General features: G+C 47.0%; 1 protein-coding gene across 2 annotated transcripts; it reads left to right on the plus strand.

The window, feature by feature from the left end:
• The first annotated feature begins 22,581 nt into the window (after window positions 1-22,581).
• On the plus strand, window positions 22,582-48,058 carry ACBD3 (acyl-CoA binding domain containing 3). Of its 2 annotated transcripts, none has more exons than XM_073556388.1 (8): window positions 22,582-22,684; window positions 38,716-38,857; window positions 39,702-39,842; window positions 41,788-41,946; window positions 42,307-42,481; window positions 43,446-43,647; window positions 43,823-44,107; window positions 45,072-48,058. In XM_073556388.1, the coding sequence occupies exons 1-8, from the start codon at window positions 22,618-22,620 to the stop codon at window positions 45,281-45,283; spliced, it is 1,383 nt and encodes a 460-aa protein (XP_073412489.1). In that variant the 5' UTR covers window positions 22,582-22,617; the 3' UTR covers window positions 45,284-48,058. The 2 variants fall into 2 exon arrangements, with proteins under 2 accessions (XP_073412489.1, XP_073412488.1); XM_073556387.1 differs by lacking the exon at window positions 22,582-22,684 and adding an exon at window positions 22,691-22,958.
• The last annotated feature ends 12,890 nt before the right edge of the window (window positions 48,059-60,948 follow it).

Below are 60,948 nucleotides of genomic sequence, written 5' to 3' on the forward strand. Positions count from 1 at the left end.
TGGTCACCGTTACATTTTGCTGTCAGAAGGTCTCATTGGTCACTTTGATGAGTGCAGTTTCAGTCAAATGTAGGGGTCGGAAGCCAGACTGTGAAGGGTCTAGGAGGAAGTGAGTGGAGAGGTAATGGGTAAGGCCGCAATAGACTAGGCGCTCCAAGAGTTTAAAGATGAAGGGGAGATTGAAGACTGGTCTGTAGTTGTTTGTGCAGGATGGGTCGAGAGCAGGTTTCTTTAATAATGGAGTAATGATAGAGTGTTTGAAGGAGGATGGGGAAATGCCTGAGGAGAGGGAGAGATTAAAGATTGTAGTTAGGTGAGTTGTGATGACTGGAGTGAGAGACTGGAGGAGATGTGAGGGAATGGGGTCGGTAGTGCATGTAGTTGGGCAAGAAGAAGAGAGGAGTCTGGAGACTTCTTCTTCTGTGATGAGATCAAATGTGGAAAGAGAGCCAGGGGAAATGCAGGTAGGGATGGGAGTCACAGCACTTGGTGGTTGGGAGCGGATTTCCAGACGGATATTATCTATTTTCTCTATAAAATGGGAGGCCAGGTCATCAGCACAAATGTCTGAGATAGGAGCTTGTGCTTTTGGCCTGAGGAGGGAGTGACAGGTGTCAAAAAGTTTCTTGGGGTTGTTGGCTAGTGAGGAGATCAGGGTGGTGAAGTAGGTCTGTTTGGTGAGGTGAAGGGCAGAGTTGTAGGTTCTTAACATAAATCTGAAGTGGATGAAGTCTTCTGGTGTGCGGGTTTTTCTCCATCGGCTTTCAGCACTCCTAGAGCATCACTAGAGAAATTGCGTTTGCAATGTGAGCCAGGGCTGTTTAACTCTGTGCTTGGAGGTTCTGAGGGTGAGGGGAGCTACTTGGTCAGGGGTGCTTCTAAGAGTGTCATTGTAGTGATGAACAGCCAGATCAGGACAGGAAAAAGAGGAGATTGGGGACAGGGAAGATTGTAGGGAGATTGTAGGAAGATTGTAGGAGCACTTATAGTGATCTGGAGAATCCAAATGGCAGGTCAGTTTTACCATATAGTGAACATGGTAAATAAACAAAAAATAATTGTTAAATTGCACTTTTTTTGGCAATTTCGCAGCTCTTTAATTTTTTTTCCTACTTTCCAGTGCATCACATGATAAAATGTAATTCAGAAGTACAACTCATCCCTCAAATAAAAAGCCCTCATACGGCAATGTGGATGGATATCCAGGTATGTATATGCCCCATCCTGGAATAATATGCCCCATCCTGGAATAATGTCCCCCATCTTGGAATAATGTCCCCCATCCTGGAGTAATGTCCCCCATCCTGGAGTAATGTCCCCCATCCTGGAGTAATGTCCCCCATCCTGGAATAATGTCCCCCATCTTGGAATAATGTCCCCCATCTTGGAATAATGTCCCCCATCCTGGAGTAATTATTCCAGGATGGGGCACATTATTTCAGGATGGGGCACATTATTCCAGGATGGGGTACATTATTCCAGGATAGGGCTGGGAAGCACGGTGGCTCAGTGGTTAGCACTGCAGCCTTGCAGCTCTGGAGTCCTGGGTTAGAATCCCACCAAGGACATCTGCAAGGAGTTTGTTTGTTCTCCCTGTGTTTGCGTGGGTTTCCGCCGGGTACTCCGGTTTCCTCCCACATTCCAGGGATAGGGAATATAGATTGTGAGCCCCATTGGGGACAGTGATGATAATGTGTGCAAACTGTAAAGCGCTGCGAAAAATAAAGAAAGAAAGAAAGATAGAAAGAAAGAAAGAAAGAAAGAAAGAAAGGGCACATTATTCCAGGATGGGGCACATTATTCCTGGATGGGGGACATTATTCCTGGATGGGGGACATTATTCCAGGATGGGGGACATTATTCCAGGATGGGGGACATTATTCCAGGATGGGGGACATTATTCCAGGGGACATGGGGACAATGGGGGATATTATTCCAGGATGGGGGACATTATTCCAGGGGACATGGGGACAATGGGGGACATTATTCCAGGATGGGGGGCATTATTCCAGGACGAGGAACATTATTCCAGAATGGGCGACATATATACCTGAATAGGGCACATTATTCCAGGATGGAGCACATTATTCCAGGAATAATGTGCCCCATCCTGAAATAACGTGCCCCATCCTGGAATAACGTGCCCCATCCTGGTATAATGTCCTCCATCCTGGAATAATGTGCCCCATCCTGGAATAATGTACCCTTTTCAGGTATACATGTCCCCCATTCTGGAATAATGTACCCCATCCTGAAATAATGTCCCCCATTCTGGAATAATGTACCCCATCCTGGAATATAATGTGCCCCATCCTGGAATAATGTGTCCAATCCTGGATTATTATGTGCCGCATCCTGGAATAATGTCCCCCATCCTGGAATAATGTCCCCCATCCTGGAATAATGTCCCCCTTTCTGGTATATATGTCCCCCATCCTGGTATATATGTTCCCTGTCCTGGTATATTTGTTCCCCATCCTGGAATAATGTGCCTCATCCTGCTATAATGTGCTCCATCACATTTTTCATTTCTTTCGCACTACATCTGTTTATTTCGAACAACAATATTACTATTCACATCTTGTCATTATGATTTTTGAATAATGTGCTTTTAAGCTGCAACATGTGATGTTAAGTTCCTGACTTGGAGTGAAATGTCACACCCCGGTCATATGATACTTTTGACCTCTTGTGTTTCACGTGCATTTTTAAAAAAAATGTTTTGTCTATTTATATCTGCCTATGCTGACTGTATCTGTATCATGGATTGATGAGGAAGTGAAACCCGTTGACGAATAAAACCACCTGAAAATGGACTGGTGTTGTCACAGGTTTACCGCAACAAAGAGGAGCCAGAAGACCGCTGTGTCTGATTCCTCCTACTCCTGAACTATTTAGAAGCACTTCACCTTCATATTAAACAATGCAGGTTTCTTTTAGCAGTGCAGGGGTTAATCTGCTCAGCTAAGAGCTCCTGGAAGCTTTCCTGTATTAAGGCTCTCAGCTGTGCACCGATACCACTCCCATCTCCTATATAATCTGGGCCCTGGCTAGCACTCATTGTCAGAGTAGCTCATGCTGCATGGCTGGAGGTTGCTCTTGGTCATTAATGGAGAAGGCATTTGGTGGATTTATCTGTGGCTGTTGCTAGGTTTTGAGTGTAAAAATCCCCTTTCTTCTCCTACTTTGGTTTAACCCCATCCCCCACTCCCCGGTGTATTCTTATGTTATATGTGTGTGTAAATTTGTTGTGTTTGGTATTTTGCATTATCCCTGTTCGTATTACCTTATTAGTCTGGTCGTTGTATTACGTTACACTACTACTCTCCTCTTCCCTGGGTGGGGGAAGGGTACAGTCTGAGATTCAAGAGGTAACTCAAGGTACGTGGCCCCAGCCTCTTCACCATCAGAAGTAATCTGGGGATCAGGGTGAGCTAGAGCGTCCCTAGTGTTAAGGACAGGGAATGAGCCTCTGGTCCTGGGACACCCGACAACAGAATTCTGACAGGTATCCTTCATTTTTGTTTCCATGGCAGCACAGAATAACCCATTTATTTATCCAGTTGTATGCAACGTGCTCCATCCTGGTATAATGTCCCCAATCCACGTATATATGCCACACCCTGCTATAATGTGCCGTTTTGTAATACATTAAAAATAAACAATACTAGTCACCTTCCCCCATGCTCTCACACCATGTGGGGTTCTCTTCTACTCCTGGCCTCTGATTGGCCAGCGACATGTTTTACATAGCAGGGAGTCGGCGGGTTCCCTGCAGCGCAACATATTCCAGCTGAACCTGCGTCTGAAGACGCGCATCCAACTGAAGTAGTTGCTAGTGAGTGGTGCCCCCTTCATCTCTTAGCCCTGGTGAAGCTGCACTGGCTGCACTGACGATATGTCCGCCTCTGCATCAGTGCCTTTTTTTTTGTTTTGTCCATATTTTTTCAAGATGGATTTAGGAGCACTCGTTTTTATTACTCCTTTCATTTCCATTCTTGTGTCTTGTTGTATTTATAGTCGTCACAGTCTCTTTGAATTTCCCTCTTTCTTTCCATGATGGTAGCTGCAAGTTTTCCTAGATTCTCTATAAGGTTTTTCGTGCTTATCGTTATACTGTGAATAATTGTAAATTTAGATAAAGATGATTATATTTTGTTTATTTCTTCTTTAATCATGTTTTAACTTATTTTCTTCTTCTACAATTAGATCTATTAATTCTAGTGAAATATCAGAGAGAATCATTCCACTGGTTAAAAAAATATTCTGATAACATATTTGCCGAAATTTTTTTTTAATCTTAATCCTCATAGGATAATTTTGTGTTGGATAGAAGTTGGTAATGTACTGAGGCCCCAGCGGGTTCATGCTTCCTGACTTCAAATCAAGTTGTGCAATGATTCCTTGTTTTCTGAGCATTGTAGAATGTCAGTATGAAAACTTCCAAATACTTGTGCCAGTTTAGCCCCATGTTCCTCCATTTCAAGAGTTGTTTCATTGATTACAGAACATATCATTGTATCTTTATGTATTATCCATGATGAGCTCAAAAGCAATGATATTTTAATCACCTGTGAATATCCCTGCTTCATTTTTCTCTTTCGCCTACATGGTGTACATACATTACATTACTGATCCTGAGTTACCTCCTGTATTATACTCCAGAGCTGCACTCACTATTCTGCTGGTGCAGTCACTGTGTACATACATTACATTACTGATCCTGAGTTACATCCTGTATTATACACCAGAGCTGCACTCACTATTCTGCTGGTGCAATCACTGTGTACATACATTACTGATCCTGAGTTACCTCCTGTATTATACCCCAGAGCTGCACTCACTATTCTGCTGGTGCAGTCACTGTGTACCTACATTACATTACTGATCCTGAGTTACATCCTGTATTATACACCAGAGCTGCACTCACTATTCTGCTGTTGCAGTTACTGTGTACATACATTACATTACTGATCCTGAGTTACATCCTGTATTATACTCCAGAGCTGCACTCACTATTCTGCTGGTGCAGTCAATGTGTACATACATTACTGATCCTGAGTTACATCCTGTATTATACCCCAGAGCTGCACTCACTATTCTGCTGCTGCAGTCATCGTGTACATACATTACATTACTGATCCTGAGTTACATCCTGTATTATACTCCAGAGCTGCACTCACTATTCTGCTGGTGCAGTCAATGTGTACATACATTACTGATCCTGAGTTACATCCTGTATTATACTCCAGAGCTGCACTCACTATTCTGCTGGTGCAGTCACTGTGTACATACATTACATTACTGATCCTGAGTTACATCCTGTATTATACTCCAGAGCTGCACTCACTATTCTGCTGGTGCAGTCACTGTGTACATACATTACTGATCCCGAGTTACATCCTGTATTATACTCCAGAGCTGCACTCACTATTCTGCTGGTGCAGTCACTGTGTACATACATTACATTACTGATCCTGAGTTACCTCCTGCATTATCCTCCAGAGCTGCACTCCCGCATTATTCTTCCATATTTCCACAATCCATTCCTCTATTTCTGTTCTGTCCAGCCATATAACTGCTGTTTAGAAGGTCTAGTCATTTTTTATGTCTTCGATTACTACAGACATTGTATTTTTGTGTTTATTAATCCTTCATATATTTCATACTGTAAGGTAACAGCACCACCTGCTGGCCGTTTAATGCATAGATTCTAGTTTAATTTGCAATGTATTGTGGGATTGTTCTTGTTACATCATAGTCTTGTTTATGACACTGTGAGGGGAACAGCCGCCATTATTCCTCCATGTGTCTTAGGAGAAACTACACCATTCGTGTTCTTCATGCTTCTTAAACAGCCTGCTCTAAGCATAGATGGTAAGCACTATCTAGGTGTTATAATCCTGTGTTTATAACGTTTGTTGTATTAAATAGGTAATCATCAGCTATGTATTACCTCATGGTACCTATCTATTACCTCATGGTACCTATGTATTACCTCATGTACCTGTCATGATCCAGGATGGGGTTTCGCTTTGGCCCGTCCTGATCAGACTGGGGGTTAATTGTTCCGCCTCTCTTTGGCAGAGGGCGGCTATCTAATGCTCACTGGACCTAGGTCCGGTGTCAGTTATACTCCTGCCCTCGGCTGAGTTAGTTGACCTTGTGCGTACGTGTGCCTTGTGCCTGATATCTTGCTTGCTTGTTTGGTTTTGATCCGGTTCTGTCCCTGTTACGAGTTCTGCCTGCCCCTCTTGTACTGCGCTAACTCTCGTGTATGACTCTCTGCTTGTGACCCGACTTCTCTATGCTCGTCCCGTTTGTACCATATCACCCTCTTGCGTATTACCTTTGGCTTTGTCTGACCACCCGTCTGTTTGTCCCTCCTGTGCCTCGTTTGCCCGTTCTGTTGTGACCTCCGTGTTGCCTGACTCTGTGTTGTTGTATGGTGTCCTGTCATATCTGAAAGCAGGACGCTAAGCCCCGCCCCTTGCAGTCACCTGACCATAGGTCCTGTGCCAGCTTGCTAACTTCAGTGTCCGCAGGTCCTGTGCATCTTTACTTTCCGGCGCTGACTGGACCCTGACACTGATAGCTTGAAGCACGCATTGTCACCTCTGCTGCTCTGCTCCACAGGTATCTTTTAGCACTGTTTCTGTACTCAGGACATGCGCACTGGCTCTGTGAGCGAGTGTAGTGCGGTGTCTCTGACAGTACCTATGTATTACCTCATGGTACCTACGTATTACCTCATGGTACCTATGTATTACCTCATGGTACCTACGTATTACCTCATGGTACCTACGTATTACCTAATGGTACCTATGTATTACCTCATGGTACCTATGTATTACCTCATGGTACCTACGTATTACCTCATGGTACCTATGTATTACCTCATGGTACCTACGTATTACCTAATGGTACCTATGTATTACCTCATGGTACCTATGTATTACCTCATGGTACCTACGTATTACCTCATGGTACCTATGTATTACCTCATGGTACCTATGTATTACCTCATGTTACTGTGTATTGCAGACTATCTGTATTTTATGCTCTGTGCAGTTATATATTCTGAAATGCTCCTGTTATTGCATTCTATAGTTTCACCCTTTCCTGTCACATCTGCTATCAATAAAAGGTTACAATTTTACAGCCTCTTTTTCTTAAAGAAGACAGGGGTTTAGCTACATGTCTCATTGCATACCCTGCTAACGTGTATGAGGACAGTATAGAGAAACAACTGCTGAGAACAAGCTCAGAAGATCTGACGTTACAAAGCCCGCCATTATCCAAGCATACGGTTATTGCATACGGATATTGCAGCAACCTCCTAACGGTCGGACCGAATAATCAGACCATATGGAGCCCGCCACTATCCACGCAGAGCCGACAAAGGGATATCACAGCAGTCGCCTAACTGTTGAATCATGTCTCAAGGATGAGCATCCTCTTTCAAGACGAGATCACGAGTTGGTTCCTCCAAGACAGCATCCGTCAGCAATGCCGCCGCTATTGCCCGCGCAAAAGCTGAAGCGGCAAAAGCAAGAAGCACCTTTGCTGAGCAAGAGATAGAATTGAAACTACAACAAGCATGCCTGGATGAAGAGAAAGCACACCAACAAGCATGCCTGGATTCGGAAAAAGCGTCACTGGATGCACAAAAAGCATGCCAACAAGCATGCCTGGATGAAGAGAAAGCACACCAACAAGCATGCCTGGATGAAGAGAAAGCGCGCCTTGAAGCAACATTACAGAAACTTGCTATTGAAAAAGAAACAGCAGCTGCCATAGCAGAAGCAGAAGCCTTAGAAGCTGCCGTATATTCTGACGACGAACACAGCAGTGTGCTAGGCCTATTGCAAGTTACTCACGATCCATTGCAGCGTACTGCAGAGTACATCCATCAGCATTCCAAATCAAATGACGATCCAGACCCACAGGCGAAGACAGAGCATTTTGTCAACAAGCCAAGCCAACCAGATAATTCGGACCTCCAGAAAGCCAACTATCAGTCTCCTTACCAAAAGCAAGGAAATACACATTGGGATGATACTGACTACAATAATCTTTCTCCAGAACAGAAGATTCGGAATCTGTCCCGGTTTAAAGAGAATCCCTTCACTTCAGAAAGGTACTACAGCAGTTGGATCAAACCAGAGACATCTAACAGGTATGAACGCACAGCACACATGTACTCTGACAACACTCCATCAGCTGGCATCAGTGCCAATCAAGCCACGATGGACTTTGCCAAGTTCCTTGCTCGACGTGAGTTGGTCACTAAGGGACTTGTAAAGTTCAGCAATCGCGCTGAAAACTACAGGGCTTGGCGAGCCTCCTTCAAAAATACCATGAGACATACTGTAGCTCTATCATGTAGTGAAGAAGTGGATCTCTTGGCAAAATGGCTAGGAAGTGAGTCTGCCGAACACGCAAAGAGAATCAGAGAAATTAATTTAAATTATCCAGATGTCGGCCTCAAAAGAACTTGGAATAGACTTGATGAATGCTATGGCTCTGTAGAGGTTATAGAAAGTGCCTTGTTTAAAAGAATAGAGGACTTTCCTAGAATAGCGAACAAGGATTATTCAATGCTCAGAGAATTAACTGACTTGTTAATGGAGTTGTGTGTAGCAAAAGCAGAAGGAGATTTTGTGGGGTTGACATATCTCGACACTGCTAGAGGTGTGACCCCCCCATAGTTCAAAAACTCCCATATAACCTGCAAGACAAATGGGTTACATATGGTTCTAGGTATAAACAGACTTACAATGTACCATTTCCTCCATTCAATGTGTTTGTAGATTTTGTCTCAGAACAAGCAAAAATTAGAAATGATCCTAGCTTTGATTTCATGCTGTCATGTGCCAATAACTGTTAGTAAACCTCGTAGAACAACTGTAGAGGTCCACAAAACTAACTTTTCTTCCACAGGTTCAGTTCGCAAAGAGTTCAGCTACAGTCAAGGAGAAGACAAATCCAAGGACCCAAGCAGGCAGTGTCCCTTACACAAGAAGCCACATTGCTTACTTAGGTGCAGAGCTTTCAGAGAAAAGTCATTGGAAGAAAGGAAGGCCTTCCTTAAGGAGAACCACATCTGCTACAAATGCTGCTCTTCAACATCCCACTTCGCCAGGGACTGTAAGGTTAGTGCAAGGTGTACCGAATGTGACAGCACCGAACATAACTCAGTTCTACACCCTGGACCACCATCGGATGCTTTGCCTCAAGAGCATAGCGGGGAGATGAATGACTCAAATACTGACACTTCAGCCATTACTTCTAAGTGTACAGAAGTTTGTGTAAATCTCATAGGAGGCAAGTCCTGCTCTAAAATTTCCCTAGTGAGAGTCTACCCGGCAGACGAAAAGGACAAAGTCATCAAAGTATACGCGATTTTATATGATCAGAGTAAAAGGTCATTAGCCAAGTCTGCCTTCTTTGATAGCTTTAACGCCAGTGCCCCCTACTCTTTGAAAACTTGTGCTGGTATAGTAGAGACAGCTGGTAGGAGAGCAACAGGCTACGTAGTCTAGTCTATAGATGGTCAAATGCGTCTGCCCTTACCAACCATATTGGAATGTAACCAGATTCCTGACAACAGGTAGAGATACCTACGCCTGAAGTGGCATCGTATCATCCTCATCTGAAGCGGATAGAACGCCTGATTCCTAACCTTGACCCAGAGGCTCAAATAGTCTTGCTCCTTGGGAGAGATATTCTACGAGTCCACAAGGTTAGGCAGCATATCAATGGCTCTCACAACACTCCATATGCCTAGAGACTCGACCTTGGGTGGGTCATTGTAGGAGAGGACTGTTTAGGAGAAGCACACAAACCGACAGTGGTTAACAACATGTGTGGCATCCCCAGGAGTATGGTCACCACAGTGGCTTTGCCTTCATCCAGGGGAGGTTAATGCCAGGCTTGGAGGCAATGATGGGTCTCTCTCGCAGTCAATCTAAGCATGCAACACAGTTCCACTCCAGGCCAGCAGGGGGAACTCTGAACCAGGATTAAGGGGAGGAGTGCTCTCTGAGGGCCAAGAGGAAGGAGGGATCAGTTAGTCTGCGGAGGGTGAAGTGTGCTGACGTGGAGACAGAAGCTGGAGGTTGAGCTAGGAAAGGAGAGCTCCCTCACAGTGAGCGCATGAACTGGAGCCTGGTCTCCACGGTTGTACGGATACTAACGGTCCTGCAACAGACACCAGAGGAGTAGGAGGCTGTAAATGCCCTACTCCCATCTAAGATTTGAGGGCACAACAGCAGCTTGGATAGAGATCCGGGACTCAGGAGAAAGGAGCCCCCGAGATAGGCTACAGCTGTCTGCCGTGCAAGTGAGGCTCTTGGGAACATCTGACAGGAGGAACTTCAGTGTAACTCGGTACTGGAGATCCCGCAAACAAGCGCTAGGAAGGAGACTGCACAGCCCGTCTGCTGAGAGAGAATCCCTGAGTTGCTTCCAGGCTAGCCTGCTCCGTTACCATCTGTAATCAGGACCCTGGACTGCAGTTATCAAGTAAAGGTACAGAAATTGCACCCCGCTGTGTCTTGTCTGCTTCCTACCCTTCCGGCACTGCTACATCCCTGTGCCAACCACCTCTACACTGCCCTGGGACTATAGCTTCACCTGTGGGGAGCTTTTACACCCTTGCTGCACCCTACCATCAGTCCCAGCGGATCTGCATGCAGCGTCGGCTTAACACCTCCCTTGCCGAACACCACAGGTGGCGTCACGAACTATTCCATTACATAAACTACATTCCCCCATTACTTGGGCGCCCAGGGCCATGAACCGGGTCACCGCTGCTGTGGCACATCCCCCTGACACCGGCCCCGAGTACCTCACAGCCCTGGGAGGGCAACCCACATGCTTACCAGTACACTTGATCTCTCTCTCCTTCAACCATGTGAAAATCACTACTTCATAAAGGAGTTGCTACACAGCACTTCAGCACCAAGTATCTTAGCGAGTCGTGCCAATGATGATTGCATTCAGAATTGCGACTAAAATCACCTTGGGTGTACGGTCTTCCACAAGACCAGAGAAGATAATCGTATGGCAATGTCATTTGAAGATAGACTGTTCCTAGAGATGATGGAGCAAGGAATGGTGCAGGACAAAACAAAGAGCTGGATTGCACCTCTACCCTTCAAGCCTCAAAGACAACACTTGCCTAACAACAGAGAACAAGTTTACAAACGATTTGTCTCCCTCAGGCACAGCTTCCATAATAAGCCAGAGATGAAAGATCATTTCTTTACCTTCATGGAGAAAATATTTAATAACGGTCATGCAGAGTTAGCACCTACACTTCAAGACTCTGAAGAAGGCTGGTACCTGCCTCTGTTTGGAGTGTATCACCCGAAAAAGCCAGGCCAAATCAGAGTAGTATTTGATTTGAGTGCTAAGTATGAAGGTGTTTCATTGAATGATGTCTTGTTATCAGGCCCGGATCTGAACAAACTTTTAGGAGTGCTTATCCGTTTTCGTAGAGACTCTATTGCATTCACAGCAGACATCCAACAGATGTTCCATTGCTTCTTTGTTAAAGAGGAACACAGAAATTTCTTGAGATTCTTGTGGTTCAAGGATAACGATCCTTCCAAAGAGAGTACGGAGTATCGTATGAAGGTACATATTCTTGGTAATAGTCCTTCTCCTGCAGTAGCCATCTACGGGCTGAGATGCGCGGCTCAAGAGGTTGAAGCAGAGTACGGAACAGATGCCAGACTGTTTATAGAGATAGATTTCTATGTGGATGACTGTTTGATATCGATGCCAAGAAATGAGACCGCGATTAGTCTTCTGAAAAAAGCCAAAGACATGCTCGCTGTATCTAACCTGAGGTTGCACAAGATCGCTTCTAACAGCAAGGAAGTGAATTTGCACCCCCTATAAATAGAACACCACAACGCAGACGGCGACAACCCTGGCACACGGTGCAAACACGTTTCCTGCAGCGGTGCTCCAGGTGCGCCGAACGTCTGTGGAGAAAATCCAATCTACACGAAGATTTCATCCATTTTAAGTTTATGCTTAGAACATACAACACTGCCCTTCACCTCTCCAAACAAACCTATTTCAACACCCTCATCATCTCACTGTCCAATAACCCGAAACGTCTCTTTGACACTTTTCATTCTCTACTCAATCCAAGAGTACAGGCCCCAACCATGGAGCTCCGAGCTGACGATCTGGCCAATTACTTCAAAGAAAAAATTGACCAGATCCGACAGGAAATTATCTCCAAATCCCCTCATACCATGCACTGTCCTCCCTCCCCCACTGCATCTAACTCACTCTCTGATTTTGAACCAGTCACAGAAGAAGAAGTAAGCAGGCTCCTTGCATCTTCTCGCCCAACTACTTGCACCAGTGACCCATTTCCGTCACATCTCCTCCAGTCCCTTTCCCCTGCTGTCACCCCTCACCTAACTAAAATATTTAACCTCTCTCTCTCTTCTGGTATTTTTCCCTCCTCATTTAAGCATGCCATCATACATCCACTACTTAAAAAACCATCCCTCGACCAAAACTGTGCCGCTAACTATAGACCTGTCTCTAATCTTCCCTTCATCTCTAAACTCCTGGAACGCCTGGTCCACTCCCGTCTTATCCGCTATCTCTCAGAAAACTCTGTTCTCGACCCTCTCCAATCCGGTTTCCGCTCTTTACACTCCACTGAAACTGCCCTCACTAAAGTCTCTAATGATCTGCTAACAGCTAAATCAAATGGTCATTACTCCATGCCAATTCTCTTGGATCTCTCTGCAGCATTCAACACTGTGGATCATCAGCTCCTCCTCACTATGCTCCATTCCATTGGCCTCAAGGACACCGTTCTCTCCTGGTTCTCCTCCTATCTCTCCGACCGCTCCTTTACTGTTTCTTTTGCCGGTTCCTCCTCCTCTCACCTTCCCCTTACTGTTGGGGTTCCTCAAGGATCAGTTCTAGGCCCCCTCCTCTTCTCCTTGTACACTGCCCCTATTGGTCAAACAATCAGTAGATTTGGTTTCCAGTACCATCTCTATGCTGATGACACCCAATTATACGCTTCTTCTCCTGACATCATGCCAGCCTTTCTAGAAAACACTGGCGATTGTCTAAATGCTGTGTCTAATATCATGTCCTCACTATATCTGAAACTGAACCTGTCAAAGACTGAACTCCTTGTGTTTCCTCCCGCTACTAATGTACCTACACCCGACATTGCCATTTCCATCTGTGGTTCCACTATTACTCCCCAGCAACATGCCCGCTGTCTTGGGGTCATACTTGATTCCGAGCTTTCCTTTGCCCCCCACATTCGATCACTGGCTCGCTCTTGTCATCTGCACCTCAAAAACATTTCTAGAATTCGACCTTTTCTTACTTTTGACTCTGCAAAAACTCTTACTGTTTCTCTTATTCATTCTCGTCTCGACTATTGTAACTCTCTTCTAATCGGTCTCCCTCTTACCAAACTCTCCCCTCTCCAATCTGTCTTGAATGCTGCAGCCAGGATCATATTCCTCACCAATCGTTACACCGATGCCTCTACCTTGTGCCAGTCATTACACTGGCTACCCATCCACTCCAGAATTCAGTATAAACTTATTACCCTCACCCACAAAGCCCTCCATGGCTCAGCACCACCCTACATCTCCTCCCTTGTTTCAGTATACCACCCTACCCGCGCCCTCCGTTCTGCTGATGACCTGAGGTTAGTATCCTCAATAGTCAGAACCTCCCACTCCCGTCTCCAAGACTTTACACGTGCCGCGCCAATTTTTTGGAATGCACTTCCCAGGTCAATACGATTAGTCCCCAATCCCCACAATTTTAAGCGTGTCCTGAAAACGCATTTATTCAGACTGGCCTATCGCCTCAACACATTAACTTAATCTATCCCTGTGTGGCAGAGCCAAAAGTTTTACCATAACCAGGTTCCCAGCATCATGTTCATGTTGCTTTATGCATCCATTAGCCCTCTGTGTCTGTACTGTTACACACTTAACATTATGGCTGGTCCATACAATCAGGGCAACTGTTACCACCCACCTTTCGTGTCTCCCTCTTTCCTCATAGACTGTAAGCTTGCGAGCAGGGCCCTCACTCCTCTTGGTATTTGTTATAATCTACTGTATGTGATTATTGTTATGCTGTAATGTCTATTGTCTGTACAAATCCCCTCTGAAATGTAAAGTGCTGCGGAATATGTCGGCGCTATAAAAATAAAATTTATTATTATTATTATTATTATGATGTAAGCCTTCCCTCCTGAGGATCATTCAAATGACTTGAAGAATTTAGATCTAGGCATAGACTCCCCACCAATGCAGCGGAGCCTCGGCCTACTATGGGACATAAAAGCTGATACCTTCAACTTCCAGGTTAACAGAGAAGATAAACCCTTTACTCGCAGAGGAGTACTGTCTACCATAAGCAGTTTGTATGACCCACTGGGGTTTGTAGCTCCTGTAGTCATCGAAGGCAAGGCTATGTTAAGAGAGTTCACCAGAGAGGTCATGAACTGGGATACTCCTCTTCCCACAAAAGAGAAAACCAAGTGGATAGCCTGGAGAAATTCCCTCACAGCCTTATCAAGTCTTCATATAACACGCTCGTATGTGTCTGTACCTAGTACCGAGATAGAGACACAAACCCTTTGTGTGTTCTCCGATGCTTCAATCAAAGCGATTGCTGCGGTAGCTTATTTGAAGACGATAGACACTAGTCAACAATGCCATGTAGGGTTTGTGGTGCCCCTGAGGGTTCAGTCGCCACAGAGGTACTGCACCTCCTCCTGAGGTGTGGTACCCCACCGTTCAGGTAAGGTGGAGACTCCTGACCACACTCCAACACCTGCATCCCACACAACATAGTAGTGTAGCAAAGCACCTTTGGTGGCTCCCTGCTTGGAACACGAAGAGTGCTGGGAGGTGGGTGGAGCTTAGTCTGCACAAGAGAGCGGGAGATTATTAGGACTAGGTCAGTCTGACTCAGTGAGTCGGAGAGAGAGGATCCCCTGAGTGGGATGGATTGAAGGAAGTGCTGCAGCAGACGTCAGTGACCTGGGTCTGCTGGCACAGGAAAGAGATATTCAGAAAGCCTAATATTCCATAAGAAAGATTAATTTGTACGGAACGTAAGGAGAAGAAGTGAACTAAGGATTAGGGTTAGAGCAGAGCCCTTCCTCAAGTTCTAAGCGCATGGCCGGGGTCCGGTCCCCGAGGTTGTATGGATACTAATGGTCCTGCGACAGACACCAGAGGAATAGAAGTTGTCACCACTTTATTCCCACACAAGACTTGGGGGCACAACAGCAACGAGAGTGAGCCGGGACTTAGTAGCAAGGAGTCCCCGAAGCAGGCTACAGCTGTCTGCCGTACAAGTAGAGTTCTAAGAACATCTGAAAGGAGGAACTCCAGTGTAACCCAGTGCTGTGAGTACTTCACTATAGGCGCGAAAGGGAGACGTTCAGAAAAGGCACATATGTTGGCGGAGTGTTGGAACGGAGTACTTCATCTTGCCTGGAGGTTGGCTGAGCCTCTGACCTGGAGGACACGGCACTGAGGCGGGCACCTGTATGCACAACAGACTGTGAGTAAAGCTTTGGAACTACATGCCCTGGTGTCCTCCACTTATTCCTGCGCCAACACACTCAGCACTGCTACATCGCTGTGCCTGACACCGCACCATCTACGTCTCCTCCCTATCTCTTCACCTACACTGCCCTGGGACTACTGCTCTACCTGTGGAGGGCCACAACATCATTGCTGCACCACACCATCTGTCCCAGAGGATCTGTCTGCAGCGTCGGCTTAACATCTTCATTGCCGAACACCACAGGTGGCGTCACGAATCATTCACTAATAAACTTTAATCATCATCCACACACTCAACATTCCCCTTTTACAATGGACGCCCGGGGACACGGACCGGGTCACAGCTACCATGACATCTCCCATTGAACTCCAAGGGCCCGGTACCGAGTACCCCGCCGCCCTGGGTGAGGGCGATCCAGGTTTGTCATGAGCAGAGCGAAACTAACACCGCTCCGTGAACACACCGTGCCACGCCTGGAACTTTGTGCCGCTGTGTTAGCAGTCGAGTTGGCAGAACTCGTTGCTATGGAAATGAACCTAGAAATTAAAGACTTTGAGTTCTACACTGACAGCAGGATAGTATTTGAGTACATCCATAATGAAGTGAGACGCTTCTAGGTCTATGTTAGCAACAGAGTGCTCAGAATTCGAAGGTCTACCTCACCTGAACAATGGAAATATGTGCCTACACATCTCAACCCAGCGGACCAGGCTACCAGATTTGTTACTGCCAATCACATCAAAAACATGATTTGGTTTACAGGCCCTGAGTTTTTGTGTAGACCATTGCCCAACATGACAGAAACGGCCTTGTTTGAACTAGTAAATCCACATGCTGACGTTGAAATTCGCCCTCAAGTGTCTGCGTTACCTACGGAAACTTTGAAACGCCACCTGGGATCCCAGCGATTCAGTAGGTTCTCTACTTGGAATTCGCTTGTTCGTGCCATTGCCTGCCTGACCCACATAGCTCAGTCGTACAAGACAACCTCACCAACAAAAAAGGCGAGCTGCACAGGTTGGCATCATTGTAAACATGTCCACACAGCTCTCGATCTAGAGCAGTCAAAGAATAGAATTATCCGAGCTGTAGAACGGGAAAACTATGCCAAAGAAATCGACTGTTTAACCAATCAACGACCAATACCAAAAGATAGTGCTCTGAGGAAACTCAGAGCAGCAAGAGAACTGCAACTCTCTTCCAACTTGGATATGAATGACGTAGAAAAATACCTATGTGTACAAGGGTGTACTTGGACATTCAACCCACCACATTCTTCACATATGGGAGGTGTATGGGAGAGAATGATAGGTGTCGCAAGGAGAATCCTCGATTTAATCTTCTTACAGGAAGGATCTGCAAGACTGACACATGAAAGCGTGACAACATTCATGGCCGAAGTGTCAGCCATCATAAACGCCAGACCGTTGACTCCAATTTCCAGTGATCCTGATGACCCAACTCTTCTCACCCCATCCCTGCTGCTTACACAGAAGACCGACCCTAATTGCTCTCCACCTGGAGAATTTAATGTTAAAGACTGTTACAGAAGTCGATGGAGACAAGTACAGAGTCTCTCCAATACCTTTTGGGACAAGTGGAAAAAGCAGTACCTGCCTACTCTGCAACAGACGAGAAAGTGGCAAACCAGCAAGCCTAACCTCCAGCCTGGCGATATAGTCAGTCTCGGAAAAATGAATGGCCATTAGGTCTCATTACCCAGACATTCCCAAGTAAGGATGGAATCGTACATAAGGTGGAAGTAAAAATAGGAAAACAAGGCGAGACCAAATTGTTCCTCAGGCCAGTAAGGGAACTCGTCCTGCTGTTCTCGCCCAATAAACACAATATTGACGTCGGCTGACGTCAAGCGGGGAGTTTTCTGTCCAGCCATATAATTGCTGTCTAGAAGGTCTAGTCATTTTTTATGTCTTCGATTATTACAGACATTGTATTTTTGTGTGTATTAATCCTTCTTATATTTCATACTGTAAGGTAACAGCACCACCTGCTGGCCGTTTAATGCATAGATTCTAGTTTAATTTGCAATGTATTGTGGGATTGTTCCTGTTACATCATAGTCTTGTTTATGACACTGTGAGGGGAACGGCAGCCATTATTCCTCCATGTGTCTTAGGAGAAAGTACACCATTCGTGTTCTTCACGCTTCTTAAACAGCCAGCTCTAAGCATAGATGGTAAGCACTATCTAGGTGTTATAATCCTGTGTTTATAACGTTTGTTGTATTAACCTCTTCACGACCGCCCACAGTAGATAAACGTTGGCGCTTGCTGGGCTTTGTGCAGCGCCGACGTTTATCTACTGTCGGCGGTTTTGTGCCCCCCGGGACCCCCACATACCTTACAACGCGGGGATCCCGGTGCACAATGCATGCTGGGACCCCCGACGTCATCGAGACCTGATTGGTTCAGGTCCTGATGACGTCAGCGTCACAGCAGCCAATGGGAGCAATCGCTGGGAAAGCTGCTTGTTTCCCGGCGATCTCCCTCATTGTAACGCGGCTTCTCCCTCTGATCTCACTGACAGATGATCCGAGGTGAAGCAGCGTTACTGTGTGACTAGATCGCTGCCTGGCACAGCTGATCGCTGCCTGGCACAGCTGATGTGCCAGGCAGCGATCTTGTCACACAGTAACGCTGCTTCACCTCGGATCATCTGTCATTGTGAGATCAGAGGAGAAGTCGCGTTACTGTGTGCCAGGCAGCGATCTAGTCACATAGTAACGCTGCTTCTCCTCTGATCATCTGTCAGTGTGAGATCAGAGGAGAAGTGGCGTTACTATGAGTCAGATCGCAGCGCAGCGATCTTGTCACAAAAGTAAAAAAAAGTAAAGAAAAAAAAAAGAAAAAAGCAGGTACACAGGTTAGGGCAAGGGCAAGGGCTAGGGTTAGGGTTAGGGCTGGGATTAAGGTTATGGGTGTGTTGGTGTTAGGTTTGTGGTTAGGGTTATGGTTAGGGCTGAGATTAGGGTTAGGGGTGTGTTGGGGTTAGGGTTGGAATTAGAATTGGGGGTTTCCACTGTTTAGGTACATCAGGGGCTCTGTAAATGCAATATGACACCCGCAGACCATTCCATCAAAGTCTGCATTTCAGAACGTCACTACTTCCCTTCCGAGCCCCACCGTGAGCCCAAACAGTAGTTTTCTCCCACATCTGGGGTACCAGCGTACTCAGGACAAATTGGACAACAACTCTTAGGGTCCAATTTCTCCCGTTACCCTTGTGAAAATAAAAATTGGGGGCTAAAAGATCATTTTTGTGGAAAAAAAATGATTTTTTTATTTTCACACCTCTACATTATAAACTTTACTGAAACACTTGGGGGTTCAAAGTGCTCACCACACATCTAGATAAGTTCCTTGGGGGGTCTAGTTTCCAAAATGGGGTCACTTGTGGGGGGTTTCCACTGTTTAGGTACATCAGAGGCTCTGCAAACGCACATGACACCCGCAGACCATTCCATCAAAGTCTGCATTTCAGAACGTCACTACTTCCCTTCTGAGCCCCACCGTGTGCCCAAACAGTAGTTTTCTCCCACATATGGGGTACCAGCGTACTCAGGACAAATTGGACAACAACTTATGGGGTCCAATTTCTCCTGTTACCCTTGTGAAAATAAAAATTGGGGGCTAAAAGGTCATTTTGTGGAAAAAAAAATGATTTTTTATTTTCATGGCTCTACGTTATAAACTTCTGTGAAGCACTTGGGAGTTCAAAGTGTTCACAACACATCTAGATAAGCTCTTTAAGGGGTCTAGTTTCCAAAATGGGGTCACTTGTGGGGGGTTTCCACTGTTTAGGTACATCAGGGGCTCTCCAAATGCGACATGGCATCCGATCTCAATTCCTGCCAATTCTGCATTGAAAAAGTCAAACGGCACTCCTTCCGTTCTGAGCTCTGCCGTGTGCTCAAACAGTGGTTTAGCCCCACATACGGGGTATCTGCGTATTCGGGAGAAATTGCACAAAAAATGTTGTGGTTCATTTTCTCTTTTTACACTTGTGAAAATAAAAAAAATGGTTTTGAAGTAAAATGTTTGTGAAAAAAAGTTAAATGTTTATTTTTTCCTTCCATATTCCATTCATTCATGTGAAGCACCTGAAGGGTTAATAAACTTCTTGAATGTGGTTTTGAGTACATTGAGAGGTGCAGTTTTTAGAATGGTGTCACTTTTGGGTATTTTCTGTCATATTGACCCCCCAAACTCACTTCAAATGTGAGGTGGTCCCTTAAAAAAATGGTGTTGCAAATTTTGTTGTAAAAATGAGAAATCGCTGGTCAACTTTTAACCCTTATAACTTCCTAAAAAAAAAAAAATATGTTTCCAAAATTGTGCAGATGTAAAGTAGACATGTGGGAAATGTTATTTATTAACTATTTTGTGTGATATCACTCTCTGATTTAGGGGCATAAAAATTAAAAGTTTCAAAAATTGCAAAATTTTCTAAATTTTCGCCAAATTTTGATTTTTTTAACAAATAAGCGCAGTTCATATCTAAAAAATTTTACCACCATCATGAAGTACAATATGTCATGAGAAAACTGTCAGAATCAGTAGGATCCGTTGAAGCGTTCTAGATTTATGACCTCATAAAGTGACACTGGTCAGAATTGAAAAAATTGGCCCGGTCACGAAGGCAAAAACAGGCTCGGGTGTGAAGGGGTTAAATAGGTAATCATCAGCTATGTATTACCTCATGTTACCTATGTATTACCTCATGGTACCTATGTATTACCTCATGGTACCTATGTATTAACTCATGGTACCTACGTATTACCTCATGGTACCTATGTATTACCTCATGGTACCTATGTATTACCTCATGGTACCTATGTATTACCTCATGGTACCTATGTATTACCTCATGGTACCTACGTATTAACTCATGGTACCTACGTATTACCTGATGGTACCTACGTATTACCTGATGGTACCTACAGATTACCTGATGGTACCTACGTATTACCTCATGTTACTAAATTCAAAGAAGCTTTATTGGCAGGACTAAATACACATTAGTTTTGCCAAAGCAAGTGTACAAAAAGGAATAGGGATAGGGACTGTAGGGATGTTGGGTAGGGGCTGTAGGAAAGGTGGATGGGGCAGATCCAGGATGGGGCTATAGAAGTCCATAGCATAGGGAAGGTGAATGGGGGGCATGAGGCAGATCCAGGGTGGAGGCCATAGAAGTCCATGGCATATCATAGTTCTCTTTCTCGCAGTCTATGACATTTGCTCACATATTGTGCTGCTATCTCCACTGCTCTCTCTTCTTCCCCCAGCAGGATGTATGTTTTCTCTTCCTCCTTCATGGTGATGAAATCCGGGAAGAGATGTGAGAGTCTCCTGAAGTGAGTGTCCCTCACTGCTGAGTATTTGGAGCAGTGTAGCAGGAAATGGGTCTCATCCTCCAGGGCCTCCTGGTCACAGTGTCGGCACAGTCTTTCCTCCCTGGGCCTGTAGCTCTGCCTGTGGCGGCTGGATTCGATGGCCAGACTGTGGGCACTGAGTCTATACCGGCTCAGGATCTTGCGGTCTCTGGGGTCCGGGAGTTTCTCCAAGTATGGAGCCAGTCTGTAGTCTCTCTGTAGACTCCGGTACATGGTCAGTTTCTGTGAGCTGATGATGTCGTTCTTCCAGTCACTTACGTACCTCTCCTGGCCTTCGTCTACCATCTTCCTGATTCCGGGCTTTTGTCAGATTGGTGTTCTGGTCAGGCTGGGTGGGCTGTTCCAAGGATCCTGGTTTTTCTGTTTCACCTACGTATTACCTCATGGTACCTATGGATTACCTCATGGTACCTATGGATTACATCATGGTACCTATGGATTACCTCATGGTACCTGTTATGATGAGTCACCGAAGGAGGAAAAAACAAAATACTAGCTAAGTCCAGAAAAACCAGAGAGGTTGGCAGCTATCGGATTGCAGACCCTTGAACCTATCCACAGCAACTAGCAGTAGCCGTGGGGGGTCCATACGGTGCCCTAGACCCCTCGATCACAGCCGGAGAACTATATAGCCTAAAGACAGAAAGGGGAAAAACTAAACTGCCCCAGAGCAGACCCCAAAGCAATAGGCAGCCCCCAACATATAATGACAGTGAAGCAAGATGAAAACACTAACACAGATAGAAAGATAGGTTGAGCAAATGATGGGGCCCAAGCTATCTACATAGGACAGGATAGGAAAGCTGCTGTCTGCCATCTGCAAAAACCCTATCAAAATGAGCCAACCGACTGATAGGAAAAACAGGCCCTGAAGCCGCTAGGCTTCAAAAGACTATATCAGCACTCAGGTATATTCTGAAGACAGAGCAAAAGATCAACAGATCAGAGACAAAAATGGAATTCAGCTCACCCCCGGCCGGGGATGGCAGAACTCCCAAAAAACAAGGCAAAACAAAAACAAAACTGAAGAGTACAAAGCAGAGCAGAAAAACTTAGCTTTGAGACGCAGGAATCAGACTGGTCTCCAAGAATCCAGCAGGAAAATCACCAGCCAGGAAGAAGGGCGTCGGCAGCCTTATATCCAGTCCTCAATTCCAGCCACCCAGTCATCATCTAGCTGCTCAGGTGTTTGGTAATCAGTCTCACTACCTTCCTTCACCAGAGGAGGGAGCTCATCAGACCTCAATGGTGAAGGGAAAAATGAACTCACAACAGGTACCTATGTATTACCTTATGTTACTGTGTAGTGCAGACTATCTGTAGTTTATGCTCTGTGCAGTTACATATTCTGAAATGCTCCTGTTATTGCAACCTATAGTTTCACCCTTTCCTGTCACATCTGCAATTAATAAAAGGTTACAATTTTACAGCCTCTTTTTCTTAAAGAAGACAGGGGGTTTAGCTACATGTCTCATGCACACCGTGCTAACGTGTATGAGGACAGTATAATTTCTGTTTATTATAAGAGGCGTGTCATTCTCCTTGTGACCTGCAGAGGGAGCGCTCGCTTTAGTCCTTAGTGACAGGACTGCGCGGCCACATCGATGAACTTGGCGCATGCTCATTGCTCCCTGCTCGGCGGAGGCGACGTGCGCGCCCCCGCGTCACTGGGTGAGTGGAGCCGGAAGTCGGGACGTGGCCGGCGCTGTGAGGAGGAGCGGGGGTAGGATGGCGGTGGTGAGCAGCGCTGAGCGGCTGGAAGTCTCCATTGATGGCCTGACACTGAGCCCGGACCCTGAGGAGGCTGCGGGCGGGGAGCGGGAGGAGGCGGAGGAGCAGAGCCGGGAGCTGCCGCCGCAGGATGACACGGAGGCCCCGAGCCTGGAGCAGCGCTGGGGCTTCAGCCTGGAGGAGCTGTACGGTCTGGCCCTAAAGTTCTTCAAAGGTGAATGACGCCGATGTCAGAGTGTGGTGGTCCAGGGGACGAGCGGCCATAGTGTTAACGGAGCTGCCCCCCAGGACAGTGAGCCCTGCAGGTCTGACCTCGGGGACTGCGGTCAGTGATGGGGTCGCCGCCTCCTCCCCGGGGACTGCGGTCAGTGATGGGGTCGCCGCCGCCTCCTCCCCGGGGACGGCGGCCAGTGATGGGGTCGCCGCCGCCTCCTCCCCGGGGACGGCGGCCAGTGATGGGGTCGCCTCCTCCTACCCGGGGACTGCGGTCAGTGATGGGGTCGCCGCCTCCTCCCCGGGGACTGCGGCCAGTGATGGGGTCGCCGCCTCCTCCCCGGGGACGGCGGTCAGTGATGGGGTCGCCGCCTCCTCCCCGGGGACGGCGGCCAGTGATGGGGTCGCCGCCTCCTCCCCGGGGACTGCGGTCAGTGATGGGGTCGCCGCCTCCTCCCCGGGGACTGCGGTCAGTGATGGGGTCGCCGCCTCCTCCCCGGGGACGGCGGCCAGTGATGGGGTCGCCGCCTCCTCCCCGGGGACGGCGGCCAGTGATGGGGTCGCCGCCGCCTCCTCCCCGGGGACGGCGGCCAGTGATGGGGTCGCCTCCTCCTACCCGGGGACTGCGGTCAGTGATGGGGTCGCCGCCTCCTCCCCGGGGACTGCGGCCAGTGATGGGGTCGCCGCCTCCTCCCCGGGGACTGCGGCCAGTGATGGGGTCGCCGCCTCCTCCCCGGGGACGGCGGTCAGTGATGGGGTCGCCGCCTCCTCCCCGGGGACTGCGGTCAGTGATGGGGTCGCCTCCTCCTACCCGGGGACGGCGGACAGTGATGGGGTCGCCGCCTCCTCCCCGGGGACGGCGGACAGTGATGGGGTCGCCGCCTCCTCCCCGGGGACGGCGGACAGTGATGGGGTCGCCGCCTCCTCCCCGGGGACGGCGGACAGTGATGGGGTCGCCGCCTCCTCCCCGGGGACGGCGGACAGTGATGGGGTCGCCGCCTCCTCCCCGGGGACGGCGGACAGTGATGGGGTCGCCGCCTCCTCCCCGGGGACGGCGGACAGTGATGGGGTCGCCGCCTCCTCCCCGGGGACGGCGGACAGTGATGGGGTCGCCGCCTCCTCCCCGGGGACGGCGGACAGTGATGGGGTCGCCGCCTCCTCCCCGGGGACGGCGGACAGTGATGGGGTCGCCGCCTCCTCCCCGGGGACGGCGGACAGTGATGGGGTCGCCGCCGCCTCCTCCCCGGGGACGGCGGACAGTGATGGGGTCGCCGCCGCCTCCTCCCCGGGGACGGCGGCCAGTGATGGGGTCGCCGCCGCCTCCTCCCCGGGGACGGCGGCCAGTGATGGGGTCGCCTCCTCCTCCCCGGGGACTGCGGTCAGTGATGGGGTCGCCTCCTCCTACCCGGGGACGGCGGACAGTGATGGGGTCGCCGCCTCCTCCCCGGGGACGGCGGACAGTGATGGGGTCGCCGCCTCCTCCCCGGGGACGGCGGTCAGTGATGGGGTCGCCGCCTCCTCCCCGGGGACTGCGGTCAGTGATGGGGTCGCCGCCTCCTCCCCGGGGACGGCGGTCAGTGATGGGGTCGCCGCCTCCTCCCCTGGGACTGCGGTCAGTGATGGGGTCGCCGCCTCCTCCCCGGGGACTGCGGTCAGTGATGGGGTCGCCGCCTCCTGCCCGGGGATTGGGTCGCCACCTCCTGCCCAGGGACTGCGGTCGGGGATTGGGTCGCCACCTCCTGCCCGGGGACTGCGGTCAGTGATATGGGTTCTTCTTTTTGGGGACTGCAGTCAGTGATGGGGTCGTCACCCCCTCCACGGGGAATGCTGGCGGCTCCGGGGTCGCATCCGCCTTCCCGTTAGGAGATGATGGGGGGTTGTAGTGTCGGTTGTTTTCCACCTATTGTCCACATCGCTGAGCTCTACTATGTTGGGCCAGTGACCAGCGTGCAGGGTTCGGCTTCTTCCTTTTCACCTCAGCAGAGACGTAGGATTCACCCTCCTAAGTCCTCAGCGACTACTTATCTGGTGAGATGTACGATTACTGCCACACTGATCAGCAGCTTCCACAACCGCAGGTAAATGATGTGCAAGATCAAAACCGCACCGATCAGTACTCCGTCTAGTGGCTGTTCTCTGGTTCTGCAGCTCAGAACACGTTCACTTCTATAGGAGCTGAGCTGCAGTATCGGGTACCACAGTTACACTCTGTCTGAGCCGCTGTTCATGGCCTCCCTGTAGATGAGCTGATATAGTGACTGAGTGCTGGTGATACTTTGTTCTCGTGATCAGTCAGATCCTACATGCGATAACCCACCAGTGTCAAGACACACAAGCCTCGCTATGTAGAGTCGGAGAGCCGTCAAATCCTCAATATGCAAACCCGATTCCAAAACAAGTTGGGACATTCTGTAATACTTTATTCACCATAGAACATAGCTCTGATCAGTCGTGGATTGTTAGACATTTTTCCATTTCTTTTGCAAAAATTAACTATCTTTAAAAATTGATGGTATTTGCACATCTCAAAAAAGTTGGAATCGGATTCACAAAAGGCTGGAAAAGTAAGTGGTACTAATGAAAAACAGCCGGAGGGTCAATTTTCCACCAATTCAAATGACTGTATAAAAAAAGTGTGTGAGAGAGGCAGAGTCTCCCAGAAGCAAGGATGGTCAGAGGTCACCAATCTGAACAACTGCGGCTAACAATTGTGGGGCAATTTCAGGAAAATGTTCCTCCATGTAAAATTGCAAATACTTGACTATCCAACATCTACAGCAGATAATATCAGAGATTGTGGAGAAATTTGTGTACACGGGACAAGGCCGACAGTCAGTATCTGATGAGAAGAGGGAAAAAAAAAAAGTTTTTTTTGTGGATTTTATTAAGTCTTCAATGCCGGATTTTTTCCTCTTCTTATTTGCTACACATGGTGGTCAGCCATTTGATCCATAGGCACGACCGGCTTGCAGGACTATTTTTGGTGAGCACAAACTCCTTTTCCCATTTCTATAGTCAATATCTGATGCTTGTGATCTTCAGGACCTCAGGCAGCGTTGCATCAATAACAGGCAAATCACTGCATAGGCTCAGGAAAACTTCCAGAAATCACTGTCTGTGAATACAGGTGCAAAGAAGTAGCTGTATATTGGCACAATAAAGAAACATTGCCGTCTTCTCAGGGACAAAGCTTATTTAAATTGGACTGAGGCAAAATGGGAAAAGTGTTCTGTGGCGGATGAATCCAAATGTGAAATTCTTTATGGGACTTAGGGTGGACGCAGGCGGAGAGGGACCATCCCGCTTGTTATCGAGGAGAGAGGGACCGTCCTTCTTGTTCTTCCACAGTTCTGCATCTCTGATGGTTGGGGGGCGTTAGTGTCTATGTCAGGAGCAGCTGAGCACTGTATAGAGGTGATAGAAGAACACCTACTCCATCCAGAAGACATCTACTTCAGGGCAACATCTTGTATATTTCAGCAGGACAATGGTAAACCACATACTGCCTCCATCACAGCAGTGCGGGGATGAACCGTCAGCCGGGAGTCCGGACCTTTCACTTATAGAAAACATTTGGTGCATTATGCAACGAGAAATCCATCAAAGATTCAGAACTGCTGAGCCACGAGAATCCGACAAGACGGGGCCAAATGTTCCTCTCCCAAAACTCCAGCAATGGTCTCACCACTTCCTACATGTGTTGTAAAAAGAAAACGAGGCGGTGCACAATGATGGATACATCCCGGGCGCAACTCATCTGAGACGTCGCTGCCATCAATTCCGAAATAAGTTAATTTGTTCTAATGGAGAAATGTCCAACGTTCAACTGATCTGTGTCCAGAGCAAAAGAAATACCAGAGACCCCTCTATATACTACACAGGACACATCCTCTATATACTACACTGGACACATCCTCTATATACTGCATCACACGGGACACCTCCTCTATATACTACACAGGACACCTCCTCTATATACTACACCGCACGGGACACCTCCTCTATATACTACACCGCACGGGACACCTCCTCTATATACTACACCGCACGGGACACCTCCTCTATATACTACACCGCACGGGACACCTCCTCTATATACTACACCACACGGGACACCTCCTCTATATACTACACCACACGGGACACATCCTCTATATACTGCACCATACGGGACACCTCTATATACTACACGGGACACATCCTCTATATACTACATCACACGGGACACCTCCTCTATATACTACACCGCACGGGACACCTCCTCTATATACTACACCGCACGGGACACCTCCTCTATATACTACACCGCACGGGACACCTCCTCTATATACTACACCGCACGGGACACATCCTCTATATACTACACCGCACGGGGCACCTCCTCTATATACTACACCGCACGGGGCACCTCCTCTATATACTACACCATACGGGACACCTCCTCTATATACTGCACCATACGGGACACCTCCTCTATATACTACACGGGACACATCCTCTATATACTACACGGGACACATCCTCTATATACTACATCACACGGGACACATCCTCTATATACTACACCACACGGGACACCTCCTCTATATACTACATCACACGGGACACATCCTCTATATACTGCACCGCACGGGACACATCCTCTATATACTACACCGCACGGGGCACCTCCTCTATATACTACACCGCACGGGACACCTCTATATACTGCACCACACGGGACACCTCCTCTATATACTGCACCACACGGGACACCTCCTCTATATACTACACCGCACGGGACACATCTATATACTACACCACACGGGACACCTCTATATACTACACCGCACGGGACACATCCTCTATATACTACACCGCATGGGACACATCCTCTGTATACTACACCGCACGGGACACCTCTATATACTGCACCGCACGGGACACCTCCTCTATATACTACACCGCACACCGCACGGGACACCTCCTCTATATACTACACCGCACGGGACACCTCCTCTATATACTACACCGCACGGGACACCTCCTCTATATACTGCACCACACGGGACACCTCCTCTAAATACTACACCGCACGGGACACCTCCTCTATATACTACACCGCACGGGACATCTCTATATACTACACCGCACGGGACACCTCCTCTATATACTACACGGGACACATCCTCTATATACTACACGGGACACAACCTCTATATACTACACGGGACACCTCTATATACTACACCACACGGGACACCTCCTCTATATACTACACCACACGGGACACCACCTCTATATACTACACCACACGGGACACCTCCTCTATATACTACACGGGACACCTCCTCTATATACTACACGGGACACATCCTCTATATACTACACAGCACGGGACACCTCTATATACTACACAGCACGGGACACCACCTCTATATACTACACCACACGGGACACATCCTCTATATACTACACGGGACACATCCTCTATATACTACACAGCACGGGACACCTCCTCTATATACTACACAGCACGGGACACCTCCTCTATATACTACACAGCACGGGACACCTCCTCTATATACTACACAGCACGGGACACCTCCTCTATATACTACACAGCACGGGACACCTCTATATACTACACAGCACGGGACACCTCCTCTATATACTACACAGCACGGGACACCTCCTCTATATACTACACAGCACGGGACACCTCCTCTATATACTACACAGCACGGGACACATCCTCTATATACTACACAGCACGGGACACATCCTCTATATACTACACAGCACGGGACACATCCTCTATATACTACACGCGACACATCCTCTATATACTACACGGGACACATCCTCTATATACTACACGGGACACATCCTCTATATACTACACGGGACACATCCTCTATATACTACACGGGACACATCCTCTATATACTACACGGGACACATCCTCTATATACTACACGGGACACATCCTCTATATACTACACGGGACACATCCTCTATATACTACACGGGAAACATCCTCTATATACTACACGGGACACCTCTATATACTACATCACACGGGACACCTCCTCTATATACCACACGGGACACCTCCTCTATATACCACACGGGACACCTCCTCTATATACCACACGGGACACCTCCTCTATATACCACACGGGACACCTCCTCTATATACCACACGGGACACCTCCTCTATATACCACACGGGACACCTCCTCTATATACCACACGGGACACCTCCTCTATATACCACACGGGACACCTCCTCTATATACCACACGGGACACCTCCTCTATATACCACACGGGACACCTCCTCTATATACCACACGGGACACCTCCTCTATATACCACACGGGACACATCCTCTATATACCACACGGGAAACATCCTCTATATACTACACGGGACACCTCCTCTATATACTACACGGGACACCTCTATATACTACACCACACGGGACACCTCTATATACTACACCACACGGGACACCTCCTCTATATACCACACGGGACACCTCCTCTATATACCACACTGGACACCTCCTCTATATACCACACGGGACACCTCCTCTATATACCACACGGGACACCTCCTCTATATACCACACGGGACACCTCCTCTATATACCACACGGGACACCTCCTCTATATACCACACGGGACACCTCCTCTATATACCACACGGGACACCTCCTCTATATACCACACGGGACACCTCCTCTATATACCACACGGGACACCTCCTCTATATACCACACGGGACACCTCCTCTATATACCACACGGGACACCTCCTCTATATACTACACCACACGGGACACATCCTCTATATACTACACGGGACACCTCTATATACTACACAGCACGGGACACCTCCTCTATATACTACACAGCATGGGACACATCCTCTATATACCACACGGGACACATCCTCTATATACCACACGGGACACATCCTCTATATACCACACGGGACACATCCTCTATATACCACACGGGACACATCCTCTATATACCACACGGGACACATCCTCTATATACCACACGGGACACATCCTCTATATACCACACGGGACACATCCTCTATATACCACACGGGACACATCCTCTATATACCACACGGGACACCTCCTCTATATACCACACGGGACACCTCCTCTATAAACTACACCACACGGGACACCTCCTCTATATACTACACCACACGGGACACCTCCTCTATATACTACACCACACGGGACACCTCCTCTATATACCACACGGGACACCTCTATATACCACACGGGACACCTCCTCTATATACCACACGGGACACATCCTCTATATACCTCACGGGACACATCCTCTATATACCACACGGGACACATCCTCTATATACCACACGGGACACATCCTCTATATACTACACCACACGGGACACATCCTCTATATACTGCATGTACTGCACCACGCGGGACACCTCTATATACTGCACCGAGCGGGACACCTCCTCTATATACTGCACCGCGCGGGACACCTCCTCTATATACTGCACCGCGCGGGACACCTCCTTTATATACTGCACCGCGCGGGACACCTCCTCTATATACTACACCGCACGGGACACCTCCTCTATATACTACACCGCACGGGACACCTCTATATACTACACGGGACACCTCCTCTATATACTGCACCGCGCGGGACACCTCCTCTATATACTGCACCGCGCGGGACACCTCCTCTATATACTGCACCGCGCGGGACACCTCCTCTATATACTGCACCGCGCGGGACACCTCCTCTATATACTGCACCGCGCGGGACACCTCCTCTATATACTGCACCGCGCGGGACACCTCCTCTATGGAGTCCTTTCTTTATGGCGATCTCTTCGGATGACTGTTATTGTAGTTGCTCTTTTTTGGCTGATTTTATTCTATTTTGTATTATTGGGCAGTAAGTTTTGTCCGGTGAATTTATCTCCATTCACAGGTTACAGGTCGTTGAATTCAGCAGATCGTGACCCTGTGCGGAGCGCCGGCTGTTGATATTGACTGTTTTTTTCAAAAATTTTTTGTCGGTAATTTAATTTTGCTTTTTTTCAGTTTTGTGATTGGGGTTTGTTTCTGCTGTGGTGGGTGCGGGGTATACTTGTGCGTTTTTCTACAGCCGGTCGTATAATGGAGACCATATTGGTTCCCACCACTGATGAATGGCTGACTGCGGACTCTGCCTCGCAGTTGGTGTCTGCCTCCCTAGTAATAGCACTTTGCCCTGTAGCTTCCACAATTATTCCCCCCTCCCTGTGTGATAAATGGAGGATCCGGGATCCTTGTGGCGGCATTTCTTTTCCATCTCATTACCCTAGATTCAGAGCGCCAGCGAGCAGTGATGCCTCGGTACAAGTGATTGCAGTCATCTGGACGCGGGCCGCTGCCCCACAGACTTGTCCAGGGGGGATTTATCCTCTACTTTCAGTTATTCGTTATCCATCTAGAAATACAGCCGGCGTTATTGTTCTGGAAACACAACGAGCGCTTAATACAACTCTCATTCTCCAGATGTAAGTTTCATAAAGCAGGGCTGAACGAAATCAGGTCACACTGACAACTAGAAAGCCGGACTCGTCACATTGTGCTCTTCGCCCTCCGCATTCAGTGCCTGAGATTGCAACTGGTTTTATTTATTTCACTCACCTCTACGGCGCCATTAATTCCACTGTTTTACAGACATCATCACCACTGTCCCTTTGGGGCTCACAATGACCTATCATTATGTCTTTGGAGTGAGGGGGGGAAACCGACACAAAGAAGGGGAGAACATACAAACTCCTTGCAAATGTTGTCCTTGGTGGGGTTTAAACTCAGGACCCCAGTGCTTCAAGGCCGCAGTGCTAACCACTGAGCCATCATACAGTGCTAACCACTGAGCCACTGATTCCAAATGCATAAACCTGTCATGACTGTAGGGGATTTTGTGGGGGACCATCCACCTGTGACTGAGGGATTGTGGGGGGACCAGCCACCTGTGACTGAGAAATTGTGGGGGGACCATCCACCTGTGAATGAGAAATTGTGAGGGGACCATCCATTTATGAATGAGAAATTGTGGGGGGACCATCCACCTGTGACTGAGGAATTGTGGGGGACCATCCACCTGTGACTGAGGGATTGTGGGGGACCATCCACCTGTGACTGAGGGATTGTGGGGGGACCATCCACCTGTGAATGAGAAATTGTGGGGGGACCATCCACCTGTGAATGAGAAATTGTGGGGGGACCATCCACCTGTGAATTAGAGATTGTGGGGGGACCATCCACCTGTGAATGAGAGATTGTGGGGGGACCATCCACCTGTGAATGAGAAATTGTGGGGGGACCATCCACCTGTGAATGAGAAATTGTGGGGGGACCATCCACCTGTGAATGAGAAATTGTGGGGGGACCATCCACCTGTGAATGAGAAATTGTGGGGGGACCATCCACCTGTGAATTAGAGATTGTGGGGGGACCATCCACCTGTGAATGAGAGATTGTGGGGGGACCATCCACCTGTGAATGAGAAATTGTGGGGGGACCATCCACCTGTGAATGAGAAATTGTGGGGGGACCATCCACCTGTGAATGAGAAATTGTGGGGGGACCATCCACCTGTGAATTAGAGATTGTGGGGGGACCATCCACCTGTGAATGAGAGATTGTGGGGGGACCATCCACCTGTGAATGAGAGATTGTGGGGGGACCATCCACCTGTGAATGAGAAATTGTGGGGGACCATCCACCTGTGACTGAGGGATTGTGGGGGGACCATCCACCTGTGAATGAGAAATTGTGGGGGGACCATCCACCTGTGAATGAGAAATTGTGGGGGGACCATCCACCTGTGAATTAGAGATTGTGGGGGGACCATCCACCTGTGAATGAGAGATTGTGGGGGGACCATCCACCTGTGAATGAGAGATTGTGGGGGGACCATCCACCTGTGAATGAGAGATTGTGGGGGGAACATCCACCTGTGAATAAGGATTTGAGTTGCTGTGCACCTGTCAATGAGGGGATTGTGGGGGGGCGTAGATCTGTCAATGAGGGAATGTGGAGGGCTGTACACCTGTGAATGAGGGATTGTGGGGGACTGTCCTGTGAATGAGTGTGGGTGGCTGTCCTCCTATGAATGAGGGATTGTGGGGGGGCTGTCCTATGAATGAGGGATTGTGGGGGGCTGTCCATTTGTGAATCAGGGATTGTGGGGGACTGTCCTCCTGTGAATGGGCAATTGTGAGGGCCATCCACCTGTGAATGAGGGATTGTGGGGGCTGTTCACCTGTGCAAAAGGATTGTGGGGACCTTCCATCTGTGACATGGAATAAGTGGGGTCTACTGTGGATCCTGACAGTATTATTTTTGAGCAGTCTATTATATTTTATTCCCTTTAGATACATAGAATCATGACTATATTTTTTTCACCCCTGCTGACCTGGCTCTTCATCACCTCTAGTAAGTGATGATGCTGATCAGACCATTATCCTGAGATTCTACCGCCGTACTGAGGTTACAAGATGTCGTCTCGCAGAGGAGCGTGACTCATTTATTTTTCAGTGTGGCTCAGCGGGAGGCTACAGGGAGTTCACTGCCAGACATGAGCAGTAATGTGCTGCGGGGGCCGGCGGTCATCCCTGCCAGCCGGTATAGGATGACACAAGTGTCTGCAGTCCAGTGTCCCACTGATATCAACACAGAAGTCAGCGACGGCTAAAAGGGCTGAAACATAAGGCCGTAAGGACCATAAAGAAGGGAGCTGGTGTCCAATGTAAATTCTCAGCTCAACACCTTGCACCTGATGTCAGGACATAAATGTAATTCTGTACCTGTTACCATATCTCTAGACGGCTGCAATAACCGCAATGCAAGAGGCGACAACTGCGAATCTAGAGTCCTCATGATATAGGGCTATTGCCAACCAAGCGACTCTGCCTCCTCCTGCAACATACCGGCATCTTCCCGTGCCCTCCTGCTCCGTAGAGCGTTCTCCAACTTCTCCTGTGCCTTAATCTGTGGGTTCTTCTGCATCCCAGACGTGATCTGGTTAATCTCTGTATGTGATTTCTAGCCATGCCTTATGGACATATAGTTATATTTATGCACATAGGGGCAGTATTATAGTAGTTATATTCTTGTATATAGGGGGGCAGTATTATAGTAGTTATATTCTTGTATATAGGGGGCAGTATTATAGTAGTTATATTCTTGTACATAGGGGCAGTATTATAGTAGTTATATTCTTGTACATAGGAGCAGTATTATAGTAGTTATATTCTTGTACATAGGGGCAGTATTATAGTAGTTATATTCTTGTACATAGGAGCAGTATTATAGTAGTTATATTCTTGTACATAGGGGCAGTATTATAGTAGTTATATTCTTGTACATAGGAGCAGTATTATAGTAGTTATATTCTTGTACATAGGGGCAGTATTATAGTAGTTATATTCTTGTACATAGGAGCAGTATTATAGTAGTTATATTCTTGTACATAGGGGCAGTATTATACAGTCATATGTAAAAGTTTGGGCACCCCTATTAATGTTAACCTTTTTTCTTTATAACAATTTTGGTTTTTGCAACAGCTATTTCAGTTTCATATATCTAATAACTGATGGACTCAGTTATATTTCTGGATTCAAATGAGGTTTATTGTACTAACAGAAAATGTGCAATCTGCATTTAAACAAAATTTGACCGGTGCAAAAGTATGGGCACCCTTATCATTTTCTTGATTTGAACACTCCTAACTACTTTTTACTGACTTCCTGAAGCACTAAATTGGTTTTGTAACCTCATTAAGCTTTGAACTTCATAGCCAGGTGTATCAAATCATGAGAAAAGGTATTTAAAGTGGCCACTTGCAAGTAGTTCTCCTATTTGATTCTCCTATGAAGAGTGGCATCATGGGCTCCTCAAAACAACTCTCAAATGATCTGAAAACAAAGATTATTCAACATAGCTTTTCAGGGGAAGGATACAAAAAGTTGTCTCAGAGATTTAACCTGTCAGTTTCCACTGTGAGGAACATAGTAAGGAAATGGAAGACCACAGGTACAGTTCTTGTTAAGCCCAGAAGTGGCAGGCCAAGAAAAATATCAGAAAGGCAGAGAAGAAGAATGGTGAGAACAGTCAAGGACAATCCACAGACCACCTCCAAAGACCTGCAGCATCATCTTGCTGCAGATGGTGTCACTGTGCATCGGTCAACAATACAGCGCATGCATAATGCCTTTTTGTATGACCAAACAACTCAATCTTTGTTTCATCAGTCCACAGGACCTTCTTCCAAAATGTAACTGGCTTGTCCAAATGTGCTTTTGCATACCTCAGGCGACTCTGTTTGTGGCGTGCTTGCAGAAACGGCTTCTTTCGCATCACTCTCCCATACAGCTTCTCCTTGTGCAAAGTGCGCTGTATTGTTGACCGATGCACAGTGACACCATCTGCAGCAAGATGATGCTGCAGGTCTTTGGAGGTGGTCTGTGGATTGTCCTTGACTGTTCTCACCATTCTTCTTCTCTGCCTTTCTGATATTTTTCTTGGCCTGCCACTTCTGGGCTTAACAAGAACTGTACCTGTGTTCTTCCATTTCCTTACTATGTTCCTCACAGTGGAAACTGACAAGTTAAATCTCTGAGACAACTTTTTGTATCCTTCCCCTGAAAAGCTATGTTGAATAATCTTTGTTTTCAGATCATTTGAGAGTTGTTTCGAGGAGTCCATGATGCCACTCTTCATAGGAGAATCAAATAGGAGAACTACTTGCAAGTGGCCACTTTAAATACCTTTTCTCATGATTTGATACACCTGGCTATGAAGTTCAAAGCTCAATGAGGTTACAAAACCAATTTAGTGCTTCAGGAAGTCAGTAAAAAGTAGTTAGGAGTGTTCAAATCAAGAAAATGATAAGGGTGCCCATACTTTTGCACCGGTCAAATTTTGTTTAAATGCAGATTGCACATTTTCTGTTAGTACAATAAACCTCATTTGAATCCAGAAATATAACTGAGTCCATCAGTTATTAGATATATGAAACTGAAATAGCTGTTGGTTGCAAAAACCAAAATTGTTATAAAGAAAAAAGGTTAACATTAATAGGGGTGCCCAAACTTTTACATATGACTGTAGTAGTTATATTCTTGTACATAGGAGCAGTATTATAGTAGTTATATTCTTGTATATAGGGAGCAGTATTATAGTAGTTATATTCTTGTACATAGGAGCAGTATTATAGTAGTTATATTCTTGTACATAGGGGCAGTATTATAGTAGTTATATTCTTGTACATAGGAGCAGTATTATAGTAGTTATATTCTTGTACATAGGGGCAGTATTATAGTAGTTATATTCTTGTATATAGGGAGCAGTATTATAGTAGTTATATTCTTGTACATAGGAGCAGTATTATAGTAGTTATATTCTTGTACATAGGGGGCAGTATTATAGTAGTTATATTCTTGTACATAGGGGGCAGTATTATAGTAACTATATTCTTGTACATAGGGGCAGTATTATAGTAGTTATATTCTTGTACATAGAGGGCAGTATTATAGTAGTTATATTCTTGTATATAGGGAGCAGTATTATAGTAGTTATATTCTTGTACATAGGAGCAGTATTATAGTAGTTATATTCTTGTACATAGGGGGCAGTATTATAGTAGTTATATTCTTGTACATAGGGGCAGTATTATAGTAACTATATTCTTGTACATAGGGGCAGTATTATAGTAGTTATATTCTTGTACATAGGGGCAGTATTATAGTAGTTATATTCTTGTACATAGGGGCAGTATTATAGTAGCTATATTCTTGTACTTATGAATTTTGTACTGTTGGGGAATTTGTATGATATTCTGAGATTATAGTATTTTTGTGCATCGTGTAAGTGGTTGTGGATTTTTTTGTGGACGCCGAGTTTGTTGTTCCATCCCAGAGACAGAAGCTATTAATGATGGAAAATTCAGATGTGAGGAGTTCAGTTTTTCGCTTTTGTTGTTTTGCCAAGATCCAATTAAAGTTGCATTTACACTGAAAGATAATCGCTCTTTTGCTCATTTTCCGGATTTAGGCCATAAAGTGCAAGGGTTTTAACATACTTTTTTTTTCAGTTGTTTAGACTTTATGTTCTCAATCGGTATTTCGAAATCTGGGATCTCCTAAACAGTTCTTTGTAGGCAATGTGAAACATTTCGTAATTTTTTTTTTTTGCGTTGAGCCAACTAGCTAATGCGCACACATCCTTTTTGTTTGCCTTTTTTTTATTTTGGATAGGTCAAAAAAAATTGGTAAGAACTGTAGTTACCGTATATTTTTTGCAGGTTGACTTTTTTTTACCACTGACTTCGTCCTTCTCATAGCAAAAATAAATGGGTTTCACATACTGTTATCTGATTTTTTTTTTTTCTCTAAAAACGCAGAAAAACCTGATAACTGTGTTTTTCTGCGTTTTTCACTTAACTGTTGCTTTTGATAGGAGAAAAAATTCTGAAAGAACAAAATACTGAGGACCAAAAAACAAGCTGTGCGCATGAGATTTGTGCAATCTCATAGACTTTGCTGGTACTTTAAAACGCAGCTGAAAAGTTGCATAAAAAATAAGTCTGGAAAAAAAAAAAACCGCAACATGTGAACATAGCCTCTGAGTCAGTACAAGTCTTCATCACCGCCGGCAAACAGAGATCTTGAAATGTGAAGCATTTGAGACATATAGCATGTTGGAAAGCTCAGAAAATTTCCATTTTTGCAGCGAATAAAGTTCCATTGTGACTTTTGACTGCGGAAATGTTTCCTGGGTTCAGTTAGATTAAGATTACACAGATAGTCAGAATCTGCGTTATCTCTGTTACTACTGCTGATAGAGCTCGTACATTGATAGATACACACTGTCCGTTATAGCAGAGCTGCCGTTATCATTGGGCACACAGCACACTATCATGATATTTGATGTGGCTTTCTATAGGCCTGCAGGGAAACCAGGCTGTAATTTTACAGATACATTTGCAAACAAAAACTGAGTTAAATATCTGATAAAAATAAAACCTCTAAACTTCCCTGATTCTGCTGCTTTTTTCTGTTTTGCTCTGCGTCGCTCCATTGCGGAGATATTCACATTTGTTTCTTCTGGAGCGCAGTATGTGAAATCTCTGTTTTGCAGCCCAACTTTGCATTTCTTCGCAGTCTCATTTGGGAAGTGTGTACTTTCACCCCCTCCCTCCAAGATGCTGCCAGTGATCGCACACTGGACTGCTAGATCTTCTCCCTATTTGGGATTGAAAGCAGAAAAGACAGCAGTGCACTACAGAGATTTCACATACTGCTCTTCAAATGGAAAATAGTGAATATCTCTGCGATGGAGCGAAGCAGCGCAAAATGGAAAAGAGCGTCCGATTCAGGGATTTTTACATGGTATTAAAAAATAAAAAAACGCCCTGTATGAATAGATTTTTAACCTCCTGGGTCCAACTACTGAAAAGTGGATTGTATTCTGTTACTCCATATCGCAGCGTCTGATTGCTGCCTACTGGGGTCAGGTGCCTTTATTTCGGTTTTAGTGTCCTGTCACCGGTCTTATCACAGTTTTTTCTGGAGCATTATATGGCGGCACACACAGTTTTGTACATGTTATGTCAGCAATACAGAGGTGTACAGTAAATGTCTCAGTGATGGGTCTCGTAACCATTTTCCTGCTGTTTTTTTTTTTAATTTTTTTATTTATTTTTTTTTACAGAGAAGGACGGGAAAGCTTTCCATCCAACCTACGAGGAGAAGCTGAGACTGGTGGCTCTGCACAAACAAGTCCTTTTGGGACCGTACAACCCAGACACCTGCCCCGAAGTCGGCTTCTTCGATGTCCTGGGCAACGATAGGAGGTAATGATGCCGTGTGGTTTGTTTCATATAATCCCATTCCTATAAAAAAAAAAAGGTAGCCACATTTTATGTAACCTGACATATTTTACCATTTTGTATACAGCTCTGATGCAGATCTGTGTGTCTCCATGGTTACAGACCACATATGAACCATACGTATAATCTTGCCTTTGTACATTTGAATGAACCTCCATTACCACGAGCATTTATGGGAGCTGTATACGCAAAACGGCAAAAGATTTTACATCCTGAGCATTCATCAATCTGTTGTGTCCAAAATAAGAATAAAAAACCAAGCTCAATAACCATGAGCAAGCACAGAACCGCATAGGAGCTGCATACACAAAACGGGAAGTGATTTTAAATCAAGACTTGCTGGGAAGTTTCCTTAGTTTAGCTGGAAGTCCAGAACGTGACGGCTGGATGAGAGTTTGGGTTTGGTTTTTAGATATATATTTTTTTTTTTTTATCCATGAGGACACATAGATCTGCATGGGAGCTGTATACTCAAAACGGCAAGAGAATTTTTAATCGTCTGCAATGTTTATGGACTTTAGTTAACATTTAGTCGCACGTGTCCGGCCGCTCCAGAGCAGGTAGTATTGTAGCAAAGCCTCAGCTGTGGAAGTTTTAGTAGAGAAGAGGCGTTTGGATATAAACAGGGATGTTCTCCTTCACTGACAGCAAGCAGAGATCTTGCCAATGAAATGCAAAGTTTAATAGGAAACTGCAGGCCATTCTCAGCATAAAATTTACATGAAACCGATGAACGGCGCGTTATTAACCTCTTCCTAGCAGCCTCTGCTCCCTCTTGAGTGTCGTTCACACGTTTTCTTCGTCTCAGGAAAGAATGGGCGGCTCTGGGCAACATGAGCAAGCAGGAAGCCATGACGGAGTTTGTCACCCTCCTGAACAGATGCTGCCATCTCTTCTCCACGTACGTCACATCCCATAAAATCGAGAAAGAAGAGCAGGAGAGAAAAAGGTACAAAGCCCTCCAATCCGTACACTCAGCGTCTGTGGCGTTACCTCCTGAAACAGTGCCACACATGTCCACAGGTTGTGTCTGGTATTGCAGCTCGGTTCTATTAAATGATGCTGATAAGTAGAGGATGGTTTGCTGGGCTATTATCTAGTGGCTGTGGACGCCGGACCGTGGTCCTGCATGTCTATAGCAGAGGTTAGTGGCAGCCGCTACCTCACAAGTTCGATGATCAACATCACAAAAAACCCGCCATGTGTAAAAGTAGCCTTAGTCATGCAATTTTGTGAGGCTGCTAGATATTTTGGAGAAATGACTGATTATTAATGTTTTAGGCTACTTTTACACATGCCGTTTTTGCGGGCCGTATTGCCGTGATTTTTGCAGTCTCCCGCAAAAACGGGCCGCAAAAAACCTACTTGGATTGGCCTTTTTTCCCTGTTGTAATAAATTGCAGGGGGAAAAAAACGGCGATCTGCAAATACGGTGAACCGCAAAAACAAGCTACCGTTGTTCTGGCGGTACCATTGATTTAAATGGAGGCCGTGTTCGTGAGCCGTGAAAAATATCGAGCAAGCTTGATATTTTTTCACGGCCGTATATACGGCCAAACGGGACACGGCGCTCCGATGTATTTTTGACGGCTGTCTTTGCGGCTCCATAGAAATCTATTGGGGCTGCAAAAACACGGCAAGTGTAAAAGAAGCCTTAGTGCCGCAGTGCTACTAAGCATGATTGATATGTGAATCACTCTATATGTGCAATACTTGGACTATATACGTCTTACTGTGCTGTAATAAGAGACGGACGGAGTTCATGTACGTCTTATATCATATATGTGATTGGCAAAAAAAAGCTGGTTACCGTAATAAGCTGCCATCACTGCGATTTGCACTGTACAGGGAGCGAGCGACAAAAAAGGATAAAAGGTTTATACGATCACCATATAACCGTTACGTGGAACCTCTGCCTCTCTCTCTTCTCTCTTTATGTTCGTTCTGTAGTTTGACTTTTAAGTTTTTATTTTTAAAGAATTAAGTTATATTTGCATTCACGGCTATCCCACCATTCAGTGACCACATGCGGATTCATCTGCGTTCAGTAGCCGGCAGCGGACATGTGCTGCATCCAGAGCGCTGCCAATTACTGACAGCCTGCACCTACCCTTAAAGGAGTCGTCTGATGATTTAAATGCGTTTTCCATTAAAAAAAAACAAAAAACTGCAGCCGAAAATCATTTTTTTTTTCCAAAACTAGAAAAAGTTAATAATGCATTTTTTTCCCCCCATTTAAATAGACATTAAATCCTCCCTTTGCTCTATTGCTGGTGCACTGGTGGTCCTCCATTATCCATGTGTATCCTGCAGGGATGACGTCACGTCCATCTATGAGATTGCTGCAGCCAATCACTGGCCAGAGCATGTACAGTATGAGACCGTAAACACCAGGGATCGGCTGCAGCAGTCACATGGATTGTGTTATATCATCGCTGCATGAAGAAAAAAGAGTGATGGCCGCCAGAGTGTGGGCACGGGAGCAGTGAGGGAGTCATGGGCCAAGAAAATGTGATTTTTAGGGGTCTATTATATAAAATTTCTGTCTTATATTGAATCAAGTCCTCATTATATCATTAATATAAAGCCGCCGGAATGCTTAAACTTTGACTAAATTCAATACATAGAATCCAACCTGCAGTGTAAAGCATGGGGGACAAAACACTAGTACGAGAGTGAGCAGACATGAGGTCTATTTCAGGTTACCTCATACTCCAGTAAAGCTGGAGGCTGTGATTATGTCTTTTCTATGGGGTTACTGAGCAGCCGGTGTGTAGGGCCCGAGGGGATAACGGACCGGACGATAAGTCCCAGGAAGTGGGAATGGTTGATGCTGCCGTAAATGTTGTGTCCCACGCAGTTTATTGTAAAGCGTCCGTCTGCTTACCTTACAGGAGAGAGGAGGAGGAACGGAGACGGCGGGAGGAGGAGGAGCGGCAGCGGCTGCTGCGAGAAGAGGAGAAGCGGAGGAAAGAGGAGGAGGCGAGGCTGCGGAGAGAGGAGGAGGAGAGGATGCGAGCGGAGGATGAAAGGTTTCGAATGGAACAACAGAAGTAAGTACTCCCATCGGAAGACCCTCGTCATTCTTAAAGTGTATTTTTGGGTGGGTCACTCATATAGGACCCCCATAGTACGAACCATATTGGAAGGGGCAGTCTGTTATATGCAGTGCTGGTGCATCTTCTCCCAGACAAAGACTCCTGTCAGAGGCTGCATAAAGTAGGGTCCCCAACGGTGGGGTCCACACAGCCCCTCAGGGCACCGTCCATGTTTAATGCTGCAGTCACTTTCATTTTACTGGGAAAAAAAAATCCATCAAACTACTAAAAGCTGCGCAGCTCCTCAGCATCAGGGCCGGACCGTGCTTGTGTGTCTCAAATACTGTTTTTTTTTTTTTGTTTGTTTTTTTGCAGGCAGCAGATCATGGCCGCCCTGAACTCGCAGACGGCGGTGCAGTTTCAGCAGTATGCAGCACAGCAGTACCCGGGGAACTTCGAGCAGCAGCAGCTCCTGATCCGACAGCTGCAGGAACAACACTACCAGCAGTACATGCAGCAGCTGTACCAAGTGCAGCTCGCCCAGCAACAGGTAGACGCGCAGACCCCCGAGCATCGCTGCACTTACCCGTAAGACTATGTTCCCACGTAGCATCAATGCTATAGGGTTTTGTGTTGTTTTTTTTTTTTTTGCACAGAAAATCCACTGTGTTTAACAGTTTGAGCAAAGTGGATCAGGCTTTCATGAAAACTCATGGCCACTGTGCGTGTAAAGACTTGGTTTAAATTTGTTGGGTTTTTTTTTTCTGTAGAGCCTGAAAAAATGCTTTTAAAAAATCGCACATTTTGTAGAGAATTAACTAAAAAATAAAAATAAAAATCTCCTTCAACGATAAGTGGGGGGGAAAAAAAACAGGAAAAATAAATCAGGTTTTGATGTAGGAAAAAAAAAACCTGCACCTTCCACTCATTGCTAATCTGGCTTAATTGTTTCTTGATGTTGCATTTATAGATGGGATGTAGTCTGTCTTGTGTGCATCGTCTGTTGGAGCCGGTGGTAGTCTGAAACGCTGCCTCATTAGAAGTTAAAGGGGTATTCCCATCTCCAGGATCCTATCCTAATATGTGGTAGGTGTAATTATAATATTAGCAAATATCTCCAATTAGATTTGTTGTATAGTTCTTCTGATTAGCAGTGTCGCTTACCCTATGTGCAGGGTATTGCAGTAGCTTAGTTATCCCACGTTTACAACCACTCATATAGTGACAGCTGATAGTGGTGGTAAGAGACATAGGGAATCAGAAGAACTATACAATATACATAATTGGAGATATTCGCTAATATTGCTATTATTGCACCTGCAACATATTGAGATATCGCTCTTGGAGATGGGAATACCCCTTTAAGTTTCTTTGTTCTTCCCTTCATGCTTTACACTGCAGATTTGCTTTGTTGCATACTAATGTAAGCTCAGCAGGAAGCAATGAAGAGATGCTCATAAATGAGGTGGTGTTACCCTCTCGCATCTTCTGATATCCCCCCCCTCCTTTTACAGGCGGCCTTACAGAAGCAGCAGGAGGCACTTTCGGCAGGAACCAGCTCCCCAGTCAGTTCTCCATCCAAGATGAACATGGGAAGCATCACCGGCTCCGGGGAGCCCCCCTCGGTCAACGGACAAACCCACCCACACATAGACAGCGCAGAGACAGAACTGGAGGCCGACCCGCTGGAAGACCTGCTGGAGAATGGGCCTAAAGGTGTGATCCTTTGTTACCAGTGGAGTTGGGGTCTGCAGGGTCTGTTGGGTGGGCAATCGTATACCTGGACATTGGGGTCTTTTCCTTTCATGATGATGTTTGAGGCCGAGCAGATTCCTACATGGGGTAATGTTTTATTGTTGGTCATTATTTTTCTGCTTCCCCCTCTCTGTAGAGTCCACGCCGGTCATTGCTGCTCCTTCCATGTGGACAAGACCCCAAATTAAAGACTTCAAAGAGAAGATCCGTCAGGATGCGGATTCTGTCATCACCGTCGGAAGAGGAGAGGTGGTCACAGTCCGGGTCCCCACACACGAGGAGGGCTCCTATCTTTTCTGGGAGTTTGCCACAGATAACTTTGACATTGGTTTTGGGGTTTACTTTGAATGGACAGACTCCCCAAACACAGCTGTGAGCGTCCACGTCAGCGAGTCCAGTGAGGACGAGGAGGAGGACGAAGGTAGTACAATTATTACCATACTGCACGCCATAAATACTGCAGCCGGTGTTCAGAGCGTCTCACCCCCTTGTCCTGAGGAGGTCTGGGCGTAACGAGATGCACCGAGTGGTCATCGAGCTCCCCCGGGAAATCAATAACCAACAATGTGCTCCCTGGGGAGGGTCTCTCTCGGCTTCTTTAATAGGGCATTAAGTAGGGAGTTGACATATAAGGGGAGCGGTCATCAAATAATTGCAAAGCGACAACTTCTAAGATGTCCGAACACCATACCGCTCTTGATGGAGCAATAGACGACCTTTGGGTGCAAAGTTACTGGCTGCAGCAGGATCCTCTCCCCTATGCCCTTCAGTGGGACACTGATTAAAGGGTTTATTCTTCATGAGCGCACAGTTCCCCCGACCTCCTGCTTGTCTGGGCAGCAGAACGCTCCTGAAGATTGACCTATCAGACTGGTGGGATGGTTGAGCCGCTGGTCTTAAACTTTGCGCTCTCCAATGAGACTATTAGAGAAGCTCTGCCTCCGCAGAGGGGAAAAGGGCCAGAACCAGCTTCAAAGTGGCTTGTTCTGGGTTTAAAGTGAACAGTTTGCAAGCGTGCTCTCCTTACCCAAGAAATCTGTCACCACCGATAGATTGTAGAGGTGGCCGGTAACCTAGGCAATGTGCTGTAAACTGTAGAATTAAGAATCCCTCAGAGATCACTTTTAATAAGGGATGAAATGCAAATCGCTTGTAAAAAAAAAAAACAGCAAATTTTCAATTGTACCCAGTGTAGATGGAGTAAAACTGCACCGAAAACGGATCAGATCATGAATCGCCCTGCGGGATTTCTGCAAGACCGCTGATTTCTGACAAATTGCCGGAAGACCCCTTTATGCTTCTGTTTTAGCTCTTTGCAATTCTTGACCATAACTTGTCCCACTTTTGTATCCCAGACTCACTCCTGACTTGTCTGTTCGTTACAGAGAATCCCAACAACGAAGAGAAAGCCAAAAAGAACGCCAACAAGCCTCAGCTGGATGAGATTGTGCCGGTCTACAGGCGGGATTGTCACGAAGAGGTGTACGCTGGCAGCCACCAGTACCCTGGCCGGGGGGTCTATCTGCTCAAATTTGACAACTCTTATTCCTTGTGGCGTTCAAAATCTGTGTACTACAGAGTGTATTATACTAGATAAAGGAGGGGCCCGCGGTCAGGGGTGGAGGGGCCCATGGTCAGGGGGAGGGCCCAGGGCAGCGAGTCGATCACTTGAGCTGGATCCTTTTCGAGAATTGTTGCCTCCTTATCTCTCCTTTTGGCGGCCGACACTAATTCAGAGTGCTGTGATTTAACCCGTTCTTCGTCACTGATTGGTGACCGTGAAAAGGGTTAAACATAATTTGGCTGCGCCTGCACTATTGTTTTTTTCTTTTGTTTTTTTTCGCACTTGTTTGGGATTTTTAATTATTATATTTTATGTGCGCCCACACGGGGGCATTTCATGATCTGTTCAGAAGACGAACGCGCAAGAGAAGCGTCATCGAGGAGGGAGGGCATCTTCGGTCGTCGGCACCTTTGTGTTGGGTACCAGGGTAGTGAGCGCCCCCTCAAGACTGGTCAAAGGGTAAGAGACCACGTGTTCCATCGGTCTGCGCTGTTCTGTACCACGCGCAGGTAGCTCAGTGTCAGTGCAGGCCCCAAAATATGGACGGTTCCTCCTCCGCTATGTCAGAGCAAATCTGAAATGTGCCGTTATCCCTCTGGTATCAGCCGTCTGTAATGGGCAGGAGAGGGGAGTGGTGACAGTTTCTTCTCTGTTCTCTCATCTGTCTGATTTGTCTGATCTTGTACCATGTAAAATATGTAACAAATGAGAAATGGTTTATAATAATAATAATCATATGGAATAATCTGTCCGGTGTGATCTGCAGTTCTGGTGGAAACGCTACACCGCCCCTGATGTAACACAGAGTGGAGCATGCGCCGTATGAGCCGACAAGGGGTAAGGCCACAGGGCGGGTGTGGTGGCTTCCTGAAGCCTGAGAAGCTAGGAGGAATCTGGCAGATTTACGATTGCAGCTCTGGAGGTGATACTGGCATTTACCTGAATGATGCCTCGTTGCCGTATAAGGGTAGGATATAGAAGCCGCAGGGCAATGGTCTCCAGCTGTTGGGAAACTACAACTCCCAGCATGCCCTGATCACCTCTTGACTTTAGTTTGACTTGCACTAATACATTATTTAATTTCTGTTGTTTTCTATGAAGGCTTTCGCTTTTGTTTATCGCGTCCAATGAACTGGATGATGGCAGAATACGGCCACCATACATTTTCCATAGGAGATGGCAGATTTTTTTTTTGTGGGAACAGTCATCACTTGGCTTTCCCAGAAACTGAACGGTTGAACAAAATTTGCCCCTGCGAATTATACTATGAGCTGTAGTGTTTAATGCACAGACATTTACATACAGGTTGTAGAGATTATGACGGTGAGGAGCAGACCGGTCACAGTACAGAGCCGGGTAGATGGGTTTCTGCTCTGCATTGGGTATGGCAGGTATTGTATACGTGTCCTTTTATAAGGAACATTACATGTCGGGTGTTGGGACTTTGCTCCCGGCAGCCACCACTAGAGGGCGCCTGCGATATGTTGTATGCATGGAGCCCTGCGCTGGCTGTAGCCACTAGAGGGCGTTCTGTGGTATGTTGTATGCATGGAGCTATGCACTGCTTGCAGCCACCACAAGAGGGTGTTCTGTTGAATGCACTGAACTCTGCGCTGGCTGCAGCCACTAGAGCGTTATGCATGGAGCCATGCGTTGGCTGCAGCCACCACTAGAGGGGGTTCTGTGGTATGCACAGAGCCATGCGTTGGCTGCAGCCACCACTAGAGGGGGTTCTGTGGTATGCACAGAGCCATGCGTTGGCTGCAGCCACCACTAGAGGGTGTTCTGTGGTTTGTACGGAGCTCTGCGCTGGCTGCAACCACTACAGAGCGTTATGCATGGAGCCAAGCGTTGGCTGCAGCCACCACTAGAGGGGGTATGCACTGAGTCATGCATTGGCAGCAGCCACGACTAGAGGGTGTTCTGTGGTATGCTGTATGCATGGAGCTCAGCGCTGGATGCAGCCACCACTAGAGGGCGTTCTGTGGTTTGTACGGAGCTCTGCGCTGGCTGCAGCCACTGCTAGAGGGCGTTCTGTGGTATGCATGGAGCCATGCATTGGGTGCAGCCACTGCTAGAGGGCGTTCTGTGGTATGCATGGAGCCATGCATTGGCTGCAGCCACTGCTAGAGGGCGTTCTGTGGTATGCCTGTATGCACAGAGCTGTGTGCTGCCTGAAGCCACCACTAGAGGTCGCCTCTGCTGTTACTCCCCTTAGTGGTGGCTGTGAGTCGTCAGTGTGTTAAGTCTTTATAAAGATATATCAATAAATTAGCATAGAATTTTGTACGATTTGGAAAGGTGGACAGGTCACCAGGAGACGCTCTACAGCCTGCTCCAATATTGAATTTGCCCCTGGAAAGTATCTCCATCAGTGAGCTCTCGCAGAGCAGCAGCAGCTCATGTGTACTTACCCTCACCGTTACTCTGCCGTCACCCCGAATCACCGCAGCCTTTGCAGGGTGTCAGTGTGTTATACCTGCAGCGAATGTCACCGGCTCCTGCTGTCGGTTCTGCACCGTGTTTCATCCTCTCGTTAACCCTTTGTTTCCCTGTGAGCCCCCCCATCTCGTTTCCTTTGAGCTGTTCAGTGATAAATGAACAAGTGCAATTTTAAAGGAATAAAATCTCTCGAGATTCCTCTAATGGTCGCGCTGATTAATGGTCACGCAGATTAATGGTCACGCAGATCCTGTCCTCTGTATATTTCCTCTACTTTGTGATATCGGTTTGTTGGAAGGAAATGTCTTACACTGTAAATTTTACTTAATATAATTTACGTTTCTCCTCATTAAAGATGGAATTATCTGCTTTTTGATTTTCTTATGATGTAAAACTGTCGCAGATTATTCATTACGGTGTAATACAGTCGGCTGATGACGAGCTTTAACAATCTGCTATAGAGACCTGATGCTTAAAGGGGTTGTCGACTTTTATTCATCCCCTCTAAAGGGATTGAGGCAGTGATAGAACGTAAAGGGGTTGGTCACGCTCCCTTTATTAGTACTACACTACCTTCTCTGTTTGGCCTAACCTTTTAAAAGCCTGTCCATATGCCCTTTTAGTTCCTATTTCTATCATGCAGAATATGGAGAATGTTTGTCATTTTTTAGGTTGTTCTGTGCCACATAATTTAATAGCATCAAAATTCCCTACGTAGATAACATTTCTATCTGCGCTGCTCACAGCCACCACCAGAGGGTGCTCCCTGCATACAGATTTATTATTGAGTTTCTTGTAGAAACAGTATGCAGAGAACTCCCCCTAGTGTTGGCTGTAGGTAATTACAGGCAATTTGGAGCAGAAAAAGTAAACGCAGCACTAGACCGAAAATATATGGACACTGCTAGACTGTCACTTTAAGAAGGTGGAAAGTAATCACATTGATAACGGTCTGATTGTAAAGGATGAGCACATAGCGGGAGCGTAAAATACAAACTCTGAACTATTAGGTTGGAAGAGGCAGTTGGAGCATTAATACACTGGCTCCTGTTTAGCAGCACAAGTCCAGCAATGAGGAGAGAGCAGCAGATTCCTAGTACAGCAAGGACAGAAGCAACTGACCTCGTGCACATAAATATCGGGATAGCACGAGTTACCCACTGAGCCATGCAATCCCCCCACACCTTCCTCTATGGAACAAGTACATTGACTTTGTGTTGTTCCATATTCATTGCAGACAAGTGAGCGAGTCCTAGTAGCCATAGAGTCACAGCACCGTGTCCTGTCAGACTACTCTGATCAGCTTATATGAAAAGGTATCGTCCAGACTGGACCAGGGTAACACTGTGGATTTTTTTCTGTACTTTTTAAAAGCGCTTGATACGTTGCTACTAAAAGGTTGGTATGTAAAAGGAGGCCACAGCAAAAATGTGTAACCAGGATAACTACTGGCTCAGTCATGGGAAACAGAGAGGTCATTAAAGGCTCATTCTCAGACTGGACCACAGGGGTCAGGATTGGGCCCTCTTCTTTTTAATATATTTCTTAACGATCTTATAGGGGGCTTACACGGAAAAATTTCAACATTTGCAGATACTAAACTCTGCAGGGTAATCAACAGAGGAGAATAATGTAATATTACAGATGGATTTATGGAAGCTGGGGAAATGGAAGTTTAATGTAAGGTCATACACTTGGGCAGAGGAACTAAAACACACAATTATGTAATAAATGGTAAAACAGTCATTAAAGACTTAGGGGATATGGGGTGCACAGCAAACTCCACTTTAGTGACCTGCACCGGGCAAATAAAATCATGGGATGCATTAAAAGAGATGAGATATTCATGACAAGAATATAGTTCTGCCTGGGTTATTCAGTTTGTAGAAAAGCACTTAGATGTGATGCAGACGAGTCCCTTTAAATGACTTGCCACACCAAGGTTGCACAAAGCACCTGTGGAACCACACAATAGTGAGAAAGGGTGTAGCACGTGGCGGTATAACAATAGTGAGGACGAGCGTGAGTCGTGGACGTGGTAGTGTCACGCAATATAATATCTAGTAACAGAACATTTCCTTTAATGGATTTTTTTTATACAAGAATTAACACTCTGAAGCCGTAAAACTTTAAAACAAGAAACAATATTTTGTCCATCATAAACCCAAGTGTGGACGTGGTAATATCACAATATGGAGGATGGGTGTACGTTGTGAATTGTTGACACGGTGGCATAAAACAATGCAGAGAGACGAGTGTAGAGCGTGAGAGGGGTGGACGTCACACAATAGTGAGGATGGGTGTACACCATGAGAGTAGTGGATGTGGTGTCGCACAATGAGCGTCGTGCGTGGACGTGGTGGTATCACTATAGTGAAGACAGGTGTAGAGCATGAGATTAAATAGAACTTGGCACTCAACTTTGATAAACTGAAGAACTTGTAGAGCGTGAGTCATGCGTGGACGTGGTATCACTGTATGGTGAGGACAGGTGTGGAGCGTGAGTCCCGCGTGGGTGTGGTATCACTGTAGGGTGAGGACAGGTGTAGAGCGTGAGTCATGCTTGGATGTGAAATTAGTGTATGATGAGGACGGGGGTAGAGCGCGAGTCATGCGTGGACGTGGTATCACTAGGGTGAGGACAGGTAGAGCGTGAGTCATGCGTGGATGTATCACTATGGGGAGGACAGGTGTAGCGCATGAGTCATGCATGGACGTGGTATCACTGGTGAGGATGGGTAGAGCGTGAGTCATGCGTGGACGTGGTATCACAGTGGTGAGGACAGGTGTAGCGCATGAGTCATGCGTGGACATGGTATCACTGCATGGTGAGGACAGGTGTAGAGCATGAGTCATGCGTGGAGGTGGTATCACTGCATGGGGAGGACAGGTGTAGCGCATGAGTCATGCGTGGAGGTGGTATCACTGTATGGGGAGGACAGGTGTAGCGCATGAGTCATGCGTGGACGTGGTATCACTGTATGGTGAGGACAGGTGTAGCGCATGAGTCATGCGTGGACGTGGTATCACTGTATGGTGAGGAGAGGTGTAGAGCATGAGTCATGCGTGGACGTGGTATCACTGCATGGGGAGGACAGGTGTAGCGCATGAGTCATGCGTGGACGTGGTATCACTGTATGGTGAGGAGAGGTGTAGAGCATGAGTCATGCGTGGACGTGGTATCACTGCATGGGGAGGACAGGTGTAGCGCATGAGTCATGCGTGGAGGTGGTAACACTGTATGGGGAGGACAGGTGTAGAGCATGAGTCATGCGTGGACGTGGTATCACTGTATGGGGAGGACAGGTGTAGAGCATGAGTCATGCGTGGACGTGGTATCACTGTATGGTGAGGAGAGGTGTAGAGCATGAGTCATGCATGGACGTGGTATCACTGTATGGGGAGGACAGGTGTAGAGCATGAGTCATGCGTGGACGTGGTATCACTGTATGGTGAGGAGAGGTGTAGCGCATGAGTCATGCATGGACGTGGTATCACTGGTGAGGACGGGTAGAGCGCGAGTCATGCGTGGACGTGGTATCACTGCATGGTGAGGACAGGTGTAGCGCATGAGTCATGCGTGGACATGGTGTCAAGGTGAAAATATATTTTCTTATATAACTTTTATACTGTGAAACAATAAGTTTTTCCTAATTGCTTGCTAATGCAAATGTAACTGTATTAAAGATGGCTGCCAGTGTTCAGTTTCACTTAAATTCAGTGTCTAAAGAGTTAAGTTAAGTTTCATTTCTCCTAAAAAAAGATAACTCAGGAATGTGAAGAAGTAACCATCGGGAGACTTTTTGACGAATCAGAGAGAGACTGGACACTAGATGTATACTGCATAAACCCCGCCTAATGCACGCCTTCCCCTAACACTCAATATAGTATTGTGTATTTGTAAATAAAGCCAGTTGTTGTACTGCTCCTGACACGTGTGGATGCGGGACATTAGCTAAGACTGAATCAGCTGCGTGTCTGAGTCATTCTTAATTGGTACCAGATGTTTTGCGCTCGCACAATGATTTGGAATGACTGGTGAATGAGGATTTATTGTCGTTTACGACCCCGACAATTTGGCGCCCAACGTGGGGCGTGGACAGTGATCCGAGGCTCCTCTGGACCCATGCCTGGATGTCTGTGGATGATACCTGTAGTGGCTGACCTCGAGGACTGATCACCCTCCAAAACACGGTAAGTGAGATCATATACACTGTATGTGTCACACTTGCTAGTGTCTCAGCCGTTATTGGTTTGTCTGTGGTCTCCTTGGGTCTGAGGGGTGACCGGTCGAGTGGTGAGACTGAGTGCGATCCTGTGCCACGCTCTGAACCAGCAACTGAGAGACGTCGCATTCTGCGCGTCCTCGTGTACACCACACCTCCTCCACCGGTCATTGTACTCCATTTAACCACCCTACCCGTGACTATTGTCTAGTAGTGAAGTGGAGTGATAAATTGAGCTAGTTGCAGATTGTGGGGCAACTTAGAGGAAGGGATAGGAGACGCAGCCTCTGTGATATTGTACCAGCTAGGTAATTAAGACGTCCCGAGAAGGGACCACCTGTATTTCTGTGGAGGGCTCTCACTAGGAGACCGCCTCCCGACTGTTGGAATATCGTGGCAGGATAATCTGTTAATCACTGCTGTTCAAGGTTAGGGAAAGGAAATATTGAGCGCGAGGCTCTTTTCCTAGTACGTCGAACGTGAGGCTCCGTACTGTGGAACATCAGTGTTGATATCGCTACCAGTGGTTTTTCTGCAGAGAACCATAGTATTCTGTAAGAGTCATGCTGCGTATCTTAAAGCAGAAGAAGTCTGTGCCCCACAAGTTAGATGAGGATGCTGTGGAGGTCAAGGCAATAGTAGCGTCACGGGAAGGCAAGAAGGCAGTCAAGAATGTTGAGAGATTGTATAAGCATGTAGGATTGCCCTCGTCAGGGAGATTACAGCCGGCTATGTGGCATAATCTCATAGAGAACAAACGAGGCATGTTGAAAGATAAAGGATTGTTAGAACAAGCACAAGCTCATCTGCGAGTTGCGCGAGGCTTGAAGAATGAAGGATGGAAAGAGATTGATGGGGAAGGAGGATCAGACAATGCGGAACCTGTGTTTGGTTATAAAATGCCTTTGAACTGTGATCTTATAGATTGTAAAATGGCCGCCGTGCCACTGATGATGAAAATGCAGTCCCAACCACCGCCCTATAATGGCGACAAGACGAGCTCTCCAGAAGCGTGGGTGTGTCCTGTTTGTGGCGTGCAGAATCCAACCTGGGTGGAAACCTGCCGTGTGTGTGGGGCGGGCCGTCCTTGGGGTTCCGCCCAGACCATGGACGGAAGTGGGGCATGCCACGCCTCCACCGGCAGCCATCTTGGTGCACCCGGAATTCCTCCCCAGCCACTATGTCCGCTGGTAACACTTTCCGGCGAGTACTATCAGGGACCACCACTTCCTGAGAAACCTCCGGCACCGACCGATGCTGTTCCCACCTCTAATGTTCCTGTTTCTGTTCCGGCCTCTGGGCCTAGTCTCCCGGTGCAACCCACTGTGATATTTGTAAATACACCTGGTCAAGGTCCCTTCACTCTTGATGCCCTGACCGGCAGTACGGCTTTCCGGTCCGTAATGCGTATGAGGCGCCAAGCTATCGGAGATGATGAGGGATCAGAAGATTCTGACAATCAGGTTGCTACAATTCCCCCTGCCCCGCCACTGCTATTAGGTCCGTTCGAATCCCCCCGGCCCGGAAGGAGCCCACTACCTACCCCTCTCAACAAATCCTCTAGGTTGCCCCATGACCCTGAAATCTGGTTCCCCTGTCATTCACGCTATTACATCACACCTCAGGGCTCCCAGGTTCTTTTCTCAGTGGGGTATGGGGACATAGTTACCCACCAGGTAGGAGCCATAGTGAACCCAGCTAACTCTACCCTGTCGCATAGAGGTGGTTTGGCCCAACAGATAGCTAAAAAGGGAAGCCCAGCCATAACCCAAGAGTGTCAGGCCTACCTTACCAATTATGGCCCCTTGCATCCAGGAGACGCTATGTCCACCCAGGGAGGGAATTTGCCCTGTGATATAGTGTTACACACTGCAGGCCCTATATATGATTACAGGACACCCGAGCATTGCCGTACAATATTGCAGACCGCCTTACAGACAGTGCTTATCTTTGCAGGACGGCTAGGGAGAGATACACTTCCTCGTAGAACTTTGGCTATACCATTGATATCTTCAGGACTCTTTGGATACCCACTGGGCCCCTGTATGAAGGAACACGTTGAAGTCATCAAGAATTGTCTCCAATCAACCCCAGATCTCGATTTACAAGAAGTTAGGATCGTCTGTTACCATGAATCCGGATTAGAGGGCATCATGCCCTTGGTAGCTGAATACATGATACCACTGATGCACACAGGTATAAAGCCCCTGGATGAGGTAATACCCACAGCACCCCCAACTGCCCCGAAGGATGAGGCAGTGACACATGACGAAGAAGAAGAAGGGCTGAAGCTGAAATACAAACCCTTCACTCCGGTACAAATTGATGCTATTGTTAACAAGTTACCTGACCCGGACAAATTTCCCATGCAGTATGTAAGGAAACTGGAACAGACTAGGAGCATCTACGGGGCTACATGGTCTGATCTATCAGGCATCACCTCAATCAAAGCCTCCGAATATTTTCTCCCCACCATCATGAAGGAATTGGACCCCACTAAAGCAGGACCTCTCAACAAGTTCAAGTCTGGAAAGGAGTTTATCGCTCAACTCACAAAGTGGGCCCAGGATCGTCTCTGTGACGAAGCAGGATCAATACAGGATATACAACAAGAATCTGGTGAAGCTGTGGAGAAATACGCTGCCAGACTAACTATGCAGTTTGAAGACTTGGGTTATTCAACTCATGTGAAGACGCAGGCAGCCTTGTTGGTCCGTGCTTTTATTGATGGTCTGGAAGATCCACTGAAGGATAAGGTCATGAAGCTTCGTCCCGAATTACCTGATGGTCCCCTAAAACAGGCCCTCACTGTTGTGAAGAGTTATCAGAAAATGCTTCAAAGGGAAGAAAAAGAAGCAGAAAAGGAAGCAGAGAAGGAAGCACAGAAGGACAAAGGCAAGAAGAAACCAGCCATGTATATGGCAGAAGCCTCAGAAGTACCTGTTATGGTGTATCAGGCTCAGGATCGGTATGGATCACCACGCTTGAGGCCGAGAGGGTCCCAGGGCCAAAACTACAGGGACAGACCAGTTCGTGATGACCAAGGGAGACCTCTGTGTTGGGAGTGTGCCAGCCCTGGTCATATGAGGAGAAGTTGTCCTCGCAGGGGGCACCCTCAGAGACCTCTTCCTCCTCCACACTCATGAAGTTCAGGCCAACCGGTGCCCACTTTTCCCGCCACCTGTACTTCCTCGTCTTGTGGTACAGTGACCCTGGAAGTGGACAATCAACCTCTCAAGTTCTTAGTGGACACTGGGGCGGCCACCTCTGTTATCTCTTCATCTCAGCTGCCTCCTACAATCTCCCTGTCTTCAGATTTCCTCACATGTATTGGAGTTGAAGGTCAACAAACCTCATCACCACTCACTGTTCCCGTCCCAGCTGGCCCATTCTCTGGTGTCTTTGCCAAATTTCTGGTGTCTGAAACCTGCCCCGTCAACCTTCTAGGAGCTGACCTCCTTCAAAGGCTTCACGCTACCATCATCTTCGGTGATCAAGGGATGGAATTGCAATTACAAGATCCTGCCTCACAACAAGGCACTGAAGATCGTTGTGTCCTTAAGGCTTTCCCTCTGATGATGATGACTCTGCAAACGACACCTTCCCCGGATTTGCCCAATCTACCTACCACTCTGTGGTCAACTGGACCTGAGGATGTGGGTCTGCTCAAAGTGCCTCCAGTAAAAGTCCACCTCAAACCTGGGCACCCATACCCCAGACTACCTCAGTATCCGCTTAAGGCTGCCCAAGAGCGGAGCCTTGGAGTTCAGATTACCTCCCTCTTACATTCTGGAGTGCTAATCAGATGTGTTTCACCCTGTAACACACCCCTGTTTCCAGTGAAGAAGAAGACAGCTCCTGGAGACCCTCCGAAGTACAGACTTGTACAGGACCTCAGAGCAGTCAATTCAGCCACCATCTTGGAAACTCCTGTGGTACCCAACCCAAACACCTTGCTTTCTCAAGTGCCTACTTCAGCAACACTCTTCACCGTTATTGACCTGGCTAATGCTTTCTTCAGTGTCCCGCTTCATGAAGACTCAGTTTTTATTTGCCTTCACGTTTCAAGGATCTCAGCTGACCTGGACCAGGACACCACAGGGTGCCCAGAACTCCCCTAACCAGTTCACTCATGCTATGAAGATGACCCTGGATCCGTGGGTGTTACAGAATCTTCATGTCACGCTTCTCCAGTATGTTGATGACCTACTCCTCTGTGGAACTGAAGAGAATCTGTTTGCTGCTTCTGAGTCCTTGCTCCTTTTTCTTCATTCTGCCAACTGCAAAGTCTCAAAGGCCAAGGTCCAGTGGTGCAAAGAGAAAGTCGTCTTCCTCGGACACTGCATCTCTCAAGGCTCGAGACACCTCACCGAGGACAGAAAACATGCAATCGAGGATATCCCTTATCCAAAGACATACTCTGCTATGCAGTCTTTCTTAGGACTCATTACCTACTGCAGACAGTGGATTCCGGATGCTTCAAGACTCATGCAACCTTTGTATGATTGCCTCAAGACTGGAGGACCGGACTGGGATCATGCTGAAAATCCGTATATCTATGCTCAGCAAAAGGACTGTTTCCTGGCTCTCAAGGAAGCTGTTGTCAGCGCCCCTGCTCTGGGTCTCCCTGACTACACTCAGCCGTTTCATCTCTTTGTTTCAGAATCTGAAGGACATGCCTCTGGTGTGCTGGCACAGAAACATGCTGATCGTTTCCGTCCTCTGGCCTACTACTCAGCCAGGCTAGACCCTGTTGCCAGAACTGCTCCTTCCTGCCTCAAGGCTGTGCATGCAGCCCATGTTCTTCTGGATAAGTCTGCTGACATAGCACTTGGTCATGACTTGGTCATTCAAGCTGGACATGATCTCTCTGCTGTCCTCCAACAAACATCTCCTAAGCATCTAACGAGCCAAAGACATCTCAGACTTCAGTGCTCTCTACTTCTGCCCTCCAACATCACCTTCCAGAAATGTACTACCATCAACCCAGCCACTTTGCTTCCACATTCTAGGGGGGAGTTCCCTGACGGGTATAAGGACTTACCAGACGGGAGGTCACCTGATGACCCGCATGACTGTGTAAAAGCACTGGAACAAGAAGCCTCTGCACCACAAAATGTGGTAACTCAAGAACTTCTCAACCCTGATTTGCAACTATGGACTGATGGATCTCGATTTGCAGACTCTTATGGCAAGTTCCACACTGGATATGCGGTCACCACTGAAACAGAAGTCCTTCTGGCTGAAGCCTTGCCACCTCACCTTTCGGCTCAAGAAGCCGAACTTGTGGCCCTACAACAAGCATGTTATCTAGCAGAAGGGAAGACGGCCAATGTCTACACTGACTCAAGATACGGCTATGGAATCTGTCACGATTTTGGATTCCTGTGGAAGTCCCGAGGGTTCATTACGGCTACAGGAACCCCTGTTAAACATGCACTAAGGATTAAAGCCCTGATGAAGGCACTGGAGCTACCTGTACAAATTGCGGTGATCAAGGTCAAAGCTCACGGGAAAGTCAATTCGAAGGAGACTAGAGGAAACCATTTAGCAGATCAAGCTGCCAAAGCTGCTGCCATAAAGAATGTCTCAGCAAAGTGGGAAGAAGAAACAGCACCAGAAAAACCCTGTTGGGAAGGCACTGATACACCTGTGATGCCTGTGCTTACCAGAGCACAAACAAGAGAACAGGCAACCAAAGAAGCTACCCAAGCCGAAGAAGAACGAGACTTTGAGAAGTCCGAAGCCCGAAGAAAGAAGAGGGAGTTGATAGAAGACATGGAAATGGAATACCCTGCCACCGGATCTGTCTGGAAGCCAGCCCGACCACCTGAAGAGAGATTGTGGGAAGAACAAAAGTTGACCTCTAAAGAAGAAAAGAAGCAGTGGGAAGCTGCAGGAGCCATTCATGGGAATCGTAGTTCTGCCGGACAATACCAATTTCCTAGACTCTATAAGGTGGATGGGAAACCCTGTCTACCCAAAAGAATGTATCCAGCCGTTGCAGCATGGGCTCATGGATCAACTCATCGAGGAAAGAACCAAGCTCTGGCCTGTATCAAGAAGCTCTACGGGGCCCCAGGAATCTCTACCACTGTCACAGCCTACTCAAGAGCCTGCCCAGTCTGTGCCATCTGTAACCCAACAGCCACCGCCAAGGTTCCACTTCAGCATCTTGCCAAACCAGACTACCCTTGGCAGAGAATCCAGGTTGATCATATTCAGATGCCCAAGTCAGGAAAGTATGAGTACGTCCTAGTGGCTGTGGATATGTTCTCAGGATGGCCCGAAGCCTACTCAGTGACCAACATGACTGCCAAAACTACAGCTAAGAAGCTCATCACTGAAATTTCGTGCAGATTTGGAATTCCCGAAGTTGTTGAATCAGATCAAGGCCCAGCCTTCACTGCCAATGTCTACGAGGAATTGTGGCACATGTTAGGGACAGATTTGGGTCTGCACACCCCCTATCACCCCTCCAGTTCAGCCAAAGTTGAGAGAATGAACTCCACAATTAAGACCCAGTTGCTTAAAATGAGCCAGGACCACCCACTCCCATGGCCAGATTTGCTCCCCGTGGTCCTATACCATATCAGACACACCCCACAGGGAAAACACGGCCTGACTCCCTTTGAGATTCTTTTTGGTGCTCCACCTAAAATAGGAGACATTAGGCCACAAGAGTTGTCTGAGACAAATGATAAAGTTGTACAATTTGTGATTGCATTGTCTAAGGAACTGTCTAACACCCACTCTACAGTTTCTGCTTCTCTTCCAGAATCCACAGGTGACGTGGTCCATGACTTTGTGCCAGGAGACCTGGTGTATGTGAAAAAGTTTGTGCGCAGAGATTGTCTCCAGCCGAGATTTGAAGGACCCCACACGGTGATCCTGGTCACCCCCACTGCAGTAAAACTTGAAGGAAAGAGCACCTGGATTCATGCTTCACACTGTAAAAGAGACCGAACCAGTGTTTAGTCACAGTAGTGACTGAAGGGAAATGTTGCTGTTGTTTTTGACCTTGGGACTGGGGGCCATCCTCGCCCCCTACCTCTTCGGCCCCTATTGTAAATAAGAATTCTGGTCCCTTTATTCTCTGGGTAAACCTGACAGCCCCGGTGAATATCTGGCGATTTGATTTCTGTGATGTAGTCAAGTGCCTTGAGACTGAACGGGTGGTAGAGGGGATCATCCAGTTCTATATGTGTGTTACCAGACAAGACAACAATAATTGTCATTATTGGACAGATGCTGCCTGGAGTACGGGGAATGATTGGGGATATAAACCTAGCGAAGCCATGTTCCCCAAGGATGGGACGGGTAGGAGTCTTCGTGAGAGAATGCATCTAACAGCCCTTCTGCAACCATTTAGGGGCTGTAAATGGGGTAGAAGCTGTCACCCCCTTCTCCTAAATCTTGAAAGCCCTCAATCTGCTGATCTGCAGACGTTCGTACTAGGAAGGCATTATAATTATGTATTTAGTGCTGGACCTTATGCGTATTTAGGCCATATACGGCTTCAGGATATTAGCTTCAGACCAACCAAGGCCCCCGTTACCAGTACACCTAAAATAGGCCCAGGTGAGCGTTTGCAAAATGTAGTTAATGAAGTGATCCCCATTCCAGGTCTCAGTTGGCAAGAGGTTTTCTCCATAGAAACACAAACAGCCCCAAGGAAAAATTTGTGGTTAGAATGGGTGAGGTACAATGTAAAAGTCCAGAATATCTCTGTAGGATGTATTGCTTGTGCTGCTGCGAATACACACCTATACACACATGCATTGCTTTTCCCTGATGACAACACCACTGCCTGTGTCATGAATTTGTTGAAAGGTTTGAAGCCCACTGATTGCCCAGATTACGTCCCACTAATTCATAAGGAACCCAAACTAAAGGTCCCAGGAGAAGTAACTGTATTAGCTGACAATTACACCTGCTATAATTCCCACGACACCACAGGTACACCAGTAGGGATCTTCGAGACAGGTTTCTGCAAAGAGAATAGTTCTCTAGATACTGACTTGTTAATCAAACATACACAATGTATGTATGACATTTATTGGTTATGTGGAGATGGTAAGCTCCGTCCTAGGTTGCCAAATGCCTGGACAGGCCAATGCACCCTTGTTAAACTAGCTATGCAGTTCAAGATTCTACCCTGGGATCCAAAGATACCTGATGAACCTACCAGGAAAAGGAGAAGCCTCGATCAGCTCCATATGAGTTATGAAGAAGATCCACTAGTATATATTGATGCTATTGGAGTGCCAAGGGGGGTGCCTGACCAATTTAAAGCCCAGAACCAGATCTATGCTGGCTTTGCTTCTATAATCCCACAGGTGCAGATTAATAAAAATGTTGAATGGATCAATTACATATATTACAGTGAACAAAGGTTTGTCAATTTCAGCCAAGATGCCTTCCAAGGTATAGTTGAAGAATTGGGCCCTAACACTAGAATGACACTCCAAAATCGACTAGCCCTTGATATGATATTAGCTGAGAAAGGAGGAGTTTGTGGGATGGTGGGAGAGGAGTGTTGTACCTATATCCCTCAGAACTCTGGGGTGAATGGAAAAACCATGATAGCCCTTAAAAAGATAACTGGGTTAGCAGCAGAATTGAAAACTAATGCTGGAGTAGACACATCTTTCTTTTCCGGCTGGTTGGGTGGACTCAAGGGATTCCTTCAACGAGCTTGTATAGTACTGATTGCCCTCCTTGTAATTGGATCAATAACTCTTTGTTGTGTTATTCCCTTGTATAAAAAGGTTATGGCCAAAGCAACTCCGACTGGCACCTTCCTCAATCAAGAAGTAGACCCACCAGAGTACGATGGTACTGATCTAGGGGAGATCCCTAAGTATATTCCCCTCAAGAGAGTAGACAAAACCCCCCATTCTCAGATGATGTTAAGAGACTTAGTTTAGGGACAGCGGGAGAACTCCATGTGAGGTTAGTGAAGGGTTCAGCTGCCTGGAGGCCTCTCGCTAGGGGAGAGCTTCTGAGGTGTCTGGATGAAGAAATCCA

Source organism: Dendrobates tinctorius, unplaced genomic scaffold, assembly GCF_039654945.1.
Source record: "Dendrobates tinctorius isolate UK_male_01 unplaced genomic scaffold, ASM3965494v1 ptg000232l, whole genome shotgun sequence".
Taxonomy (NCBI): Eukaryota; Metazoa; Chordata; class Amphibia; order Anura; family Dendrobatidae; genus Dendrobates; species Dendrobates tinctorius.

Excerpts from the sequence above, each read along its gene's own strand:
- ACBD3 (XM_073556387.1), top strand. The coding sequence starts at position 22,742 with ATGGCGGTGGTGAGCAGCGCTGAGCGGCTGGAAGTCTCCATTGATGGC. Across the intron at positions 22,959-38,715 it reads GGCCCTAAAGTTCTTCAAAG|AGAAGGACGGGAAAGCTTTC; the intron begins GTGAATGACGCC and ends TTTTTTTTACAG. Across the intron at positions 44,108-45,071 it reads GGACGAGGAGGAGGACGAAG|AGAATCCCAACAACGAAGAG; the intron begins GTAGTACAATTA and ends TGTTCGTTACAG.